Here is a 63,440-nt window from a genome sequence, read left to right on the forward strand (position 1 = left end):
AACATTACAATGGATATTATTCGATGCCTACGCTATATAAAAAAAAAAAAAAAAAAAAAAAAAATTGTAATTACTTTATACAGTGTACGGGTCTGGTATGACCCTCTTGATGTAAAACTTCAGCTTGTTGTTCCAAGTCCCATAAACGCCATGAGGAATCATAGCAACAAGTTCCCAAAAATCTGCCAGAGGGATGAAATGCTAGCCTCGACACTCTATTAGGCTCGTGTCCTTCGACATCTGCTAAAGGTTTTTCACCTTTTCCACCACCCCAAAGCTTAACCGAACCTACATAATTAAACGACGAGAGAACATTTTTTAATTTAAACTATATTATAATTATTAAATAATAGTTCAAAATATTTGTACGATAATTACAATATTAGTGACATAATAAAATGCCCTAGTTGAGTTAATACATTTAACTATTTTAAATTTATCTTATACAGCATGTCGAAGGCAATTATTCAATACATAATTCTCATTTAGCTTTTGCTTATGTGGCATGCCAAGTTAAAAGATTCCTTTCATTATAAAATTCGTGGTTCAAGATAAAGTCACTGTATTTTTCAAAAATAGAGCGCAGTCTAATATATATATATATATATATATAAATATTTTTTAATATAAGAGTGCATGCTGTGTCAGTGACGTGACTTTGAACCGACTTCATACTTAAAACATATTTTACAATTTAAGCTCATAAAATGAAGCATAAAAACAGAAAATTATCTTTCAGTTTTGTTTAGAAAACTTTACGATGCTTTGACCCTGCAAAAGTCCAAATGACTACTGATCGATGACTCAAATTTACAAAGACAATTATCTAAACGTATTTAAATTGTCATTTAGATTGGATTTGTCTGTGATTATTATTATATTACCGTCGCTCGCACAACTAGCTAATATGCAAGTTCGTCCCACATGTTCCTCGAATATATCTTCGGTTATAGTCGCTTTAGGATGAAACACAATGCATCCTACATTGCAGCCGTGACCTTTCAATGTACGTACTAAATTACAATCAGGCATAGACCACAGTTTACATAGGCCAGACCACGATGCTGTAGCGAGTAGTTTCGAATTAGGACTGAATTGACAATACGATATAGGCCTTGTATCTCCTATTTGGGAACAATATATCGTTAATGCCTGCAGCTTTTTTAACAACTCTTGTCGTCTGGCAGTTCTCGTAGCTGCTGGTAATTCTAATTCCTTCCTAGCATTTTCTAACCTTTGCTTTGCTCGAGGAATAGAATAAGCTAAAACATTAAATTAGGTATTTTAAAAATTAGGTAGCTATAAATGTATGTACATATATATATGAAAAAAAGTAGCGTCTTCCATACATGCCGTCCATAAACGAGCTATTCTTAATGATTCAGGACCTTCGTGATACCAAGTAGTTTCTGGATCTTTATCGAGCTGCGTGGATTTATCATCATCCTCTTTTTTCTTTATTGCATCCTCACCCAAACTAGCTAAAAGTTCTCTCAATCTATTTCTGCGATCCGCAGGCCCTTCCCCAAACAAACAAACCGGTTCACCCAACTGTCTTAAATTTCTCTTTACCTCAAAATCATCGGTCGACACGTTAATTTGTCTCGCTTTTTTTCTACGTTCAAATTCTTCCAAGAGTGCTTGACGATCTTTCGACATATCATCTTCCAGTTCCATATATTCATTCGATGTATGTATATTTCCAATGAGAACCGGTCCACTGGACATACTATGACTTTCTTTATTAGTATCATCGTTAGGCTCCGAGTTTACAGCTGCAATTCGAATTCGCTCCGATTCTTCCAGAGAACCATAATGTACGGTCTTTTGTTTCTTAACATAGTGAATATCTTCGTCGTCAGACATTTTTGCACTTACTAAAATAATAATTAACTTAATTGAATTATTTTAATTTTATTAAATATTCAACTACAATTATGCAGTTTTAAGTGATGTTTTAAGAGAGGTTAGGAACTTTTCATTCAAATTGAAATGATTAATTTTGTTCAAAATAAATTCAACAATGCTTCATTTATCAAATCTTAAATACAATTAAAAATGTCGTTTTACTGATTTGTAATTCCATTAATAAATTAAGCTTTAAATGTTGGTGAATAAAAGGTATGACGGATTAAATTTAATTATGTTCGTAGTTATCAATTCATTCGAAAAATGATCAATCGAGTGAAAGAAGATAATAACGAAATTATAGCAGTTATTATAGTTGCTATAAATATTTAACTAATTACTTAAAAACTTACTTGCAATATATAAATTATTTAATGTTGACAAGCAATAAATACCGGAAAATCAAACACCTACAAACCCAAATACTCCGCGCCTACTAGTACATTGTCGCTAGCGCCCTCTATTGAATAATAATTTCATTATTTTATTAATTTACCTGGCCAACATCGGATTATACAGGCTTTCCACTTACCTGCGCATGAAATTTGCATTTGCAGTGACGTTGATTCAATATATATATTGTACGCGCGCGCCCACGCAAACACACACACTCGCGCGCATGCATATAACATTATATGCATAATGGGATTGGATCAGAATAGGCTACGAAGGCACAGAATTTCGATCATAATGTTATTTAATATTGGAAACATAAAGTAGGCATAGTAATTGTACCTATATAAGTACAAGTAATAACGAATTAGAAAAAACAGAAAGTGGGGCATCAATCGTGAGAAATTATAAATAAAAAAAAAAAAAATGTTATGGTACATGGTATGGTGAGATCGAAGCGAAATTTTCTAGATACAAAAACACAATTACAGGCCTAGTCGAAATAGTTTTTTATAATAATAAATGTTACGGATGCTTTGTAAAAGTACTGCTCATTTTATTTAAAAAGGATTAATGTAATTACACGTAGTGTTTGTAAATAAGCTGCAAATGAGATTAAAAATACAAAACCAAGTACAAGTTTATCACGGTGTTCGATTACGTTGTCATTACGTTATATATTTTATCGCAAATGAAAGTTAAAAAATTTATTAGATAATTATTAAATGCATTAGAAATAAAATCAACGAATAAGTATGAATGCTGTTTAACGAAAAAGGGAATATGAAGATTAAAGATTAAAATTAAGTTATGAAAATAATTGTCCAATACCAAGCTTTAACGACATTGTGTATTAGAGCGATTTTTATTTGAAATTTTTGTGAAACAATGAAGTAATAAGGATTAATGAGCATTACAAAAGTATTTTGTGTTGATAATATTATTAAAGAAACAATTTCAATATGATTTCCGTTAGAGTTTAGCAAATAATGAAAATATCGATAAACCATTGGGTATTATATAATAAGCCAGGATTCAATATAAGAAATTTTCAGAATCACTTGTCGCTAATTAAAAGAGATGGAACTTAAAAGGTGAGACGAATTAAAAAAATATAAGAAAATCGCAAGACTTTTGATAATAATGGATTTATTACGAAGTAGAGAAGATCATTCCTGTCCTTATCGAAAGTAGTAAACGAGCATTATTACCCGGAAGCTGTAAAAATCTTGTAAAAATCTTGCTGGCTTGTGAGTAATCGATGAATGACTGCTATTTGAATGGCTGATGGGGAAGAAGAGTATTTTGCATCATTGCGCCAAACATAAAAGTAAAGGTAAAGATATGTTAGCCCTTAAGTGTCCGTTAAATGGAAAATTGCGATGTTACCGATAGTACGTAAGTCGACGGTCGGGAAAAGTCTTTTCGCGCGCAAAGACCGTTTATTTTCTTGGCTGCTAATTTCACGCTTTTTCGGTAACTGCTATACGCTATATAGCATTAATTTTTCAGCCCCAATGTTTACGATCATTAGTAATAATAATAATAATAATAATAATAATAATTCATCATCATCATCATCATCATCATCATCATCATCATCATCATCATCATCATCATCATCATCATCATCATCATCATCATCATCATCATCATCATCATCATCATCATCATCATCATCATCATCATCATCATCATCATCATCATCATCATCATCATCATCATCATCATCATCATCATCATCATCATCATCATCATCATCATCATCATCATCATCATCATCATCATCATCATCATCATCATCATCATCATCATCATCATCATCATCATCATCATCATCATCATCATCATCATCATCATCATCATCATCATCATCATCATCATCATCATCATCATCATCATCATCATCATCATCATCATCATCATCATCATCATCATCATCATCATCATCATCATCATCATCATCATCATCATCATCATCATCATCATCATCATCATCATCATCATCATCATCATCATCATCATCATCATCATCATCATCATCATCATCATCATCATCATCATCATCATCATCATCATCATCATCATCATCATCATCATCATCATCATCATCATCATCATCATCATCATCATCATCATCATCATCATCATCATCAATATCATATTTATCGATTGACTGATCGAGCAACGAAGAACAAAGATGAAGAAAAGTGGAAAATGAGGAGACGATTTTTCTTTTTTATTATTCAGACGTCAAATGTCAGGAATGAGGAAATGTCCTTTCTTATTATTTTATTTCGTTGGAATAATTTTGTCCCGGAGGGCGTGCAGAATGCAACGCATATCCGGCACAGTGCCAACGGAGACGTCGTCGACGCGAATATGTCTGTTAAAAAAAAAACTGGCATCTATCTTTTGAATTCGTAGAAAGTAGCCGACGATGGCTTTCATTGTTATGTAAATGTGTGGTAGACGTTGTGTTATGGAATTTTTTTAACAAGTTGAAAAATGTTCTATTATTTTTATAAGTTTCGGAAAGACTCTGCGCATCCTTCGAGATTTACCATTGTGGTTTTCTATTCGGTTTATCAAAGTTTCACATTCATACATTATTCATTCCGCTTATGTATAGAATTCGGTATGAGTAAAAAGATGCATTAAAACGAGATGGCCATTCGTTATAAATACAACGAGTGCATGAGAGTTTTGACGACCAGATAATTGTGCCACGGTACTGAGTGCGACCGAGTGCTAAAGAGAGAAGAATATAAAAGTACACATATATGCATTTTTTATTTTTTTTTTTTTTTTTTTTTTTTTTTTTAAGTTTTTAAATTAATCAAGTACTTATAAAATTGATATAAACTTATAAAACAAGGTGTAACAAACGTACTTACTTCATCTCATTTGAAATAATTTCATAATGGGCTTGTCAATATTTCGCTATATTAACGTTCAATTGAAGAATTCGATGATTTATAACATTTTGCAATAGTTCCATTTAATAAGTTTTTTTTTTGTTTTTCTTTTTTTGTTTTTTTTTTTTTATTTTTTTTTGTTTTTTTGTTTTGGTAAAAATCCTTAATGCATAATATCATCCTTCCTTTCTTTTAATTGAAAATTTTTAATGCTTATCAGTATAACGAGTTTGAGTAAAACTTTAATACGTTGGAACGTTACATCAACATAAGACCGAGGAGTATCCTTAATACCAGTACTTAACAAAAAGTAAACTAAAATACGAGGAAACGAGCAATTACAAATAGCTTTCTTCCCTTTCCCTTATTTAATAGCAGTTCCCCCATTATAATGCATAAACTTTAAATTACTTTTATTTTTTAGCATTCGAGTAAAAGATTCTTAAAGACTAGAAAAAATCAAATGTAATAAAAGGGATGTTGGCACATTATATATATATATATATATATATATATACACAGACACTTGCGCAGGCACTCGCGCACAACATTCACAATGATGGTGTTTTTGAGGTAAAGATTGGTAATAAATGGAGTGTTTAAGCGATAATAAATTTATTAACCGACAATAAATCTCATTGACAGTCGACAAATTTGATGTATCGTACAAATAATCGAATAAACAAATGCTTCGCCTCTCTTGTCCACCTTTCGTCGTAAGTACGGCTAACATTCACACAATTTTTTTTTCTTTTTTCTTTTCACTAGATCAATTTTATTAAATATTAATAATATTTAAAAACGCTTCGGTATACTATACATCTATTAAATGTTTCAACAATATTGGCGCCTTGGGCAGAACCCGCTGCTAACTGTAACCTTCGTCCGTTCTCTTTGTTAAACCATAATTATTAAAGGCCATCGCGATCGTACATCTTCACAGTTGACAATTAATAATTACTTTTTTTTTTTGCTATTTCACTAAGGTGAACGTGATCGAGCATCAAATCTCCCTACAGGTATTTTTGTCAATATTGTACAAAAATTATAATAATTGTTCGTGTCGACTATTTACAAAATAAGCACATTCTTCTTAATCTCTTAATCTTAAGGATTATTTCAATAACATTGGGTACGTAATGAAGTACAGATAATTATTTATACAGTAACAACTGATACATTTGCTAATATATATTACGGTACAGCTTTAAATAAGGATTTCCATATCGTCTTCGAGGCTTACGGCTCCTAATCATTCGTACGTTTGCCCATTGCATTATGAATATCATAATTTTCAATATCTCCTACCGTTCAGCTTTGTCTCATGCTCACGTTACTTCAATATACCCGCGGTAACGGTAATAAATTCAAAACCGATGATAAAGTTCCTTTTTTCTTTTTTCTCCGTTTTATTTTCGAAATGTTTACACATAGCAATAGCTACGACAGACGACTAGATTACGTAAAAAGCCTTAGAAAATTACTAGATTCGAAACGTTCGATTAGAAAGAAAATCGTTAATAATAATGCCAGTGAGCCTAATGAGATTGGAAAGCTTCAAATTGGAAAATAAAAATAACTTCTTTTATCCTTTAATAAGAAAAACATCAGATCGTAGGTTACACATTTTCAAATTGAATACTGAGCGGTGTGTTTTTAATAGTTATCGAAGCGATCGTTCATTTTATTTCTTATAGCGACAATGAAAGCGAAATAATTCGTAGTAATTATTAGTAGGGACTTTAGAGCCGCTTAAAAATCCTTTAAAAATTGTGATAGAAATGTGAGGAGACAATTTAAGATTCACTATTATGTACAAAAGTATAAATATACTATTCGATAGTTGTTTATTTTATTTGATTTCCCGGCTAAATTGACCGTCGAATAATTACGAAAATAATATCGAGATAATTGATTCAGTCAATAGTAGACAATTGAGGTGATTAATCAAAGCGTCCAATTCATTCTTTGCTCCTAGAGTTGAGATTTTTTCTTTTCTTTTCATTTTCTTTGTTATATATATATATATATATATATATATATATATATATATAAATTTAACTAAAGCCGAGGCTCATAATACTCCTAATGCTCTTCTAGAAAAGTTGAAAATATTTCTTCTCAGAATTGCGATTGTTGCTAGTAGTTTCGTAATTATTCACATTAAATACATTGGCCCGAATGGTGATGATAAATATCAAAAGTACTTGTCTCTTACAGTGGTGATCGCAAATACAGTATACGCGATGTCAAGGTTGTGGATATTTGATTTTTGGAAAGTGAAAAGTACACCAATAATCATTACTGAGAGCCTCGCTGAATTTTAAGATTTGACAGCAGGATAATTCGTAAAGTTATTTTAAAATTAATTTCAATGCTCGCAGTCAACAAATCACATCACTTTCACAATGATACCTTTTCAATAGGATCGCGTCCTTTCGTACCTCTCGTACGCCGCACTCGAATTAACGAAATTACTCGACGACTTGCCAGTTTCGTCATGATTTTACGCAAATTATCTAATAAACTACGATTAATTGCCAATAGACGATAGAGATTTTACGACAGATATTTTCTATTAAAAACAGTTCTTGAGTCGGGAAGCTGCTCTCCTTTTAATCTCCATCGTTTTCTATCAACGAAGGATCAAATCCATTAACGAGGCTCCAAATACCTATTGTGATACTTCGTAAAGTAAGGGTCTTTCGAATCAATTGCCACCGAATCTCATTAGCGCTTGAAAAAGTTTGCTTCCTTTAATTATATTTTCCGTTCACATCGAGTACGCGAGACTGTGATTTGTTCGCGATTTCGGTCGTTTTGTATGCATCGCTAACGAACGAGACTCAAGCAGCAAATCAGATAATAATGTCGATAAGTTTTAGAATGGATTCGTTGATTAACATTACAAGATAAGAATCGAACGCATTTCTGTCTCTGTCAAAGGTCGATATCGCCTACACAAGTTAGTTTGTACATTTTGTGTATCCTGCCGAACGTAATGTCGTAAGCATTTTATAATTTCCTTATTTTATGACAATGAAATTACTCGTGGTGCGGATGGACGATTAGCTCTCACAATATCAAAGGATTTAGCTTACGTGTAATTTGAAAAGCAATTTGCTCATCTAAATGTCACAGCGATCAACGAGAATTTGTATCATTAAACTCCCCACCACCTTCTCCACCATCACCCCGCCCGCCACAAACTACTTACAACCATATTAATATTTAATGGTCGAGTATAATATGCTCATGTACTATGTCGTTGATATAATTGTAATTTGAAAGTTTATTGGAGAAGGCGATGCTCGCTGTTTCAACAATTTGCTTCGTCTCACATTGTCCATTGAACTTAATACAGCAGTGTAGAATAATTGACATATTAAAAATTTTCGAGTAAAGTCTTTCCGTCTTTATAATCCACGAGCGTGGTGTTTGGCGCAGGCCCAGATTGAGTTCACATAGCGTGCATTGATTTTTTTTTTTTTAATAAATAATATCCCGGTCCTCGTAATCGCGATATTAAGTTCTGTTTGTACGGCAAATGTCATCCATTATAATACAAAATAATTATAAAAGCGTTAACCGTTTAATCAATTTAATCAATTCTATTTTTCACCGATCGACCTCGCCTATTTCTATTTCGTGACCAAATTATCATCGCCATCATCATCATCATCATCATCATCATCATCATCATCATCATCATCATCATCATCATCATCATCATCATCATCATCATCATCATCATCATCATCATCATCATCATCATCATCATCATCATCATCATCATCATCATCATCATCATCATCATCATCATCATCATCATCATCATCATCATCATCATCATCATCATCATCATCATCATCATCATCATCATCATCATCATCATCATCATCAATATTTATTATTACTATTTATTATTTACGTTTTAATTGTTTATCATTTATTATTATTAATTATTATTAATTGTTAATTATTATAAATTATTATTAATTATTATTAATTATTATTATCCATTGCTAATTATTAATTATTATTATTTATTAATTGTTGCTTATTAATTGTTCTCGTTATTATTATACAAAATTCTTATTCTATTAGCGTCGCAGAGAGATATCGTTTCCTGCGTTTCTTACGCAATGCCTATTGTTATAGAAAAAACAGAAGGAATAGTGATTTCCAGTCGATCAAACGTTATCTCTAGCAATATCCGTATAAATGCGATTGTAGGAGAGCGTCGGAGGAGTAAAAGGGGTCCGGAGCAAAAGCTGATTAGAGTCGAGTACGCGAGAAGAAGGGGGATGATGATGATGATGATGATGATGATGATGATGATGATGATGATGATGATGATGATGATGATGATGATGATGATGATGATGATGATGATGATGATGATGATGATGATGATGATGATGATGATGATGATGATGATGATGATGATGATGATGATGATGATGATGATGATGATGATGATGATGATGATGATGATGATGATGATGATGATGATGATGATGATGATGATGATGATGATGATGATGATGATGATGATGATGATGATGATGATGATGATGATGATGATGATGATGATGATGATGATGATGATGATGATGATGATGATGATGATGATGATGATGATGATGATGATGATGATGATGGGAGCGCGAACGAAGGGGGCGCTGACTTCGACGGCCACGGGAATTTCCTCCCCCGCTATGGCGCTGCTGTCCGGGAAGACGCGCGGCTTCTCTAAGGCGAGTTGGTCCGCCTTTGGTAAGGAGCCGCGGGAGTTGGAGGATCGTCGGCCAGGAACGTTAAAGATACTCGACGATGTCGCACTTGATGGATATGTTGGGGCAGCTGGCGACGCTGGCTCCGTAGCGGCGGCTGCTCGAGCTCTTGTGCCGCTCGGTGATGAGCTTCTGAAAGATGGGCAGGATCGCGACGTCGAGGAGCTCGCCGTCCGAGACCGCGCTATACATCTTGGGGGCGCCGTTGCTGACTAGCCGCGGATTACCGCTTCGGAACTTGCCGTTGTGGATGGTCGCGACGTCCGGGGTGCTCTGGGCGTAGTCGAGGCGACTCGATTGCTGGCGCAACTTCGACTCTACGTGACGGTGGCACTCGCGGCCTCGGCGCGCCTTGTGCGGGCACTCGGACAGCTGGTGACGGGTCGAACCCGCGCCCGGGCTCTTCCCGCTCTCGGGGCACTTGTCGCGCGAGCGCTCCGACACCGATCGCTGGATCGCCCCCCCCGGCATCGCCTCCTCCGTGTACTTCTCTGTGAACAAAGACTCTTTCTCATGTCGCACCCTTGGCGAGACTACCAATTCGCGTTTTAGCCTTCACCCCAACCACACCCACCCGGCCCAACCTCCATCAGCCTCGCTGCCTGGATTCTGATGGAGGTCCTTCGGCGCGTAGAGGCTTGTGCAACATCTTGGTCCCTCATCGATACATATACGACCGATGGTAGTTAAAGTCGTAACATAACCGATCGCTCAATCCTCCACTTCTACATCCTCAATCCAACCAATTCCAACTCACCCCAGTCGTATATTTGAATTCCTTAACTTTTCATAATACTGTCGCGACACTATCCTCTTCGGGCGAATTTCCCACGCGAATACCGATTCTACGCCCACTTACATCATTAAAAGACGGCCCAATCGTTGTGCAATAGTGAATTTTATGGATGAAAAAGAGAGGGCGCGCTTCACTATATATATATATATATATATATATATATATATATATATATATATATATATATATATATATATCTTCCTGACTATATATACCCCGTCCATCGATACCCCAAATACTTGGAGCGATCCAATAACAATGACGTCGTTGGCCTAAGAGTACACGAGCCTCGGCTATTTTATTTTCGTAAGGATTTACCTATCGAATATTTGTACGATTATTTATGTAGGGAATATTGCAATTTGACGAAAAAAATTCCGATATTAGCCTGTCAAACGAATAAGGCGGCATTATCTCGATAATAATTTCGATAATCTTTGAAAAATGTCGAACCACGAGCCAATGTACGCGTTGTATACATGTCCCAAGCGAGGAAATCCGCATTTAAAAATTCCAGGCAAAGCGTCTAAGCAGCAGAGTCTGCGAACTCGAGCTCGAAGCTCATCGTCATGGAAGATGATGGTCGCCTACCCGTGTCGGAGTAGCTCGCGTTGACGACGGCCACCGGCACACTGGGCGAGCTGGCGTTGCGCGATTCGCAGTGCGTCGTCCTGTGCCTCCTGGTGAGCTGTTGCATCTCCGAGGAGCCGTTAAGGATCGGGTGCCCATAGCCGCGGCCTCCGTGTTTCTCGCATCGATAGCCGGTGCCGGGGATCGCACGCTTGTGTCCGCACTCGCCGATGATGTAGGCTTTGTCGAAGGGCCCGAGCGATTCCTCGGCCCGAGCCACGTTCTCCGTCGATATGTAACTGATGGAGTTGGCCGGGACGCTGGTGCGTCGCCTCTCGAACAGCTCCTGCTGCGAGTGGAGTGCCTCGCTGTACTTCACCGATGATCTCCTTTTGAGGGAGGACTGGTGTGGCGTTGCCGTCGCTGCCGCCGCCGCCGTCGACGTCGTCGTCGTCATCGTCATCGTCGTCATCATCGTAGTCGTCGCCACAGCCGTTGCGCTCCCGCTACCTACGGCAATGCGTCGTTCCCCTTAATTTCGTTCATTTCCGCTCTCGTTCCTCCTCTTCCTCTCTCGCGAATCGATGGCCCATTTGCTTAACGGACGCTCGCTTAACTGATAGCTTACCTATGCCTGCGAACGTTCAAACGAGGGGAGAGAGAGAGAGAGAGAGAGAGAGAGAGAGAGAGCCTCAGGGAATGTCGGAAGAGTCAGGCTCGCAAAAATTACCGGCATATCTGTGCTTGGGCACGAATTGCATGGGCGGTGGGAGGATCGACTCCTCTAGATAGCTCTGCTCGTGGAGTTCGCTGAAGGAGACGTTTTTGGGGGGCGGCGGAGTCGGAAGACGCGAACGACGTGAATCTTTCGCCGGGGCCTCGACCTCGGGATCCTCCTCGTTCGAGTGCGACTCCTCGATGTACTCGGCGCTGGTCGCCCGGCAATTGGTCTCGGAGCTAGTGATTCGCGTCCTCCGCCGCAAGTTCCCAGCCCCGGTGTCGCTCGGCTGCTTGAGAGCCGAGGGCAGTAGCCCGTGCGACGTCACCGGGGCTCGCTCGCCTTCCCCGCTCACCGTCGTGTTCGAGAACGACGTCTTCTTCCTGTTCGGACCAAAACGCATGCGTGATTATATTACTGGGAGCAACTTTCTCGGGCACTCGAGGTATGGATCAGTCGGAAAAATTAATAAGTAAAAATGGAGATACAAGGGAATTTTATAATTTACTCCCTTATCAATCATTTCACTTCACAATGCTACGTGCTTCGATATAGATTAGTTGTGGCGTCGATAATAGTTTTATGCGCTCGACTGTTTTTATATGTCTTTACTCCCCCCCCCCCCCCCAGCAACCCACACCATCCTTATTTTTTCACCGATAAAATCTGCTTTTTACCTAGTTATATTGCTTTTTCAAACTACTTTGGGCTACTTGCAAGTGTTTATTCGTTCTTTGAGCAATAAATACCGTATCGGTTGGAAATTTAGGAAAGCAATAATAGCGTTTTACGACGAAATACGATGTTTACGAAACTTAGTGCCCATAATAAAGTGTAGCACAAAGAAAAGAGATAATGAGAGCGTAAAATGAGATAACGTTAAGGTATAATATACGATATCATAAGCGTCATTTGCAAAAAGGTTAATAGTTACGAATGGCTTCTGGACGCATAAATCTTTAGCCGTAACTGTGCTACTCCAAAGCATGTAATGAGAATCATTCGTAGGAACAAAGTTTTTCCCAATTTAATAATGTTAAATTAAGAAGTAAAAAATTACGTTGGCATGTGAATTAAGCGGAATGGTTCTTTATGTAACAGGTGATAGTAAATAAAGGACACAATAAGGGACTTTTTACGTTTTAGGCGCCGACATTTTTTGACAATGAATTTACAAATTTCATATCAACATTAATCAGTGATTACTCATTTTCTGATAAATATGATAGAGCAAGCACGAGGGACAGGAGAATGTGAAAATACGTTCCAATTAGCCGGCATATAATATCTCTTTTTATAAATATAAAATATTTGACACAGAACAACAATGTTTATGCTCTTTTCAGTTGACGAAGGCACAAACGGATATTCGGTTGCCGAGCAGCTTGTAACTAATTGATGAAATGTTGAAATATTGTATTACTACGCGAGAGTAGAAGTACGCAATGAATTTATTTAAATTCTAATCATTTGGAATATTTACGAAAGGAAATTTGAATCATAATAACGATAATTAACACACATATATATATATATACTTTTTTTTTTTTTTTAATATGTTTGCCAGATGCTTTCTGGCAATTATCATTAATATCGTTTTCCTGGCGTAGCAGGAGTCTCGAATTTCAGATACTTTCTCAATTAAATGTAGAAACGACAACGTGGAATTTGATCTTTAAATCGTTCTTCTAACGCAATAATATTGCGAAATCAGACGCCCATCAATTATCAGAGTTTTTGCACCTCTACCTTGCACATTACAAATAACGTTACTATGACGTCGTAAACATCTAAAAGTTAAAACTAAATTCTACTACTACTACAACAACTACTACTACAACAACTACTACTACTACTACTACTACTACTACAACTACTACTACAACAACTACTACTACAACAACTACTACTACAACAACTACTACTACAACAACTACTACTACAACAACTACTACTACAACAACTACTACTACAACAACTACTACTACAACAACTACTACTACTACTACTACTACTACTACTACTACTACTACTACTACTACTACTACTACTACTACTACTACTACTACTACTACTACTACTACTACTACTACTACTACTACTACTACTACTACTAATAATAATAATAATAATGATAATAATAATAACAATAATAATAATAATGATAATGATAATGATAATAATAATAAAAATAATAACGATAATAATAAGAAGAAAAAGATGAAGAAGAATAAGAATAGTTGTAATAATAATAATAATAATAATAATAATAATAATAATAATAATAATAATAATAATAATAATAATAATGAGAATAATGAGTAAACCGTAGGCTATTGTAATTACAACAAATGTTATTATCCTTAAATACTTTCAATGAGATTGTGTATGTGCAGGAAACTTTTTTAGTCTAAAGTGCGTAAGTTATTACGTGAAAATTGTTGCAGTTCCAATTACTTTATTTCAAATCTCACTCGTCACGCAAGAGTTTACAAATCGATTACAAAGTTATAAGGACGAAGAAGCAGTTGAGCTCGACAATGCTATAACGAATCAAGACTTACTACAACTTTCTAAATTAATCATCCTTCAGGGATTTGGAAGAAAAGGGATGATGATTAAAAATAAGAATATATATCATATAAATAATATAAGTAACTGGATTTACGCACTTGGTAACCTGTTGCTCTAACGAGCTTACGTTGACATAATCTCCCTCTAGTTGAGAGATGTTTGTCGTTGAATTTAAACTGCACATGGACATGGAGACATCGGTCGTTTCCGTGGTGACCGATGGACCTGTAACATAATTATATCTTACGGCTGGCTTTAAGACTTGAGAGAGAGAGAGAGAGAGAGAGAAAGAGAGAGAGAGAGAGAGAGAGAGAGAGAGAGATAGTGAGAGAGAAATAGTAGTTTATTTATAAAAAAAAGTTAATGAAAAAAAAAAAAATAAACAAAAAATGAAAATGCGATTTGACTAAAATTATTTTTTAATACACCAATTAATAGTAGACATTAAATTTCTTCCTTTTTCTTTTCTTTATCTTTTGTTCACACACACGCGCATGCAAACACGCGCTCACGCACACACCTATATAGATACATATATAGATGAGATTATCGAGCAAAGTTTCGCTAAAATATCGTGCAATTGCTATTTGTTATGCGATCAAATACATTTGATATTTGAATGTTTCATTTCGCATTATCTACCATCTAAATTCCAACAAAAAATGAAATATTGAGTGTATGTAATATACGTAAACGTACGGGATGAATTTCCACATTAGATGAGCAAATAAAATTATGAATAATCATCTATATAATTGAATCATCTATATAATTTGTATCGTGCATAAAATAAATTAATTTTTATATTTTATACGCATAATCATAAGTACCAATGAACTTCTGCATGTAATGGCTTTTGTGTGTAATAAAGAAAATATGCAGTGTCAATGTTTATCTATCCATCTACCAATAAACTATATTAACGAATGCTATTATATCCAAAGTTTAAAACTGCCTGAATTTGCATGCATTTCGAATATCATTCCATTTTATTACGAGTAATGGCCATTCCGAATATAAGGAACATTACTTGCCGTACGTGTGAACTGACCTTTTAAATTTTGAGTACAATTCCGCTGGATGCTGGGCTCTAGCATACAGATTGTGAATAAGGTGATGCACTTAACTATTTTTCGTCTAATATTATTTACACACAATCACGCTCACGGCACATAAATTATCTGCACGCACACACGCGCATCCATATGAACATGCACGCTCGCACTCGACTCGCATGCTCGGGCGCGCGCGCACAATATAATTTAGAATTAAAAGAGGCTTAAGAGAGCCTGTCGTTAATAATGCGAGAATGGTGAATTATTCGCGAAATAATCGAGAATGCAATTAAAGTAGAAAATAATACCTTCTCGCTTAATGGTCACATCGTGCCTCGGCACACTTAACTTGTCCATTGCCGTCTGCGTGTCCACAATGCTATCGTCGCCAAGTCTTCTTAAGTACATCTGTAAGGGAAAATAATGTAGAGTCTGCGCCCGAGGTAGCGCGTGAATTATGAGAATGTCGTCACGAACCTGGAGCTCGGAATCGCGCTCGTGAAGCTGCTTTCGAAATTTTTGATTGGCCGTCGTCACGTCCTTTAGGCGCTCCTCCAGTTCGCTCACCGTCGAGTCCCTTCGCGCCTTCGACATCGGCCTCAAAGTTGGCCTAAATCTCTTGTCTATCTGGCCCTGAGGATTTCTTCGCAACTCTATCAGCTATAATCATCATCAGAGTGATCTTTCTTATTCGTTATTATTTTCTTTAATGCGACTATTAGCTCAAAGCCACTTAAACAATACAATTAAAAATTCATTTCTTTTAATTTTCTATATCCTAGCAATCTCATCTAAATTCAAGTCGAATAAACCAGAATTTTATCATGAATTGTCAATGTTCTTTATATAATGTAAACTAAGCAGAAAATCCGAAGGATTTGTTAACTCTCGTCAATTTCCACGTACAAATCGTTGCAAATGCTCGTAAAAAATTCGTCGCGTTTAATCGCGAAAGCAGGCTCCTTTAACATAAATATCATCTCGGTCGATTATAGTTGGGAATTATCATTTATTGGGACCCTTGATGCAACTCGAGTGAGAGCCCCGTTGTATCACAATTTCATTTTAAACCTCGGGATTGCCCTCGCTCGTGATAGTTACCTTCGGCACAAAAACGAGGCAGAGCGTGGCGGTGCTGCAAAATATTATGAAAACCGCCAGCATAATGAACATGGCGTCCTGCTTATCGGCCAACACAAAGCTGATCGCCGCCCCCGTGACGCACATTATAACGACGTTGTAAACGCTCATGCCGACGTACTTGCTGTCGTTTAGTGCCGGTATGCTGACGTGTCGCGTCTCCCATGCCAGGAAAGCGCCAAATATCTGCAACAACAACAAAGTTTACGGCTTTGTTCCCCGTTCGTACCTTGGAACCTCGGCCATCACCAGCTAGCTACTCCCTTTCCTACTCGACGTTTGCGCGAAACTTTCAGGTCACGAGTATTATACTCGCGTCAAAAATAACTTTGACAGCTGGCATTTGTTGCCGGATCATCATTAGCTAATCTCCATGTGTCGACACGGACATTTATATATAGATTATATATATATATATATATATATATATATATATATAGTAATAGCATATGCTTATTATTATAATTGTAAAGTACAGATTAATTTTTTGTAATGTAGGAATTGGAAAAGGTGCGCTTTAAGTAAAATAATATTCGATGTTTAAATTACTGTCTTGTGGCACTCTCACCAAATAGCTTAATACTTTCGAATTATACGAGATGTAATTTGAAAATTTTACCAACTAGTCTTATTTGGATTTCTAACTATAGCAATTAAGATCCCATTTCAATTTCAAACTGAATTAATGAAATAAAGTTACAGCAGCTTTTCAAAATTTTAACTTCCATTTTCTTGCAAATGATGCATTATAGTTTGTAAAAGTTACATTTGCTATTATAAAATTTTTCGTTTACTCTGTGCATGAACATTACTACGCTCATATTTAGCATACAATTAATCCGTAATATAAATTTATGAATAGATAATTTGAGGAATGAGGCATTGAATTGGAATTTTGAAATAAGAGGAACGAGCAAGAGTGATCATATTCTATATTCTCGTATTGAGTATCCAAGACATATGTGCACAACCGGTATTGTTGAAAATTTCTCCCATTATTCGAGTATACACTTATCATATATTTTATACATATATTAATATACATATATATATATATATATATATATATATATATATATATATATATGGGAGATATTGGTTAAGGTTTGTCTGGTAAAATAGATGCCACGTCTATTTTACAACGTGGAAGTTTCCGTGACAAGAGAGCTCAAGTCGCGCGATACAATTGAAATGTTGAAGCATCATTGTACCAAGCTTTACCAAATGTTTACTATCTTTTTCAATCTCTATCTATTGTATTACCGCTTAAGCGTCTCTTATCTTAATTTTTTCTTTAATTTTGGCTTACCATTAAAAGACCTTTATAAGCGTATATACTTCCTAAATACACAGTCATTCGATTGCTCTGGCAATACTCGTTCTCCGGCATGATTATAATATCTTCGCTAGAAGGATGCGGCTAAAAAAATAATTAACGTGTATTTTTATTTATCATCCTTACTATTATACTCCATTGTTAAGTAAATATTGATATTTTGTTGTTGTTGTTGTTGTTGTTGTTGTTGTTGTTTCATTTCAATACTCACGTAGGGCTCCATTTGCTTTGTTTCTCTGTAAAACGGATCGGCCACTTGCCAAGTTGTCATTATCGCTAGATCAATAAAGAGTAACACACCGACAACCATAAAAAGCTGATAGTCCTTAATAACCTACGGAGTAAAAAACAAATCGATTATATTTTTAATAAGCACACGACTTTATAGACATAAGACAATTTACACGCATGCAAACAATAGTTGAAAAAGCGAAAATTCAAATTCGTTATTATAAAGATCTATGAAGCGTCAGTTTGGATGACGAGATCAGTTTAAATGTTAATATGCCTAAACGCGTAAACATAGATGAACGATTGATAAGGAATCGGAGGGTTTGCTCACCTTCTTGTTCAGCTTAACGTCCGTAAAGATGGAGTGTACCCTCCAGGTTTTGGAGAACATGGAGCCAAAGGCCAGAGAAAAACCGGCCATGAGGAGCCACGCCCTCGCCGTGCAAATGTATGGGAAAGCCGTGACGCTCGACAACTGCGAGTCCAAGCCGAGGAAGATGACGCTGCTATAAGTCAGCATGCAACCGACGATAATGAGGTTGTTGAGGTGGGGCGAGGACATTTTTATGTACCTAAAGGAGCATTACAGCAGCTGAAAATTATTCCCCGGAAGGCCGGAATATTTCACGAGGGATGCATTGGCTACGTGTGATCATATTACCGGTGCTCGATAAAACTAGTGTAAAGCCGATACGCGATCGCGAGAAACTGGAAGCGGCACTTTGTTAACTCGATGAATAAATCATAAAAGTCGCTTGGCAATCGTAAGAGCTCGTAAGGCTTGGCTCGTTCCTGTCATTATATCGCGCCTTCGTCGATCTCATTGGTTTTTTTTTCCCCTCCCATTCAAACTGCCGCCTACATTTCCCGCACATACACACACACACACACACACACACACATATATATATATATATATATTATAAAATCGATCGACACCATAGCATACCTCTGATTCCTGTACTTGATGTTTATGGCGAGGAAAACAGCAGCCATAACAATGCCAAGGCTTGCAGCCGAAGCAAGCACCGCATAAATCGTAATGTTCACTGTAGAATGTTCGATTATGTGTAGCGTCCTGTCTTTTGGTGGTGACTTGCCGCGCCAGACCAGAGGCTGTCCTCGTGTAAAATCTAATGTGCCGGTAATTGCGTCGTATTCGCCCACTTTCACTTCATTGCCACCTTTAAAAGCGCCCACGTATTAGTTGATCATTAAGATTATTAGGTGACAGACGAGACCGTGCGTTTTCCTATAATAATAATAATAATAATACATTCGCAGCTATCGCCAATGCTTTATTGCCTCTGATTTCGTAAAATCTTCTCCACTTTGCTTATAAAACTGTCATCGTTAGCTGCAAAAAGTGCCTCGCGTTAAAAGCACGACAGTTACTTACTAGAATAAAAGATTAAAGCAATGGCCGCTTATTATTATCATTATCATTATTATTATTATTATTATTATTATTCATATTATCATCATCATTATTATTATTATCATTATTATTCATATTATCATCATCATTATTATTATTATTATTATTATTATTCGATATTCGCTTATATAATTATTAAGGCAGCAAATAATACAACAAAATCACAATTCAATAAATCTGCGACAAACGGTACGAGACCAAAGTGAGGCAAAAATTTGCCCCTCCGACCCTATCCCCATACCATCCGCCCATCGCCGCTCCGTAGCGGCAAATAAATCTGAAATAAAAATTTTACCAACAGCGAGATAATCTCGCCTGACAAAATGTAAGTACGGCCATCCGGATGTGACACACGTGCAGCTACTGTACACGCGAGCGGATAATAACATTGCGCCGTTGAAACGTTACCGCGTGTTTGATGAGAATAAAATTGCATTTTTCACTTCCGTACAGAGTAACGCGTCCTATGCCGAGGGCAAAAAGCCCCTCTACCGCGCCTCAGCTTTGCCAGGATCTTTATATTTTGCGATAATGAAGGATCCGATCGAATCGCGACTCGATATTTCCCGTAACCTTAGCATAGATCCCGTACCGGAGCCATCTAAGGTTCCGTCACGCGCTTAAGCAAAGTTTTATTGCTACGGCAGCGTCGACGTGAATGCGAATAAAGGAAGTCGAGTTCGTATCGCTTTATATAGGGAAAACTTCGTTATACTGGCTTTTTATGCCACGCATTGGAATCAGAACTTCTTCGTTGCTCTCTCACTCCCCTCTTCGCGATCTATCTCGATCCGACGATAGGCAAACGAAAATTACATTATCCATCCATCTCCCGAGAATTCTTAACCAAATTCCGTTAGCCAATTTTGGCCAATTTTTATCTTCGCCCGAAACCCTTACGTCGACTTACTTATTTAAATATAGTAGCATCGTCCCGACACAATGCAATTTTTATCCTCAGTCGACATCAAGCGATATTAAGGTGCAAGTTATGTTCGTCGGGAATATACTGGAAGAGCCAAGTTAATACCGACTCGATCGGTACGAGTGTTCATATATTTGATGAAAATTAGCTCGCTATAACGACATTATGAACTCTATACGCTTTGAAACGGGACGACATAACATTTACTCGTTGCATTCCACGGGATTTTTACGATTTTACTCGACCTACTCGAGCGATCGATGCGAACGAAAAAGTGCCCACTTTCCAAGCAAATTTTTTTTAACATCCCGCCCTTGAATGCAATTGACATTTTTATTTCTGTTATCTCGCTTATAAATCTCGAGGGCAATCGATTGAGATTGCTCCCTATAAGTTTTACTTTAACGGCCAATTAAAATTTCTTTTCTCTTTCTTTCCTTTTTTTTTTTTTTTTTTTTTTTTTTTTATCACACCTCTTGCGGACCGGTCACTTTTTTCTTCGATCTATCGATTTTTGTATGCAACTTGTCGAATTTTCCAAAATGTTATCGCTCTCGACTCCATGTATTTTAAATCGGGATCGTTCCTGGGAGAATTGATTTACCGATTAATTGACCCGTTATCCAGCAGGATCGTTAAAGGAAACGCCAATTTGTAAAGTGCATTTTTGGTGAAAGAGTGAGGTGAAAAAATTTCGTACTTACTTTGAAATTGCTTTAGTAGGATGTACGCTTTTCTTTCGTTATCGTAAAAACGTACGGGACCCTGGAAAGAAATTTTAATTATCAATTTAAGTGCCTTTATTCGTTGTCCGGAGTTCCATAATCGTTGCAGCAACCGTGCAACAACGTCACTCTATCTTGCTCTCTCTCTCTCTCTCTCTCTCTCTCTCTCTCTCTAATGAAATAACGGAAATACTATAAAATGAAAAGTAAATCTAAATAAACGTTGGATTGAAGTTTAATAATAATGTAAATGAAATAATTGAGCGGGAGCTGGGAATCCATTATTCGGTAATTGGATATCAAAGTTTCGTCTTAGGCAGTAAAATTTCGAAGCGGGAAAAAAATCAAAAAACGAAGCGCGCAAACTGTAATACGAATGGCCGAGCATTAAATCTTTGATAAAAGTGTCGAGACATTTACGCGCGTAGTGATTGCGAGCGAAGCGTCAGTCCTCCTCCATCAACTTCATTTCTTCCCTTCCCCCCGCCCGCCGATCCTACCTCATCCGCGAATTCACCCGATCTCTCCGTGGACAAGAGCACCTCGTCGTCTCGCGCGATTAAGGCATGAACATCTTGCGGGCACGTAGGCGAGGAAAATTACGAGATAACCCCTAATGCTCAGTCCCGACTTCGGGGGAGACGTTCGGCTGAGTCGAGAAGCGCGTCACCGCCATATCCGCCACCGCCACCGCTATTGCCACCGCCACCTCCCCCACCGGCCACCACCACCGCCACCAGTGCCAAATCAAGTTAAAGCAACCGCGCTTCATAATAACGGCTTATCTCGTATCTATCCTGTATCGCGCCGGGGGTAAGCGACTCCACGACTCCATTCATTATTAATTGTAGGCAAGATTCCCGTAGCTTCGCGCGCCCTCTAGCGCGATAATTCTATTTTCCGAAATGACACTGAATGTTTAATGAAGCCGTTTGGCCGCCTAAAATCAGGAGTCTTATTAGAGCCGCAAGTTGTGTGTGCTCAAGCACACTTTTGCATCGGCAAGAGATTGGCAAGAGCGTCAGGGCATCCATCTTGGCGATAATTTCATTATTAATCGTTGCTTATGGTCAAATGAGCGGACAAAAGGTCGAGTCGTGTCCCGACGCGCGCTCACCTTCATTAAACGACCATAGAAGTTAACGATTTTTAAGGATACAGAAGAAGTCTGACCGTCGCTCCGCTCCTCAATCTCTATCATATCAATCGTGCGGATTCTTAATGTGCAAGATTGATAATGTCATCGCGTTAATACGTGCTTAATGGCAAACGACCGGAACGACGGAAAGCTTGACTACTCATCACCGCATCATAAAGGGAGGAGAATTTTGCCGAGCCTCGTGCCGATAATACGAAACTCGTAACTGTAAACCGGCAATTATTCGAGGGGTAGTTAATAATTTCAAGCTCTCGGAAGCATTTTAGCGAGGCTTCATAGTGGCGGCAATTTGAGCGAGTGAGTAACGACTCGTTGTTAAGTTCAATGGTCCAAAAAGGGGATGGAACTCTCCCACTCGTGGCCCGGCAATAGTTTTGCCGCGTTAACGGGATTAGATGCAAGCGGATATCCCGGGTGGCGGGAGCGGTGGGCTGGATCCATTAGGTGCCACAGCGAATAAGCCAGGAAGGATAATGGAATTAGAAAACTTACGGTGACGCCCTCGAAGCTCGTGTTCTTGAGGGCCTCGAGGAAGAGCCGCTCCCAGAGCTCGTCCCGGTATCGGAAGTCGGCGACTGTCTGGTTGCGTCGGAAGTGCCGTATCCTGCGGGCCACGTGCTGAATAGCCAGCGCCACCGCCCAGATCCCGTCGTACGTGTAGCCGTGGAAGCGAGAGTAATCCGTCCCTCGGCGTGCGTCGTACTCCGTCAGGTACTCGTCCGGCGTCTGGCGGGCATATTCATTATCGTGTACTTCACCTCGTCCTCGGCCTTGCGTTATCAAGCGCGCAATCACGCAACGCAAATCTCATTTCACTTATCGCTCGAGAGTTTGATAGACGCGAAATGAGCTGTCGACACGAGCTTATCCTTTAGGACTTTATTAAGAATCCATAAAGCTCGCGTTCATTCGTCGCCGCTACTTGTTACTTTATAAAGATATTTTTGTGTATTTTTTTATTTTGTTTTTGTTCTCATTTTGCCGTTTGTATTCATTTCTTTCCCTTGTCTCTCTTTTCTCTCGAATAAACGACTGTTTCGATGCATCAATCGTTCGCTCGTCATTCGACATTCAGTAGTGTAGAGGTATCGAACGATGGCTATGGGCAATCCCGGATTTACGATAAGGGGTGCACGTGAAAATGCATATCCGGTGTAATGTATGCGTTTGCGCTCGTGTGTGTATGTATACACACAGAAGTCAATATCCTAATAACTTGGTTACTTTTTTACACATACATGGTTTTTAAGATATTGAGAACACAACGATAATGTTCTCGACAATCCTTATTCTCTCGTCTTTTTTCTCATTTATTCCCGTTATCCGAACGTCAACATTACTTTAGTTAATAATAATAATATGGATAATATTGACATTGACAACAACGTCGGCAACAACAATAATAACAACAGCAGCGGCATTGATAATGATGATAATGGTGCTGACGATGGCAACGATGATGATTGATCGAACGATTAAAACAATATTGAAAATGAGGACGATGATGATTATGATGACGATGACGACGATGACGACGATGACGACGACAACGACGATGACAATGATTATGATAATTATGATAGTGATAATAATAGGTTGCTTCATCGGTGCATCAAAGTGCGCGATAAATTTGATTACATCAATAATCATTCTTAGGCATCAAAGAAATTTATTATAGACAAAAGTGAGAACTCATTATTCTCTGTATATTTTTTCCTCGGGAAAAATATAAATTATGTTACATAACGAATAGTATAGAATGAACAATATAAAGGACTCTTTATTCTCGGAATCATCTAGTTCATTCGTGCTTAACATGCCACGTGATCTTCCTCGTGCGACATTTCATCCCAAAAACATGTCCTCGCGAACAAACTTCGCTTTATGCTCTCATTTAAGCGTAGCAATTCATTTTCTATTCAAGTGACTCGCTACTTTGATGGAGGCTCGAGACTTTGGTGCGAAAAGAAGATGGAAACAATATTGAAACTGCAATGTCTAATTCGGTGGAAGGACGCCTGTCTCTGGGCACTGGAGGGTGCGGACGCGCACCAACAAGAACTCTATTTTTGAAAATTTGCTCACACTTATTCTCACACTCGATCACCGAGATATCACGATCCAATCTCGGGTTGGTTGAAACATTCTGGCCGTATATCGGCCTCGACGATTCCGTCTCCGGGAAAGTAGGCCTCGCTTTTTCGTCGCTTTTTCTCAATCCTTCCATTGCATCCTCCTTCTCGCGATCCCAATTTTTCCGAAATGTGATCGGGTAAACCCCCCCCCCCCCGAGTTTACCAACCCGCTTAGGCTGTAGCGGCGAAACTGCAGGATTTATCGACAAAGATGATATTTCCTTTATTTGCTCGCGCACGCCAACGCAGTCCAAGTGGTCGTAGGCGCCACTTAGTTAACCGACCCCCGGATGAAAGACTTTCACTCGAGGTGCCACGCTGCGGCTCAAGGGTGATGAGGCAAACCACCTGATAAAACGAGGGAGTGGAATTGAGAGTGAAGTCGGTGAGTTGAATGACACCATTGGGCTGACGTTTCCAGCAATGGTTTTCAAAATTTTTCCTTCCTTGTTAGGAGAAAGGAGATCATACGCGCTATACCGAGCGCAAAAACTAAGCTGCTTTGCATCCCGAAAGTGTATGCTGTATTATAAGGTATAGACAAGCGAATCGGGGCCAGGATATATGGCGAAAAGTACCTTGAACAAGTGGCCAACTCGAGGAACTCAATGTCCCGCCTTTCGTTTCTTCTCTCACATCGCTAAATATAACGATTGACTTTCCAAGATCCTACATTATCATGCATCACCGAAGCACACGAATATTATCTTAATAATAATGCACTTTGGAATGGAATAATTATTTAATAATAGGCGACAATGCTCGACATTTTCCACAAACGATTGCCAGCAATTAATATTTATAATTGATAAGTTTTCGTGACTTGGGAATTGTTATTTACTTCGGCAAAACTTGGCTTGATTATGAGCAAACTTTAGAGAATCCGTCTGGAGAATAATTATAATTTAAAATAATATTTAATACTCGTTTAATTATGATAAATAGTGTAAATTTTAATTAATTCAAGAATTTAGTGAAGCACGAAATAACGACGAAATAAACACTCATAATACGCCATTGTATTTCCATTTATTATAAAACTTAAACATTTTTAATTTGTTGCGTTACTAGGGATCGACGTAGTTAAATTTTACAAAATTACAGTAAAGACCGCATATATTACACGTACGTAGCAATTGCATGTACCGGTGGATAGACGACGGGTGCACGGGTATTATAAAAATGTTGACACAATTTATTATCATACGTTTTTTGTGCATAAGGGAAATGGAAATTCGGCAGACGAATAGGATATAGGAATGAGATCGAGTTGGGGTCAACAATTAATTACGCGTCAATTACTGTATGAAAAGAAAAATTTAGACTATTCGATGCATCGACAGATCAATAATGTTAGATCGGTAGTTGCTGAGAACTTGTGATTAAGAGGGACGTGAAGATTGGCCAAAAAATATAAGAATATGACGAGAGGTAAAGTTTGCATCTGTTATGATTCATCATATACATTAGAAATGATAGAGATCGTAAGTTCAGTTAATATAAAATACTGACAGATCAAATATGACGTCGTCGTTGTCGTTTCTCTCTCTCTCTCTCTCTCTCCCTCTCTCATTTTACTCAATATTCAATCCACTTATCATTGACAGGCAGTGATTTCTTCGTATAATTCAAATTTGAAAGCTTCTCGGAGTGACGTGCGTCAATATTTAAGGCAAATACATATGTATATATATATATATATATATATATATATATCGATTTAGTCGGCTTTATAAGCTTCATCGAGCTCCGCTCGCTTCCCGACATGAGAGATCGAGGGTAAAAGAAATACATCTAGGAAGGCCTCGAAATTAATTGTTATTCTTAGGTGGTATAGAACCCTTATAAATTGAGCTCAATTCTTGTAATAAACGAGGGGTTGAGTAAGCGAGGGCATTTGGAAATGAGTTGAAACGAGTCCTCTTACTATTATTTTTCACTTCCTTCTTAAGCATTCCCTTAATGAGAATATAGTGTCAGACAAATGGCGCAGCGAATACACAAACGAAACAATAAAGTAATATTACAGGCATAGAAAAAAGAAAAAAAAAAGAAGAAAAAAAAAAAAAAGAATGGTATTAAGGGAGGGCGAGAAACCCGTCGGGATATTATGGCGCGACTCGTTCGTGATAGTGTATCAGAAAGATTTGCTCGCGGTAAAAGGGGTAGGTGTATGGGGTGGGGCTGGCGCGACTATTGGGAAATGAAAATTCTTCTGCACTTACGATCCCGGAGACTGTGATCTGTTGCTCCGTTGATAAAGGAAGTAGGTCGGTTAAAATAGTGCCGTGTAAGGCTTCCTGGAGCTCGAGGGAGGCGCAGACGATATCCGGTCGTAGCCACCATTCCTCCGTGTACATTCCCACGATCACCCATTGATACTTCCTTCCGTACATCTTTAACCTGTGTAAGGAGATAAACTATTCGTATATTGAGCATCGATGATTAATATGCGCGCGCGCGGGTGCATTCGCATGTTCGGTCGATGCGGTTTTTCTTCTTCTTCTTCTTCTTCTTCTTTGCCATCCGCATTCTGACGGGATACCGAAATTTCACTCCAGTAAATAGTAAATAGTAAATAGTAAATAGTAAATAGTAAAAAACTCGGCGCGAATAAATAAATTATATTTTATATCGGCCAAACTTTTTACTTCGCTTGCTCATGACGAATAGGAATAACTTTTGGAATAAGGAGCGACATTTTTTTTTTACATATTAATTTTTACGTTTTGTGAAACTTTGGCATTTTCATGAGTTTTTGGCAATAAAGTTTCTAAGCATTCTTTCGTCCTACTACGTAAGGAGATCATTTCATTAACAAGCTATTTACGGATTGGTATTATATGCCATAGGATAGTGAAAACCAAAAGTTTACAATAATAACGTATTTCTTCATTAAACGGCTTAATTTCTTCATTACATTTATTATATTTATATTTATATATTAGTTTAAGAGATATTCAAGACTATAAGTCTTGAATGATGCTGAAAATAATTACTTTAGTATGATTATATAGGATATAATCTCCGAAATACCTGCATAAATATTTATTTGTTGTGCACATCGACAGTTCCTCCGCTGCATTAAAGTGCAATAAAAATTTATGCCCAGCGTTTCTCTTTATTAAGAAGGATTTTATTCGTACGAATGGTGTTATTGTCTGGGCGTAAAATTGAAAAATTAATCGCATTAAATAAAGTAGCTTACCTGTGAGCTTCGCAGAAGATTTTTCTTGCCCACACTTCGTTAAAATTTCCCAGAATGATTCTAACATCCTTTCCCTTGAGCTTTTCCAAAGCCGTCGTGACTTCCGTGGCAAAACTTTGGCTCTCAACGACTTCGATGTCATTTTGATCTAAATCCGAAACCAGTCTATTGTGCGCCTGCAAGAATAAAAAATAATACGTCCATCATAATTAAGCAATAATTTATGTCCACATTAACTACGTGCTTTTTCACCAAGAGGAATTCCTTTTATCTTTTCTTTCTTTCTTCATTTCCTTTTTTTTTTTTTTTTTTTTTGTTTTTTTTTTGTTTCTATTTCTATCTCCATTGTGCTTTATTTGCGCAGTAAGAATTTCATACGGCGCCCATTAAATGAAATCGTTATTCGAGGGTACGAAGATACATACTAACGAATATAAATCCGCGGAATTGCAAAAAATATGATTGCAGATTTGACCCACATGAAGATGTGACAGGAGCATTTTAATTTCGTATTCCAGTGTCTGCTCGTGTAATCTTAAATCTAATTGTATGTTAATTTTTCAAGTTAGCCTCTACTATCTTATGCACATTTAATTAATAAATATGAAAACCCCGTGTATTTAATGTTTTAATTATTTTCTTATTCATCGATAAAAATGGCGCGGAAAGTTAAGGACAATTGATTATAGTATTTAACGGGAGAACTGATACTTTCCATTAATTTTCACTCTTTATAACAGTTTCAGAAATGTACCTACAAAGTGTAAATTGTGTTGAATTATTTAAGTTTAGCTCAATAACATATAAAACACCTTATGAACGCGTCGTTGACATATTTACAAAATCGCAAAGGTGATGGTTTTTTTTTTTTTTTTTTTTTTTTTTTTTTTTTTTTTTTTAATATAATATTTTAGTCTATTACGAATAAAATCGTTATGAATCGGTTAGCCGTAATCATCAATTTCGTAATAAATTATGATAGACGCAATTTGCAGAGATACTTGGCAATGAGCACGGCGCAGGCGCAGTCTAGTCCGAGTGTAAGAATTAAATTTTAACTCACTAAATTCGCATTGAATTAATCGAATCAACTAACGAACGTTAAACGTTGGCAAAGTAAACGTGTCGAGTTTCACCTCGAGCCCCTCCCTTTGAAATAAATAAAGGGCTCGTGCCGTTGCGGCCAGGCATATCTGCGTCCACTGCCGAATCCATTCAATTTGCGAGCCAGAGAATTTTAAATCGCTACCGCGCTCATAATTAAATATGCCGTTGGCTCAGAATGATTCGTCCGTGTTTGTCGATGGGACTTTTTGGGACCGGGCTGATTAGTACTCGGCCCTTTCTTCACTTTGTGCTGAGAAAAGCCCGGCGGATAAATGCAAATCCACTGCCGATAATGTCGTGATAAGACGAGCGACGCTGTTCTTATGAATAAAAGCCTTTGGATCGCCTCCATCCAGGTGGCGTGAATTAATTTTTCGAACGATAATCGGAGGCATTTATATCGACTAGGTGGCTTAAATATGAAAAAGTATTCGCAGGATCATTGATCATGCACGAGTATTTTTTCGTATTTCCCGGTTGGACGCTGGATATGGGAACTGGCGAAGCTAATGAGAGGCGGGAGGAGACGGAGAGAGAGAGAGAGAGAGAGAGAGAGAGAGAGAGAGAGAGAGAGAGGAGGAGGAGGATGTAATAAGTGCGGGAAGATTTTAATATTTGAAGATAAAAAGTTGTAATAAAAGATGAGCTTGATAGGGATAGAAAAATTACTACGAAATTTCAGGGGAATATTTTTTCCGAGTGCTTGTAATTAATATTCGGCTGAAAAACATGTGAGAAAATTTGCAAAATTTTAATCTAAAGTACGTTTGTTTGACCGGTAGCTCAAATACACTCTAAAACGAGAAAGATAAATGAAAATTATTAGGGGTAACATAACGTAGCACTTGCGTGGGAATCAGATATATTTTTTATCGTTAATAAGTCTTTGTGAGTTTGAGGCGGATTTGCCATCTTTTGTTTTCTTTACTAAGTTTATTTCCTATGCTTAAGCGATCAGTTTTAATCATCAGGAGGTTAAACGTGCCATTAAATGTAAATAAAGTCCTTCATAGACATTAAAACATTTTAAAATGTGGCCGTAGTTTATGGTGCGCTGTAAAGTTACGCGAGTTGGAGCTTATTTTTCCATTCTTTATGTTCTACGGGAAAGACTCACGTGAAAAGTTTAAAAGTACACATTTCTACTCTATATACTCCGGCAACGGATTAGACCGCTAATGACATTGGTGCATTTTTTTTTAATTTGCCATTGTTTTTTATCTTCTCTTTCTTTGCAATTTTTTTTTGCAATTTTTCTTTCTTTTCTTTGGTTTAATACCTTAGCTGATATGGTAATGTAACTTCGAATGGAATTGAAAATTTTATGTTTTTCTTGGCCTATTTCAAATTCTATTTCTTTGAACAGAAGAGAAAATTAATCGTGAAAATCACATATCTTCTGCATACGTGTACGTGTTAAGAGGCGAACGATATTCTGAAATATTCAAACGTTAGGGGATTATTATTATCGGGCATAATCTATTATAATTGAGCGTGAACTTTTTGGAACGTGAAGCGTACGTTGCGAAGACGTAATATCGAATATTTCTAATATTGTGGGATTACTAATGGCTTAAAGTACGAATATTTTCAAATCAAAGTTGAAGAATAATCGTTTAATTATTCAAATAGCTGAATTTTCAAGCGTTTGACATACGTAACATACGTAAAATTGTTCGTATTAGGAATGATATCATTGGAGTGCGACGATCGACATTGTCAGTTTCACTATCGGAGCAATTCGTTAGAAAATATTCTTAGATCATGCTGATCGATGTATCGAATGTGTAACCCGCGCCTTTATAATCCCTCGACAGAATCGCGCTCATAATTAAACTATACTTTAACGAGCCGGAAAATATGAATATATCGATTTGCCCCCCCCCCCCCCCCCCCCCCGCCCCACCATCATCCATAATCCATCATCCATCATCCATCATCCATCATCCATCCTCGCCCACAATTGTCAATTGTCAAAGGTGGCAAATCGGAAGATTCCCGAATAGTGTGCGGAAAAGTTTGCAGTCGAGCTCTTCCGTGTACACGCGGGAAGCAGCGAAGCTCAAAGGAACGTGCGCTACACATACACACACAAACGAAAACGACACCCCAACCCCCTCGACGTTTTGCAGCTTTAATTTATTACGCCCCTCTCTACCAGTCCTTCTAATTTCCAAGGCATAGTCAAGCCAACGTAATATCCTTCTCCTTTTTGTTGCATTTTCATTAATGCCTTTGTTCGAATGGGCATAGCAACAAAAGCAATCCGGGATTCTCATTGAAAAATAGAGCGCGGGAGCGCGGCTCTAGGGAGGATCGGGCGGGCTTGTGTGTGTCGCGGTCGCGCGCACGCGCGCGTGTGTGCGCGAAAGGCGAAAGGGAATAGAACGGCTGTTCATCGTCATTCATTTATTCCAGAAAGATATTTTCACGCAAGGAGAGCTATCCAATGGCAAGATTGACGTTACTGCAATTATTCCGCATTCTATCGAAGCGCAAAGTCATAAGTCGAGGGGGGAAAGTAGCCCGGGGCTAAAGCAGTGCCATCGCGGGAAATGTAAGTTCCACTTGGGTGCACCTCCCACTTGCCGAACACACTTCCTTAAGTTGCGCGTCATAGAATAATGCTTGAAGAAGAGATCTTTTATCGCACGAGCCTCCTCTCCATCCACCGACGCCAGCGCCACCGAAAACCCATCGTTTTGCCTCCTTCCGAACTTACGCAACTCAAAGAAACTCCCCGGAGCTCATGAACTGGCGTCTTGCGATACGTGTTTAACTCTCGATGCTCCCTTAAGTTTTTTTTTTGCCTCGTATTTGCCGAGTGTGGTATATGGAAATACGAGCTGTTAATAGAAAATAACGATGACATTCGCAAATGGCGTTCGCATCTTTTACAAAATTCTTAGATTTTCTTTTTTGTATCTCTGTTTTTTTGTTTGTTTGCTTCCCTATTAGCTTGCTTTCTCGTTCTTCTTCTTTCATTCTTTCGATCCTATTTTTTCTTCTTCTTCTTCTTCTGTCACTGCGTGCATCACTAAGATTTTATGGGCAATTTGCGCAGAGGGGGTGCAGAGTAAATATGTGAGTGTCAATATTTACAGTTGTTATGCGTATTTTTCAAATTCACATTTATTTGTTTTGAAAAGTTTACGAATATTTTGCATGCATTTTGACAGTGGCATGAAAAGCTGATGCCAAAGTTAACTTTCTCAATTGTTAAGGTTATTTTTCCCTATTTCAATTTTGACTTTCGACAATATTTTGAAATACAGGGTACAACTTATATATGAATAATAATAAAAAATGCTTTGGTATTGAGTCTTTTTGATTCATACTTGAGTCTTGCATATTGAGATGTTGAATTTCAATTCTTTTCATTGTTACACGTACAGTTAATGAAAATGATTAAACTTAATTAATTAGACGTGTGAGTGCATGCCTCTTAAATCTTAAGAGATGATGAAAATGTAATTTGATTCATATAGTGCAAGAAGATTTTTTAAAATCGGTCGATGAAATAAAAAGGAATCGAGTACATTTCCATAATAGCGAATGAATAATAATCTATTGACACTTTAAGTATGAAATTCTTGATAATAATCATTGGTCGTATAAAATTTGTTTAACTGGAAGTTTAAGTAAGATTCTTTCATTACACATAATACAGCTTCGATCGTGTGCTCGTTCACCTAATCGTCGCGAAAAATCAACATTATCTCGTACGAAATTCCCATTATCTAATCTAAGCCTTTGATTCATCATAGTTTTTAACCAAGAATTCATAACTTAACAGACACTCGTGAATTTTATACTTTTTTTTTTTTTTTTTTTTTTTTTTTTTTTTATAATACGTAACGGCGAATTCGCTGGGTGTAGGGGCTGCGGACGACCGAATTATCTTATCTTTATAATAATTAAGTAAATGAAATTATTATTATTAATTATTATTATTACATATTCGACAGGGAACATGGGATAATAAACAATTTACTCATTTTTCATACGTTTAATGACAGGTAGTTGCTGTTAATCGATCTAACGAGCCAATTAACGTACGGGCGATAATAAATTTTCAGCATCATTAACGATTTGGTAATTCATATCGCACTGTTAAGCTAAGCCACAACATATTGGAATAAATAATTCATCGAAGCAAAGGATTTTCAATATAATAATAATAATAATAATAATAATAATAATAATAATAATAATAATAATAATAATAATAATAATAATAATAATAAGAGGCGAACTGTAATGAGAAAAATATTCCGAGTTTTAAGATTCTTTGAGTTTAACGAGTACGAGATTGGATGAAAGGTTTATTCGAATAAAACCGAATTATAGATCGCTCGGCGCCACATGTATTATCTGACAATATTAATCCATACATGTCGATGCACGAGCGATAAATAATATGGAATTTGTTCTCTTATGATATAACAGTTTTAATTAAAATCTTTTCCTATATCGCCTATTAGTTATTTTTGAGGATTTTATGATAATCGTGCCGATAGAGCTTTTGCACGCACATCACGCGTAGCCAGGCGTGCTTAAATTAAAACAAATAACCACTTAGAAAATACATTGAGCACCCCTGTTAGAATACGCCAAGGCGATGCTCGGATAGTTGTTTAAATGAGCACATTGTACGTGTAATCTTCTCCCGCATTCAGTGCGTCCCCGGGTTCATGAAGTAAATGACGTTCATTATACTTTATTTAGGCGAATATTAAGGGAAAATATAGTGAAGTCGTGATCTCGTTTTAGACAAACAATTAGTTGTTAGGGCGCACGTGGATAACAGGGACGTGTGGTTAGTTATGCGATTATGATGAAAAGAAAATCAAGTAAATTGAAATTCTAAGCGTATTTGCCGTATTCGTTAATCGTTTTCATTAAGCTTTAAATTCCAAATAAACGAGACTCGTGAGACTGCGAGATAATGTAATGCATGCATGCGTACAACAAGCGTCAATTCCTTATATACAATTCTATTTAATATGGGTGTAAGTCGTTTATGAATGGTACGGATAGACAAAAACTAATAATCTTCCTTCGATCATTGTTGAATATTATCTACTCGTTGTACATCGATACATCGCTACCGAAAGTCACATTAAAATCGATCATTGCTCATTTCAACGTACGTTCATTTAAATAATATTTATTTATCCGACTGCCTTTCGAAAATTAGGTTTGGCTTTTCTCTCTCCCCATCCCCCCTCCCCCCTCCCCCCTCTCTCTCTCGAGACAATATCGATCGGTATAAAAATATTTGCATTAACAATGTTTCGTGCTTAACCGCCAATGACAATGTTGAAAAAGACTCGCTTGTAATTTCTTTATGTAATGCTATGAAAGAGATGAGACATATAAAATGACGAATCTAAGAATTTAAATTGAAAGTTTGTTCAAATTCAAAGCATTGCCTGTGAAATATGCGTTGAGATAAAAGTGACGGATTAAGTAAAGTAGAGTAATTTGTGGAAGGGAGTGTGAAGTGTGAGTGGTGAAGTGGAAGATATAATATATGTAAGTGAGAGGTAAATAGATCTCTTAGAAGTGAAAAATTTATTTGAGTAATCAGCGATGGCACTTGATCAACCGTAATCGCAATATTTGTTAAAGTCATGGAAAAGTTTTCTTTCTCACGTAAGCCTTCACGGATGAGCTCATGAAGTGATTACGAAGTGCAGCAGCAGCAGGTGCTACGATGAAATCAATTATCAAAGAAAATACATTGTGATAGAGATTTTAATTATCTCGCTCTTTCATTTCTCTCCCGGCCATTGTTCTCATCTTGTATTTTGCTTTCTTTCTCCTCTTTAGCGCTCTATAACGAAAGGGACGATTATAAAAAGGACGGAGTAGGTCAGAAAGTTATAATTGCTTTTTGATAATATCTGTAGAAAGCTCGGGGAGAGCGATTGTTCGGAAAAGTTTCGTTCTGACCCTCGTGACGGCACTCGCTCCAATTAAAGGCCATGCTTTCTTGGCGAGTGAAAGGACAGCCGCAGCTTTCCCTTATATTTCTGCCCCCCCCCCCCACCACCACCCCCCGCCATACCTGCCACTAGACCAAATGGGGAGGGGACGGGAGCATGGATGGGCTGCATTTGACTTTTCGAGATTACCTAGCCGTAAGGCACGCCTGCTACATGCTTGGGCGTACTTTAGTCGCGGTCGCTCCTCTACACGCGCACCGATGAAAGAGCGAGCGTTGGAGCGATCGGGCGATCGGGCGATCGGGCGAGAGAGTGAGACGGTCCAATCTTTATTTCTGGATAAATGCGATGAGCAAATGGCGCGGAAAATTCGGATTCCAAGGACTCGGATCAGTTTGCTGAAAAGAACATGGATGTGTGTGGCGGGGGTGGCGGAGAAAAGAGGGTGAGGGTGAGGGTGAGGGTGAGGGTGAGAGAGAGAGAGAGAGAGAGAGAGAGAGAGAGAGAGAGATGGATGGACGGAGAAGTCAGGCTCGACATATTCGTATTGAATTCCTTGCTTATTGGTTTTTTCTTTCTTTCTTCAGCCAAAGCACCTTAAATAAAACGATGTTTTCCAGCCTCGGCACGTACGCAACGCGCATTTCTCACGAATGCGCGCAGATTAACGAGCGAGGCGCGAGGGTTTGTTGCAGAGATTGCGAAATTGCCAATCATCGGGACAATTGGCATAATTTATTCAGACGTGACAGGGAGGAGGAGGAGGAGGAGGAGGAGGAGAGCGGTGGCGGTGGCGGTGGCGGTGGTGGTCGTGGTGGTGGTGGTGGTGGCGACGGCGGGACCTTGGAGAGACGAGTACGCCCAGGAATTGGACGCGTTGAAAACGTCGACGCAAGCGGTGCAGATAAGTCGAGTGCGGTTCGCTGGGCTCGTGCTCGCCAAGATACGAGGGTGGGCTCGGGGCCGGAGAGTCTGCTACTAGCGAGAAGGGAGGGAGGTATATTGAGTTTCTCGCGGTAACGCGAAATAATACATATATAAGCCGTCGAAGATGTAATCAGGTTTAATTTAAGCTTCGTGACCTAGAAACGCTTATATTAATTCGGGAAGTCGCTTCGGGAGTGCGCGCACGCCACTACGTGTACCAGACTTCCTGGCGTTTAAGAGCGGCTAGATTTGTTGATAACAAGTTTGCGCTTTAAATTTGTGGCCCTTGGAAATTCAAGTGGCTGTATTCAGCAAACGCGCACCGAGCATTGCTTTACAATTAGACGCGTTTTGCGGAAGTTTTGCGCAGAGTTTATTATTTTTTTTTCTCCATCGGTATTACGTCATAATTTAGAGTTGGACGATTTGTTTTTGCTCTTTATTCGATATGTGGCTTGTAGTTTCTGCTTTGTCGAAAAAATTAAAATCTATAAACTTTTTTTATTCTACGAAGAGGACGGACGCGTATGTAGTTTGCATAATTATGGAAAATTCCTGAACGAAAACAAGATAATAAGGTGATCTTTGCTTCAATATATGCAAACACTAATATATAATTGAATATGAGAGATTGATGTGTAAGTTGATGTGTGTAAGTTAATAATATTAAGATTGTCGGAGCTTGAATGAATGTCTTGATCAATTGCTAATAAGTGAATATAAAAGTTCGGACTTGTATGAAATAAAAATGCAGCTGAAATATAAACGACGTCGTCTGTGTAATTTTCACGAAGCGTTAAAAATTTGACGGGGTCCCGTGGAAGTGGAAGGGGAAGTGAAAATATTATTGGAATAAACGAGTATTAAAAATTATTCTGAAAATAAATTAAACAAAAATTTTTTTAACATTTTTTGACAGACAGTTTTTAATACTGTTTTGATTTATTTTCCCATGACGAATAATATTATATTTAATTTCAAGTTATGAAAGTGAAAAAAAAAAAACTCATTTTAGATGAGATGTGCATATTTCAAATAGAAAGATAAGAGCATTTTTTCACCCGGTAAATTCTATAATCAGATTGGTGCACAGTGAATAAAAACTCATTTATATTTCATAATTCATCTTGCGAAACTCTTAATTATTTTTAAAATAAGTACTAGTGCAAATTAATATTCGAATAATTGCAAAACGTCGCTATATACTATTTTATGTTGTAAATCATATTATATTAAAAGATAATTAATAATAAAGTGCTTTAATAATTATTTAGAAGTATTTCGCATATTAAATTGGAATTTTTAAGTATTAATATACGTCATGCAGGAAGCATTTGTCAATTTAGAAAAGGATGACTATCTGACTTTGTGTAACGGTTAGGAACGAATGATAAATAATTGTCAAGTTATTCATTTTAAGTTTCATTAGTGTTGTGGCTAGAAATTCTTAATGACTACCCCACACAAATTATTTATCTATTAACTGACACTTGTTAGTATTGAATTTCAGTATCCTGACGTAGCTCAAGCGTAGATAAGATATCAAAGGGGAAAAAACAATCGTGCAAATGCCATGTCTATTATTGTTTTAAGATCGTGGTATTTTACAAATAATACATCTTTGACAAAAAATCTCTAAAAATCGTGATTTACGTATTTATTAGATTGTGCATAAAGTTAAGTAAGAGTAACGGAGCTCATTTAAATGAATAAAAATAAATATCTTTATTATTGAAATTTAAGGGCTATAAAAGTGCATCGTAAAGAGGTAGAGAGAGGGGGGGGGGAGAGAGGGAGAGAGAGGGAGAGAGTGTGAGAGAAATGATAATCCCAAAGTTTCAAACATTTACTAAAGTAATTCACATCTGCGTCACTTCCGCGCAAACTCATATTTCATATCAATTTAGTTTTAAAAATTTCGTAGAGTGCTTGGCGTATGAGGTGGGTGGGGCGAGCTGATGGTCGCATAGTTAAGTCGATTCCGCGAGTGTTACACTCGCAATTGCGTTTGCGCGCCAAGATGAGAAGCCCGGAAGACTGGAGTGCGTGTAGCTTTGGTCCCGTGGAGGACAATAAAAGTTGGCGCACATACGGAGTACCGCCGATGCAAGTCAGCTTCCGTACAATTCTTGGCGGAAATAAAAGCGATATAACTTTGAATGTCATAAAGCGCCTGCTGCAGGCTCAAAGTATCCCCTCCTCCGCTCGCCCCCCTGCTGTATTCATCATAACTACGTACGCCACTAGACCCTGGAAATTTTTACAGTAACAACAACAACCGCAACTACGACAACGACGACAACGACGACAACGACGACAACGACGACAACGACGACAACAACAACAACTATTATAACAATAATCATACGGATTGTATTTAAAGTCGACACTTTTTTTGTATGATTATTACTAAGCGCGACAACGGCGACAACGACGACAACAACAACAACTATTATAACAATAATCATACGGATTGTATTTAAAGTCGACACTTTTTTTGTATGATTATTACTAAGCTATAAACAGAAATAAACAGATATACTTTCATATGTATATGTATATATTCTTTTTGTAATGTAAAAAGAACCACAGTTTGGCCTCAATTTTTCTGTTTCATTCTCTACAAGATATGCTTCTTCCTCTTTATTAACCTTTATAGAGACATTGTCTGAAACTATTTTCTGTTTCATTTTTATATCGGGTACATAAAATAAACATTTTATCGCATGGACATTATTCGATGCAAGCGTATGTCATTCGGCGTAACTTTGCTCGCTTCATTATATCTGGAGGAGAATGAAAGATATCGAGAGAGAGAGAGAGAGAGAGAGAGAGAGAGAGAGAGAGAGATATATGTTGTTTTTCATGCTCATAGAAATGTCCAAGATAACAGTTTCGGGGCGATTGTTAGATTTGCAAAGCTCTGAACCGATTGTTCGACGAGATTGCAAAAATCAATAATAGACTACGTCTGTAAATAATATTTTAAGATGTCAATTAGTATAATTATGATTTCATTTCGATTTTTCAATGTTTTTTGCACAAAGTGACGCGGCTTCAAGACCACCGGTCGACAAAAACGTGTGCCGAGTGCTAATTCCTGGCGATCGATTTGACATTGACGAAGACATTTCCCATTGATGAAGACAACAATGTTGTCGATGTGAGCATTAAGGATAGTAATTGCGCGGTACCCGTGAAACGGAGATTTTTAAGAATGGAAAGGCTTCATCGCGTAAACCTTATCCATGCGGAGAGAACGACCGAATCGTGTCGGGCGGGCATGATAACTCAACAATACTAGACTCAACATCCCGAGATTTTTGTTTTGTTCCCGTGGGAGATTAATAATTATTGCGCTGGTAGTTCGCGTATGGCCTGTTTATCTTTGTCTCCAGGATTTCACCACTCTACATGTCAAGGCTCGTCTAGCTATAGTAGCACCATCTACCTCCGCCCCTTTAGAAATTAAGAAGTTGAGCAGCTCCCTGGAAGAGAACGGCTCCTCATCCGAGGCGAATTTCACCACGTAATGAATGATAAATTATCAAGATTGCCATGTAAAATGTAATTGCGCGCTATATTTCATTAAATGAAAGTAATTTCCGTATGCGTTAACAAATATAACAAATTATTACATTGTTTGGTTAGCGTAATTTTGCGTACGTTTTTCTCATTTTAGTTACTTTAATCAGCCTTCGAGGAGGCTCCTCTCATTTATTCGAGCAGTTAATTAAAATTAACATTAATTAAAAATTGATTTATTATTTTTAAAATACTATTTATCAATTTATAATTGTTTTTAACGCTCTTCATTAATTCAGTAGCAAATGAATTTACTCGATAAATAAAATGCGCTGATGAAGTATTAATTGCCTGATATGTAATAAATATAATCCATTCATATCCTTTTGATTAATATTTCCATCACACTTTTATAAATGTGATCCGCAATTTTAATACGTGAATAATTTACGTTTTAAGCATATAAATTTTTTCGAATAAACGCCGATTTTATTATTTATCAATTACGTGCGTCGAGCGGTCATTTAATATAAACAAGGAAGAAAAAGGAAGAAAAAATTTAAAAGAAAAAAAAAAAATAAAAAAACTATGAAAGATAAAGGATTAAAATAAAATGTATTAAATTTAATGTTTAAATGTCCGTTGTCGTCAAAATTTATTGACTCGGATTTTCCCAATTAATCCGATTTCTATTTATTCCTAAATATTATTCTAATCATTATGGCCGAATAAGAATAAATTACTTTCAAAGCATTATTAATTATAATTAATTTTTTTTATAATAACAAATCCACCATTAGCTTATTTATTTCCCGTATATTTTAATGGTACTTTGTTCACGTCACGTTAAAACCAACTGCCAATACAATCTACGACTATTCATTATCGCATTAAACAACACACGGCTTCGTTAATGTCATAAATTCAGCTTATTATTAAATAAACTTGGTCGATCCAAGTGATCGACAGATCATTCCTGATCAATTATTGAACTTTAAGTGCATTTGTCAGATGATCCCGAAAGCACACGTTTGGTTAAATTCGTTGATGGAAAAAAAAAACTTTCTATAACTTGGAATTATGCATCTACCGAAGTTCGAGCCTCACCAGACGAACTTGTCGATTCTATGTCCTGTCGCTCCTCCCAATGCTCAACGTCTCAATGTAAATATAAGAAACTATCGAGGTCGATTCGATGTTCAACTTGCGTCAACTCCAAGCAGTGCGCTAACACGAATGCCAACGTGTCAGTGTAACACAACGCGTCAAATGCCCGTACATTCTTATCAATAGTACTCGCACCGATGTAAGATCGGCCACTCTCATCCAAAACTCACCAATGCGTATCTCGGCTCATTTTGGTATATGGTGCCGACCCTTGTCCAGTTGAACTGCGCCAGGAGGGCGAAGCGCGGGGCATTGAAGGCGTTCTCCGACGGCACTATTCTGAAGAAATTCGGGAAGCTGTCGCTCGTGAACATCGGATGCGTGTCTGCGTAGCTGAGCTGCAACAGAAGAGGAGAGGAACATCGTCATCTACGAGTTTCATTTATCGCCTCATTATAAATTCGACGATATTCGATTGCAATGTCTTTGTATGTATTTTGGGGATTGCTCGAGCGAATGCCAAATCTACGGAAGATGATTGGGGGGTGGGGGGGGGGGGGAGGCTCGCACCCGCCCTACATTTTCTCCCGTACGAAATGGCTGAAAAGCTTTCGTTCGTTGGCCTCCATCGCTTTCAACGAATGTACACGCAAAGCCATTGGGTGCGTGCATCCTTGTCGGGCACTGGTATTCTTTCAGACGTAAGTAATATTCCAATTGTTTTGTAAAGACGGCAACGGGAGCGCCGAGACTAGCTTTCCCGAATGATATTCCGGCCGTTCATTACGAATCTACGCGAACTTCCAACAAGAAATAAGCAATGCTGCATAGAAAAATAATTTACGTACACTCGAGGATGAGCTATGATTATTCTGTTGGATTTTCATTAAAGCAGCAATGCTCAACGAATTATTAAGCTTTCTTTTGCCATTTTTATAAGACAGTATTCCTTTATGCATCTGAGTGCTCCTCCGAGCCTGCTGTCGTCCTTTCACATTTCAACATCGCCAAACATTGGCATTTCTCTGGAACTTAATAAAATATGAATTCCATTATTTTCGTAAGTTCGGAGCTCCGTGACTCGCCTATCAAATCGGGTATCGACACGAGAATCTAATATCATTTTTCTATTGATATTGCTATTTAAATTTATTGCACTTGTCCCATCATTTTCATCATTCAGTTTGACAATTTTCTCACCGATGACTGATAATCCTTACTCGCACTTCGCCATTTTTATTCGACTTATTCACTTTTACGATCCATATCACGAGCAACATGATACGATGAGTAGCTGGTGAGAGTAGCGTGCAACTTTTTTTTTTTAAGGATCTCTTTATTAATCGAGTTATTCATCCCGGCGATAAACAGACGAGACATGAATTATCAATCCATACGTCCGTCCAAAGTATTTTATAGAAATGGCTTGTGTTTGAGCAATCGAGCCATGTAATTGTGGCAACTAGAGAGTTTGTCGACGAGACCGGTACAGAGGACAGTGTCCTTTGCAATTATAAGCGCGATATCCTCCAAGTGTACGTATATTACATCTTGCATCGTCCTATCTTATGTATCAAAGATAAATAACACTGATCTTATCTGACTTATCCAAGTCTTCGTTATAGAGCTAATCGTACATTATATTTAAATAAAATTCTTCAAATGAATGTCAAGTACGCTTTTATTTAAGAAAGGATTGGCATTCGGCCAATGAGTTTTAAAGCTCCAACCCATAATTTGCGCGCAATAATTGCAATTAATTGGGTCGGAAGTATGTTGCAAAAAAAAAAAAAAAAAATTATTGAAAATCATCAGATTAACAAACAAAATTAATTAACGTCCAACTATTCAATCCAAGCTGCATAAAATAATTTTCTAGACAATGCTGTAATACGTTTACGATCAATGATAATTCGATATTTATAATAAGTTTATTTACCTGGTGCCATTCTTAATAACTCTATTTCATTATCTCGCTTTGTTCTTTGATTGGACTTTTATTTAAGAGGTCTAAGTTTTTTAATTAATTATACAAAACGTCTTTGCTTGTTTATAAATTTTATTGACAAATCCTTTGCTTTTGTATTTAATTGAATACTCGACAATTGAAGTAGAAGAAAATTTATAAGGCTCGAAGCTACATGACATTTCTTTTATTGAATATATTCTCTATGTTAAATATTGGATAATAATAACATTAATTATGACCGCAATCAGAATGTTTCGTGGAAATGGAATTTTTCATTCACGAATCGACTGATATTTGTGTATGGCTGTACGCGAGTACGAGCGTTTAAATTGCATATGTGTAATTGTGCATATATGTAATATAATTAAAATTGTGAGATAGCGTTGTGCATAAATAAAGGAGATCAATACATTTTTAAAATACATTCACAAATACAATATGTTATTTATTATTGATGTAAACTATATCAATAAACGGTGGAGAACAATTTGAAGCAATTATAAAATTATAAAATACTTTTCACGTTTCACGTGATTTGTAGTAACAAATTATTAATTTTTTGTAAACTTCAAAGATATAATTTCCCCCTCCCTCCCCCCGTTAGCGTTCAAATAAATAATCTTGACTTAAACAATAGAATGATAGCTGATATTATTCTTATAAATTCATAATCTCTAACTTACATACGTACATATGTGTTACCCGAGCAATTATATACTATCGAAGAGTAATTATTAATTTTCGTCAATTTTAGTAAACAATTTTAATAACAATAATAAAGAATATTCTATTTTTTTTTTTTTTTTTTTTTTTTTTTTTAATATGTTGGGTAATTAATTGTTTATGTTAAATTAAAGACTTGGCTCTCTACAAGACTAGAATGTGTGCTTTGGACTAAAATAATCAATACCGAAATTGTGAAAATAAACTTATATACTTTGCGATTCTCGTACTTGAAAAGCTTCGAAGATTCGGTCAATAGAGCCATACATAACGTTTACACATGTATTGTGGTAAACTGAAAATCTTTTAAATCAACATCATGAAATGAAAACAATTAGCAAAATTTTATATACACATGTATTTAATAAATTGAATTAATTATCGAATAACGTGTAAACAAAACAAAAACAAAAACAAAACATAAACAAAAAAATAGTTGCATTCTCAATATAACTAAATGACAATGTAACTATCAAGTGATACTTTAATTATTTCACAAAAAATCTGTCAATAGTTTAGATCATTAGTAAAAACTATTTTCGCAAATGTATACAATGCTTCTGTTGTTCAATTGCTGGCGAACAGAATGTGTAAATTACTATATAATTCATTTAATTGAATTATTAATTTAATTGCATTGCTCTACCGACAATAAAATGATTTGTCTTTATTATCCAACAATACATATGTCAGCACGAAATACGTAATTTACATGCACAATATATCGAATAAATGCATAAATCTGCAATTTTTATACACAAAAAATGCATATGAATTAACTCGAACTACTTTAAAATTTTACAAAACTAATTTCAAGCTAACAGTTTTAACATAGAAGGTCATGCGGGGCTGCTCACGTAAGCAACAAGTAAGCACTAGGAGGTCCTCGATAGACGGTTACTCAACCTGAAAATCGAGAACTCACGGCAAGACGGACAAAAGGCGAGAATGATGCGTTCAAGGAGCTGGAACTTTAGAAGTGCTTCGCTATCACTTGGCACGTACTCATGCTTTATTTTCTCTTTATGTCTCTCCTTGTGCGTAGCATCCCTTATCACTCGCATGCTCATGAACGTGTGAGCGCGATCTTACCAACCGGATTTAATGACATTCGCTTGCCGTTTTAAAGTCCCTTCACAATCGGCTAACGCCACGTTATCCTCATGTTAATACATTGGCAATTGTCATTGGCATATTGTCGTTCGTCTTTAAATTATGCAATATTTTCCAATGCAGAGCGAAAGCGCCTTAGTAGGAATAGTCGAAATTCCGTTTTATAAAATATCAGTTTGTTTGGAAATGAACGATTATTATTTTGATTAGAAACGGATGGATGGATATCATTTGACGTTATCATTAGTCGAGGCTAATTGTATTCGAGTACTCGGTTTATAGGATAAATTGAGCACTCGCCAATTCAAGCAAGTGTACTCCGCGTGCTAGATCACTAAATTCTACCTGGCGCGTATTATTATGCATTGCGATCACGAATCGTTAGATAGAGAATAAATGTAATCGAAATTATTAATAGCATAAATAATAATCCAAAATGTGGTCCGATTACTTTTAATTCAATTTGATTTAAAATATTTGCGAGTTTATGTTTACTCGTATGTGCATGTTTTTCACCTTCGATTTACTTACTCACGGCTCAAAAACATACGATAATGATAAATTATCTGTCAGTCGTAGCTACTGTAACTTTATGACATTATGTACTTTTCAATGTCTTGCAAGATTCTCGACTTTTGTAAGAAATTAAAGCCCGCAATTTCCAATGTAAATTAATTAGATTATTATGGATTAGAAAAAAAAAAAAAAATAAAATAAAAAAAAAATAAATAAATAAAAAAAGTAAATTACCTAACGAATCTTGCTTCTTTGCATTAGTGTATTTATGATAATTCGTAAAATCTTGTACTAATAAAGAATAATAGTAGAATAATATTACATAATAGTATGTTCACAGTACTATTTCAGTATGGATAAGTTAATTAATGATAAAACCGAGAGCTGAATTAATTAGAAATTGATAAATACTTTTTCTCGACTCTACTTGTACCACTCTACTAGTGCCACGTAAGAAAATTCTTTGAAATACAAAGTGTTTTTAATACGCTTAATATGTATAATGTAAGCTTGTTTTATAATATACACGAGGATCGGATAAAATATGTATAAAAACAATTATATAACATAATCTTTAATTTCAATTTGGTAAACGCTCTATTTGCTCGTCCAAATCGTACATTCTTTTACTTGAATATTGCCAATCAATGTTAACATTGTTCTAACGATTAATAAAATTGCAATTTATTTTACTTTTCAACGAGTTTATACGCTACGTATCATTAAAGCTTAATTAATTACATAAATGTTTATTCACAGAATGTGATATGGATAATCACAAGGACATGGTGGTACTAATTTGCAGTATATTCAAATTACTTTATCGTTACCAAATTTTGTAGGATTACAATTCATTTCTACGTCGCGAGTTATATTATGTCGCATGAATCATCCACAGGATCCACAGGACAAAAATAGAAAAACGAAACAAACAAATAATTCACGTTGAAAATCCTTTGACATACGATGGAAGACAGCAGCGCGGCAAAAGATTATAGAAAATTTATTCGTACAATTGGTTGCCAACGTATTCAACACTCGAACTTTATTTAGTAAATGGAAAGAATTAAGAGTTATACAAGATTGTTCACCGTCGACACAAGAGGGACGAGTGCTTCCGTTTCACCGAGCTTTATCATTTTCAGGGAAGTTACGCTCGTGTATTTGGAAAACGGTAAACTACAGAGGCATAATATACCGATTATCACGATAAATTATACGCGCCGTTGATTTCCTTTTAATCGACATCGACTCCTTTGCCAAATGCTTGCCAATGCCACTTTCACTGACCTGGATTAGGCTTTAATTTATCGTTAATCCTTCTTCTCACAACCATATTTAGTATTGTCAATGGCACCTATGCATATATAGAGCGTATACGTGTGGCTATATAATATGCCATTGTCGCTGACACTGCCGGAGGTCATATTTTTCTCATACTTTCTTTGTTTATCCGCGCATCTATTTGTTTGCTTTTGCCAGGCTCGTCCCCCCCCCCCCGCTTGCCTTTTTCTATCTTTTTCCGTTTACCTTTCCCTCCGCCACTCCGACTTCCTAGCATAGCTGTAATCCATCCTGCGGTCTCTTAATTCTGCCTGTTCAGACCTGTCTTTACTTAATTTTATCGCTATTTATATGGCGGTTTGCTTCTACTTTGCAACCGTCTTACATTTATTGTACGTAAGCATGTATTCCGAACTTTATTTTCTTCTGAAAGTTCTTCGCGCGATATTACTCACTCTTCAGAGCCTTCGACTTCATAAATTATATCCGATCGATTTGATTTCCTTTGGTTGAATTATATTTATTCGTGAATATTTTAATCGTCAGCTTACGAAATTTTCCTTATTTGACGATACAAATTTTGTAAAGTTCAATTTTTTAATATTTTTAATAATACGTTGTTCCGTGTGATTTTTATTAACGAGTAAGGAAATAACGAGTAGAGGGAACGAAAAATTGTAATTTTGTATCTACTTAAACGCTCCTCAAAAAATCCAATAAGTCCTGGATGCATAAGTCGTCCAAGTTAAATATTCTATTTTATTAAATGAATTTATAATTTAATGGTATTTATGATAAATAATTATTTTTATACAATATGCTTTATAAGTTTGACGTTTATAAATAAATTTTCAAATTTTTTCATTGATACAAAGAATATCAATAACGTTTGCCCATTTCGACATTTATATTAATAAAATATAAGTGCATATTGTTTTATAACAATATGAAAAATCTTGAACAATATAAGTTCGTTAAAGTCTGATAGAATACCGCAGAGGTATTATTGATTTTACTCCTAATGTAATTACTAATTAATTGCCTTTGCATTAATGATTACTCGTTGCACTTGTTCTTATTATTTCGGCGAATCCATTAGCATTTTAAGTAACTTTCTTTTTAAAGTCTTCAGTACAAAAGTCACTACTCTTTCCATTATCTTTCGTGCTTTGATAACTTTTTTCACTGCCTGCAGAATATATTCTATTTATCTAAAAGATAACTTGAAATAGAATTTTGATATTCTAACAGGGAAGGATACTCATGTTTACAAACTTATTTGTTTGAATAATTTAAAAGTAAAATCCTTTTGGTTTGATACGCCAACTTTTCTCATTATTACTTTTTTTTCAGTTGAATAAACGTATTTGTTCATCTTCTTTTTTTATTTTATTTTTTTTTTTTTTTTTTTTTTTTTTTTTTTTTTTTAACATTACAGAACTCGGATACACTCGGTTTACGCGACTCACGTACGAGTAGGATAAAACGTAGCGATAAATTAAAAGAAAAACAAAGACAAAAACAAAAGAAAATGGAAAAATTGAAAAGACAATATATATTTGGCAAAAATTGAACTTTATACATTCGTAGCCTCAAAGGTATAGCGAGAGAGTGAGAAGGACGAAAAGTTGTAATTCCTATGGACGGATAAAACAAAGGGATGTAATTGGCGTATTTTGAGATACAGGAAAATCACAGCCTTATGAAACAGTAGAAGAGCAGTACGTGGACCGTTGAAAAGGTTCGAATAACATTGTCCGCGAATCCTTGGATATACTTCGTGAGAATGAAGCTCAGCGAACTTGTGGACAATACAGTCTACACAGTGAACGAAGTGAGTCCGTGAACGTGCTGGTTTCGTTTATGCGATAAGTTTGTAAGCACAAATAGTCAAGGGCAATCGATTTCACGTCAGTCGATTTATATTTTACGACAATCTGATTGGAATGCTTGAAGTAGCTAATCTTGCTTACGCTGCGCGAATCAGCAGTATTTGTCGTACAATTTGATGTGCCTTGCCTCCGAGGTTATGCTGTACAAACCAGAACACGTTAACAGCGAATAATCGTATGATTCGAAGAGAGATAGATAGATAGATAGATAGATAGATAGATAGAGAGAGAGAGAGAGAGAGAGAGAGAGAGAGAGAGTTTGTGTGTGTGTGCTTGCGACAGAGTGAGCGAAGATTTCGAAAAAAATGGCATTCACGAGACCTTTTTTTCATAATTAATTAATGTAGGATTAATTAACGGGATTTTTGCGTAAATGCAAACGGACTAATTTTTCTTCTTTTTTCTGTTCCACTTGTCCTACATTGGTTTCTTGATTTCACATTTCCTGTTTTTCCCTCTCCAATCCTATTAGTTTCTCAATACAGCTTTAGCTATGCGTCTTACTCTCTTTCTCTCGTACACGCGCTCTCATTCTCTGTATTTCTCTTTCTGCTTTTCTGAATATCAAGAGACAAATGTCTTCGATAATTTCATTCAAAAGTTTTGAAGTTTCGTGTTCTATCCACTATCTGTAATTCAACATTATTTTTATGAAAAGTTTTGCAAATACGTGTAATGATTTTCTCGCAAAGCGTATTTTTTATTTTTTTTTTTTTTTTTACAAAAGGTATAGAATGAAAAACACACTGTCGGTTACAGTTTCATTATAGTCAATTTCCTCTGAATTTACCAATGAGTTTGTCCGTAACTTACCATCATTTATACAAAAAACAAACAAACAAAAAAGGAAAGTAATGAAGGAAAGGCGTAACATACGGTTTAAGAATTTTACAAATTATAGATGAAAGGCATATTTGGAAATAGATGAAATTGGTTGGGAATATAACTGATTATATGCAAAGAACGCGATAGGATATAACTAGGAGTATTGTATGAGAGGGAAATTTTTTCAGGACATAGGGGAACAGCCTTCGATTTAACAAAAGGCCTTAGTAGGTCTCCGGCTTGCGTTACGCATACGCAATATTGACAAGCATTGATATTACGAGGGAGTCGAGTCTGCCTGTGTTTCTGCGTCCATGCGTACGTGCGCGTGTGTTAATAATTGTATGTATGTGTATGCGCGTGCGTGCGCGCGCGTGTGTGTCTGACTACGTGTGTAAGCGCGTCCGCATGGTACGAGTGAGAGTGAGAGTGAGAGAGTGAGAGAGAGAGAGAGAGTACAAGAGAGAAGAGAGCGCGTGGTTGGCTGTCCATGGTCTCGAATTAATGGCAATAATGGGGCGCGGCGCTAGCCACATTTTCAAACTGGCGTCACTTTACTCCGTGCGCGAGCTAAACTAAATCTGCAGTATACCGCGGCAAAGCAAATTCATTTGCAAAGCCCATGATTAAATTAAGATTGACTTAATGACATCATGTGGTTCGAGTTCCGTGTTTATTCATACATACTCGCTGATGGACTAGACAAGCATTCTCGAGCTTCGCTACCTGCGTTTGACGCATTTCCAAGTTCCGGATTCAGCTCTACGTTACAACACATCGTTATCTCGAAATGTTTGCTATCGGGACGATCATGAGTGAGATAGAGAGTCAGCGTGGGAAGGGGGGTGGTGGTGGCGGTGGTGGTGGTGGTGGCGGTGGTAAAGGAGGGAGGAGATGAGAAGGAAATTTAATATAAGAGTTAATCAACGATACAAGCAAAATTGTTGTGGATTTTGTATCAAGGGCCAGTTGGTTAACTCACCAACACTACCGCCAACTTTAATCTAATAAATTATTCCTTTTCTAACCACAAACATTTTGTACATAATTTACAAAACCATCCAATAAATCTAAAGACTAGTATTTGGGGGAAGAAAAAGAGAAATGAAAATGTACGGTGTAGTGTGCGTATATCTCCGAATTTATCATAATTTCTGATTTTACAGGCATACCAAAGACAGTAAACCCATTCACTTATTCTTCTTCACCGTAAATATTTTCATTGCAAATAAATATTTAGTTAAATCAATGAAATAACTCTAGACATTTATAAGAATGGTTATTTTTTTTTTTTTTTTTTTTTTTTTTTTTTTTTTTTTACGAAATTATAATTTGTCGTTGATTTTAATAGAAAAAATTATAATTTCCATCACTCAAACGTCAATATTTTCACTCGTACATAATAAAAGCTTAATCGTTTAATTCACGTGTATTTTAATACTTCATTATAAATATACGTCGTCTTTCAAAATTAAGCGTCTTAATTTTGTATAAAAGTTGAATTCTTCGATAGTGTGAAAGTATTAAATTTGAATATTGCTTCTTGTAACAAGTTTTAATATAAAATTAAAGATAAGGCTTTTAAGTGACGTAAATTACGTAAAGACGAAAAGAACAAAAAGAACTTTGACAAAACTACAGATTTATAATAATTACAGGTATACATAAATTTTTCTTAACATCGCAAAGTGTATACCAGCTTTTTCACGAGACAATTTACTTATTAGTCTCTCTGAACATTGCTAATGGAGATTTAGTATATACAAGTAAATTCACGACGTAGAAAATACATTGAAAATCTCTACTCGAGGGTCTCGCGCGTGATTATTCGATGATTGTCCCGCAAGCTTCTTAACTTGGTTGCTTTTTCTCCTCGGGCGATTTCCTTTTCATCCTCTTTCTCTCGCCTCCCTCCCTCCCACCCCCCCCCCCTTCTCCCATCCCCATCCCCATCACCCATCACCCATCACACCCATCACACCCCCCCTCCCCCTCCCCCTTACGCCATCCCCTTACACCATCATCCTTCTCACATCGCCCACTCTCTCTCCCTCTCTTCTGTCTTTTTTATACCCGAGACACCTTCTGCATTACGACCCGGCCCATAACAGTAACTAGCACGCGTTCGCGCCATTGCCCATTTATCATTGTATGTAGTGCGCGATAGCCCATATGGTCGAACGCGTATGCGGTTGGGGCTGTAATGCAGAGGACTGGGCGCGGAGTAAATCGTAAAAGACGTCGAATTGTTACGGAGCGAATACGAATAAAAGTCGTAGCAGGATGGAAAGTGGCTGGGGGGGGGGGGGGGGTTGAGGCGTCAAGCTACAATACTCGACAGCGTTGAACTCTCATGTCTTTCAATTTAGATGTAAGTAAAATAAATTGTCGGTCCCAAGTGGCCTAAGGAGTGGTAAAGTGTTTTTCGAGTTTTCCACAATTAACTTTTCACAATTATACGTGTTATAAGAGTTTAATTAATTAAGGTATCGTACGATGATAATCCACCCAAGTGAACAAATTTTTTTCTCCTTCGCCACAAACTCATTGTAATCTAAAATAGTCTCAGAAATTAATGAAGTTCTTGATCAATGGTTCTTGATTATTGATATGAGAAGTGGGTTAGGACTTTTCAGTACAAAAAATTACTTCACTAGCATTCACAATTGCCCGCTTAACTTTATAATTTTAATAAAAAATCGCTCGCACGAAATTAATTTACTTATTAAATAATCACAGGTCTTTCAAGTTCGTTTCGTGCTTCTTTTATACCGATAACCTACTTTTTATCTGGAAAATATATCATTTGTCTTTATTAATATTACATCAAGATTTGTAATTATTATATGGTAATAATAAATATTGCTTTAAAAATTCGTTATTAATACCGCTTCTCATAATATTCGTGTTTGATTCTTCTTACTGATATATGTTAAAATTAATTTTTCTACTACTTATATACAAATTGTAAAGCGACAAAGGTAATACTTATTTTTCTTATCTTGCATACAGTTTCGATAAAGTATCTGCAAAATTGCATATCAAGCACAGTATTTAGCTGAAATAAGATTTTATATTGGATTCAAGTATATCGCATTTAAAAACATTCAACATATTGAAAATTTTTCTTTCTTTTTTTTTCTTTTTTTGTTTTTTTGAAAAGCATACGACGTACAGGAATCGATCGTATTCAATTTAAATCGGCGCACGGAACTTTGAGTGACCGTAGCAAGCTGATACCATGTCTCTCCTTTTCTCTCTCTGTCTGTCTGTCTGTATGCCTGTCTGTCCATCTCTCTCTCTCTCTCTCTCTCTCTCTCTCTCTCTCCCTCTCTCTCTCTGTCTGTCTGTCTGTCCGTCTCTATCTATCTATATATCTATCTATCTATCTATCTATCTATCTATTTATCCTCCGCTAACTCTCGCTCTATTGTCCTCATTCTCCCTCCTTTCCGTATAAACTCTCATTCTTTTTTCAATCTCCGTTTTTATCCAGCTGTTTTTGCTCTTCTATTGACATCAACTTATTTAATTGTATTTAACTGTAAAGAATCGTACAACTTGAAAGAATCGAACTATTCGTAATAATTGTTGATACTTAGACACATCCATATATTACTGAAATTTTTGAAACTTTTAAAACTTCTATTTTTAAAAGTAGAAACTTTTAAACGCAAATTCAATCATTAATTTTTTCCGGTTTTTGTTTTTTTCCCAATAATTTCAGCTAAATAAGAAAATAACAGAAAATCTATCACGATCAATTCTAATAATAATTTTATCCAATAATTTACTTTGGAATAGTAATTTACAAAGCTTTACCTTTTCGTTTGGTGAAACGAACGTTAAAAGAAATATTTCAAGTATGAAATTCATCGATATTACTAACATGCATAGGCAATATAGTTTGAAAAGGCAATACTAAGTCACGTAGATCATATCTTTAAAACTATAATGTCAAACATAATGATATATCCGATGAAATCCTTAAAATATTGTAATAATTCACGATGAGAAGTGTAGTAACTATTGTATTAACATTTACGATTAATTATATCTATAAAACTTTTGTATACTATACGGAAGAAATAATATTTCTCTCTCACTATTAATTAATAGTATTAATTTAAAAAAATTTCTTCCATTACCTTTAACGTATTTTAATCATTCAACAGTTTAGTGAAATTCTTTAGCATGAAATCCAATTTAAAAGACATTGGCCATTCAATCAATCGTGTGCAATTAATTATATATAATTATAAAAAATCGACCTCATTGTATCAATTTAGTCTGTATTTACAAATATGTGAAATGAAATTCATTGAATGATATATAATATCGTGTTCAATTTTTCAGAAAGTAAAGAAATAAATATTGGCAGGAGCAGAAATAGTGTATGTCATTGGTTTAGATATTCAAAGTATGCAGACGCGCTTTTCATTTTGGATGGAACTCATAATTTTTCACGGCAATAAATTTTTATATATAATACAATTAAACAACTGTAATATATCAATGGTATTGCTCTGTGCTGTTTTGTTTTGTTTTTTTTTTTTTTGTTTCGATTTTTTGCGACTCTTTGATGAATACTTAATTTATGTGTTGAATATACATGGACAAATACGCTGGTGGCACGTAGGGCAAATCACGCTATAGTACATAATTTTAAATTCATATTTTATTTTTAATGGTATAGGAATCTTGAAAACCTTCTATCGGTGCACGATTTTCCAGGCATTTTTACAATACTTGCAAATACAGTGTAAAAAGTATAAAAATATCCAAATAATGATTGATATTGAATAATTACTAGCTTTACTTGCATTAATTTCCGATTGCAACATTATATTTACGTAGGTATAATACAATTTTTGTTTACAAAAATTTTATAACTTTAACACATTGATATTGTCAAATATGAATAAATTATGCGTGAAACTCTTTCATCCGTTTTTTTGTCGGGAAAAAAGGAATTTTTAACAACCTCATATGAGAACTCGATATTATTATGATGAAAATTATTTGCATATTAGTAGGAAAATGTATTAAAATATTTTTATACGATCTTCATTCCAATGTTGTTTCAACATAATTCATTATTTATAATTGCTGTCAAAACCAGTATAGGATAAATAATATCCTCCAAATAATATTCAAGATACGTATTTTATTTTCATAAAAGCAGGTCTGGTAGCTTAATTTTGACGACGCGCTTCCTCTATAATATAAATCATATTTTATGAGTCTAAGATAATTTGTAGGACTTTTTTTGTAAATGTAATTTAGTAGAATTTTTAAATAAAAAGAAAATTAATAACCGAGCATACGTGCCTGATGTACAAGAAGAACACACGTATTTAAAACGTAAATATCTTTTATATTTTGGACTTTCGCAAAACGGTTTTGTACAAAAAAATTTGAGCACAGTGCCTTCGTGTATATGGCAATTGATTATTTTTAACTTGACAGAAGTACTCGAGCAAGTACACGTAAACAAGTGAGCGTAGAACTCGGCTCAGATATCCGCAGTCCTTTGCATTTAACTCGAGGGCCACTTAAGTGAAAGTTCCTCTTGTCACACAGATATAACAAATGGCATGAGAAAAAGGTATTCATCCTAAACCTCCCCCCCCCCGACAACGTCCCATCAATTATCGCCAACTGGAGATCAATCTTAAGTGTCGGTGAGACGCGCATTTGCATTGTCGGGCAGAGGGTAAAAGGTAATTGCAACGACGATGTGCTTTTTTTTTGCCTTTTTGTTTGTTTGTTTGTTTGTTTTTTTGTTGTTTTTTTTTTATATGAGCTTGAAGGAAAGTAAAGCAGAGCTTTCGAGGATATAAATGTAGGTCATTTCCCCGGTGGCGAAAAGTCGAGCGGGCGGACTCCATTACAATCCTGAGTGGCTTGCTGAGGATCAAGGATCGACCTTAGTTTGCCTTAGTTTGCAGGCTTACCTTACACTTTGTCTTTTACCGGTTTTCTTTTCCAATGCCTCTATATTGCTGTATATAATGCTCAAAGTGAGCCTCCGATCTACTGGCATCCCCTACTGTTTATTGGGAAAATCTACCGAGCATTTCTTATATCGCGCAGGGGATAATCCGCGCGCCAATTTTCCTTTCGCAAACGACTGGAATTGATTTTCCGAATTGTCGCGACAGTTAAAAATTAACTAAAATTTTATTCTATTTTTTTCTTTTTTTTCCTTTTTTTTCTCTTTTTTTCTTTTCTTTTTTTTGTTAAACACTTGAGTGCGTTCATTTCGTGCATGTTTCTATTTCATTGGTAAGAAGATAAGGCTTAAATAATATAAAAAGACGAATGTTTCATTTGAAAATATGGCTTTTCATACTGAGTTGTTGAATGTGGGTGGTAAACATATATTTACAAACATAAATATTTCTAAACAAATGCTAGCCTGATTTTAGTATGAGCATCTACATTCTCTTTGGCACACTTATATTCTTAACATTATACGCATGAACTTGAATATTTCTGTTTCTACGAATCTCTTTTCCATTACTGTAACCTTTCTGTACTATGGTTTATTCAGTTCAATTTTGAATTTCAGTTGCATTTCCCTCTACATTTCAGTTTTTATCGGTAAATGCTTGGAATATGCCTTATGCATTTCTAGATTACAGTTATATAAGGAATATACATTTTGTGAAACATCACACAAATATAGAATTATTTATAAATTCATTCACATTATTAATAATATTGCAGTTAAATGTAGATAATTATATTAATTAAGTAATATTATAATAGTTTAAAAATAAAGCTCGATTCTTATCTATTTATTTGTATGTCCTTCACTTTTTTTTTTTTTTTTTTCTTATCAACATTAATTATTACCATTTATATATGTATATTTATATATCATATTGATCAATAATTAGCAAAATAAAAATAAAACAGACCAACCATTATCAAACTCAAACATTGAATGAAAAATTTGCAAATTATGATATACTTACAAATTATATTATAATAAGATTGATTGAATTAATCTTTGAAAACACAATTATTAGCCATGTTAATTAAATGTGATGGACAATACAGATACGAATACATTTATAAAAAAAATATTTGATATTGATAAAATGCTTTTAGCAATTGAGTTTGTCTATCTATATAATTCAGAATCATTGATGAATAAATATTATATTAAAATTATACAAATTAATGCTGTTTAAATTTGATTGATTAATACAATATAGTTTTTAATAATTCGCAATTTATACTATATTATAGATAATAGTTAATTTTCGTAATATGTCACGAAGATAAAATTAATGACCAATTTATATATATATGTATATATAAACAATAAGAAAATATTTCAAGTGTGGCATAATTCAAAGCTTATAATTTTGTTTACCATGTAATATTTAAAAATTTTAATTTAATTTTAAAATAATTTCTTAAATAAATGGAATTTTTATTGCAAATTGTATAATATAATGATATTAAATGCTATTAAATTACAAATTTAATTCACACATTATGTCTCTAATATTTCATTCGTATAATTTTCAAACGACTCGCTATGAGAATCTAAATAGAAGTTTTTTTAATGTCATTTAAAAATTAGCAAAATTACCTCAATAATTTTTTATAAAAATAAGTTATTATATTTGGAGCTTTTACTTTGATTTGCTAAATGCTTCGTTTGAATTTTAATTTTTCAAGTTTTGCATTCATTGGAAAGTATGCGACATTAGCAAAGCTTTTCATTCACTATTAGAGTACAGCGTCACTAGCGGATGAAGAAGGATTATGTATCGAGTAGATATGTTCACATTTGATGAATACCACTACTTCTAAGTGGATAGGAACATACACACACACACACACACACACACACACACATATATATATATATATATATATATATATATATTATTTAAATAATTTCCATATAATTCTTTTGAACAGTACCAGAAATAGTTTAAGCAGCGCTTAGCTTAAAGCGACTTTTTCCTTTTCAGGACACGTTTTACATACAATGGCGTTATGACGTTTGCTAGAACAAAGACAATAAAGGACTAACAATGAAAAAGTAATTTTTCTATGTATATATATATATATATATATATATAGAAGAAGACAGAAAAATTATTAAATAGTAATTTGTTGGATAGAAAGTAACGATTGCATAAGCTGTATTCTGTTAAATGTATGCAAATTTGTCTAAAGAAGCACGTATTTGTCTCTAAATTGGCCGAGATACTTTCCCTATCTTCATCTATTGTACAATCATCTTTATTCTGAGCAGGCAATTGCGAGGATAATTCAAGGACTGAAGGTAGCCTAGGAGCTGGATGGACCTATGTAGCTGGATCAAAGTGATCGTTAAAAGAGCCGGCGATAGTGGCTCAGCCTCGTCCTCTTAAAGCATCGGAGATAAAACGGAGGCCCAGCCGAAATTAATATCGGGCCTGATAAAAGTAGCCGAGAAAGTGCCTCGAGTGCCAATATCCAAGAGAAGGTTATATAGCTCGGGCGCCCGCCCGTACGCTTCCTCTCGCCACTACTTCCTGCTAAAGTTCCTCGTAAATTAGTGACTGGCACTTTGACCCCGTCGGCAGCATACACAGGACAGAATCGATGCTGGATTCTAACGCTGGGCGGTGCGCCTCGACGGGCACATTGGCCAGCCTTAAGGAGGAGAGGATAGTCGGGGACTTGTCGGACGGTCGCTTTTCAATTTGCGCGAGTGCAGGTGCTGAGGTCGTGTCGATGGCGCCGGATCTATAGGAACTACCAAGGGATACACTGCGAGCGAGCGAGCGAGCGAGCCTAAGAAGACAACTTGAGACAAGCGATCGATGATTTTATTTTGCCATCGTTTCAACTATTATTCGTACTTAAGTATACTTAAATTACACGCCGCTGCTCCTGGAATATCGTGATTTCCACGGGAGTCGGTTTTAATAGCGCGTGATATTACTTTTTCTTCCTTACTTTGTTCTGCAAGACGGATACTTATCGCTCTTACGTATGGAGATCTTGATTATTAGATTATTAGAGAAGCGTCCTAAATTTGATTAAAATTCATTATCATTTTCATATTTCAAAATAATAATAGGCTTAAGGAAGTTATGAGTTTTATGTCGAATAGAAGTCTATTAAAATTTTATTCGCTCGCTTGATAATGAAATCTTGATGGTATAATTAGCTTCTTAATTAATTTTGCCATTATATTCAAGACTTTTATGAGCTTGACTTTGGAAAGTCATCTGGTTAAAAACGTAGTGTATTAAACAAATTTCACGTGTAATTTTTAGTAATTAATAGACAATTATGTCGTAATTTCGTTTCGTTTGCATGATTTATTTATTGTGAATTTAATAGGTTCCAATATTAACAGAACGTCAGATATCATATTCAAAGTGTATGGATTTTGACGAAAAGGCTAAAAGCACAAATAGGCAAATAATCCAGCTAAGAAATTACGAAGTAGGCAATTGAAAAAATGTTTAATTTTCTTCTTTTTTTTTTCTTTTTTTTTCTTTTTTTTTCTTTTTTTTTTTTTTCATTCGATAGTACTGTGGTGATAATATAAGCCCCATATCGATGAAATATCGCATACAATTTATATTCATTTTTGCACAGATCCTCTGGACAATGTTGAGCCTACCGATGATAAACAAATCGATTCCATCTCACAATTATTTACAGCCTCATTGTTAAACAAAAAGAAAGAAGGACTATCGCATTTATCCTTCCATCAATATGTAAATGTAAAGCGAGGCGTACTTTCTAAGCGGCTCGGCCGTGCACATTAATTTTTTCTCAACTATTTAATTGGAATTGGGCAAGTGAGCGTGACAGCCATCGGCTTTTTTTCTCCTCTTAACACTTTTTGCTTCACATTTTTGCGCATACGTGGCGCGTATCCGGCAAATGGGACTTTGCAATTTCTAAAATCCACCGAGGAATAATCGTAATTGAAAAGAGCCTTAAATAGGTACATCGACAAATACCTCGACATTTATATGAATTTCCAGGTAACAATCTCCCGAGTAATTCGAGAAGCTTACGAACCTCGAGAGATTTATACACTCTGCTCGTATTTTATGCAGAAAATTATTAATAACTTGCTTATGAAAATTAAGTAACTACCGTACGTTGCACTGACTCTACTCTTCTATTATTATGTATTGAAAAGATTTAATATTCCTGCTACGAGTACAAATTCGTGCAAATTCGTGCAAATTCAACAATTGTATCAATTATTATCGTTACAGTATATACAGTATATACCCAAAACATACGAGCACAAAAAAAAACAAAGAAAGAGAGAGAGAGAGAGAGAGAGAGAGAGAGAGAGAGAGAGAGAGAGAGAGAGAGAACGATTATCAAACACTTTTTCTCACAATATTTTTATCTATTATTAATCAAGTTCTTTATTAGTTGTGAAATTTGTTTGGGAAATTTATATTCAGGGCTATTCAGGGAAACGATATGCTCGTGACGTTCGAGCCAGTGCCATTAGCAATAACATTCCCCGTATCTTATCTAACCACTGTGAATTTAACTCGAGCTATTCATCGCCAATCAATATCTCCCTTTTTCTCTTTCTTTTTTCGGTTATATCGTCGTTCGAATTGTTCGTCATCCGGACTTAATCTTTCGCATTGATCTTACAAACGTTATTCATCTTTACCTTGAATTTGTATAAGTTTGCTCTTACTTGGAGTATCGATTGTGTAGAAGGACCGTTTAAATATTCGCGAAGGGAGCCGAGGAATTCAAAAAGTCGACGCTACAAAGTGTCTGTTATTAAGACAGAGTTATGTAAAGACAACGAAGCGATTGTTTGTTGTCGCGATTACTTCTGAGGTCTTATCTATTTATCCGACTGCTCCATCAACTCTCACCAATGCATTTTTACAATGCCCAACGCGTCATCAAAATGAAAACTATCGAAGCAGAGGGATAAAAATAATGGGTAGGGAGAGGCAGCTCGCGACGACTTGGAATAGAAATTGCACGTTATCGGCATCGATCAGCATCGATGACTACGCGATTAAGAAAGAGATTGAGAGGAAAAACAGAGGGGAAAAAAAAATTGACAAATTGCCGGTCGAATGTGGAAAAAGTGGATAAAAGGAAATCAATAGCCAATACGGGCTTTAAGGGAAGGGCCTGGAGCAAAGGTATCGGGCGCATTATTAGTCGACCGGCGTCACTTGGGAAATGAGGTCGACGTGCTTTTGGGGAAGAGTGTGTTGGGCGGTGGGGATAGTAGGCAGACAGAGCGCGGCTTTGTTGGTGTAAATGAAGCAGCCGGGGCACGATCCTCGCAATTAGCAGGCTTATTTTATTACGTACCTGCGTGAGTCGCCAGTGCTTGGATGCCTTGGCGATGGGATCCGTGACTTGCGTGCATGCGGCGCCGAAGAGCATCACTTTGTGCGGACCACTGTGCATCATGTCAAAGAAGGCTTTTACGCCAACCGCCGCGTTGCACTGTAACAGGGAGCAAAAATTGCATTGTCATAATGAGGTTGTTGTGGTGCGTGATCAGGCGATCGGTAACAATAAGCTCAAAGCTTACCTTTGCCTTCTAGACGGCAGTGGCTTTCGATTCTCGCGTTGCTCATTAATTCAATTGCGACCGATTATTCATTGTGCCTGCTCTATTAAGCCAAGGTAAATTGAATTTCATCTCGTTTTCCTTTAAAATTGGTTGGCAATTTTGCAATTTTTAGCTAGTTGGCGACGTAAGGCAATGCAAAACATTTAATAACATAGACATTCGCGATTGTTAAATGAATGCTGCGTCCGTGTCACCAACATATAATATGCCATCTTAAATCTTTATTTGTCAGATGACGTAATCGGCGCATTCGTTTGTTCCTGTCGTTTTTTTTTTTTTTTTTTTTTTTTTTTTTTTTTTTTTTTTTTTTTTTTTTTAAATAACAATATCTTGAAATTGATTAATTGTTAATTGTTACAATAGACTATACGACTGTCAAAAGAAGACGCATCCTTATTATTATTAGTATATTAATGAAATATGAAATGAAGAGTGAATTTTGTTTGGATTGCGAATGTCGGAATGACATTGCAAGTGACAACTGAATGGTATGCTACGATCGATAGGTTTTGAATTTGAATCGGGAAATATTTGAAGAAAATTTGCGACTTCTTACGAAACCGAGTACAATTGCATTAATCGCATAGTCTTTCATTGGTTCATATGGCTTTGTAATTGCTGCACAGCAATTGGAACTCTTGGACTTTAACTAGAGCTTGTAACGATATGTCGGGATCACTGATTTATGGGAGAGCGTATAATTTCATTGCTAGATCGTCTGCGCTACCAAATTTGCCAAGCAAGTCCAAGGAATGAATTTTTAATTAATAGAATAAATCCGTAAGCTCTACGCGTAAAGTCTAATTTTCCGTGGTGTTTCACTCGAGTTCAATATTATCTCGTAATGGAGCTGGCAAAATACCACGCAAATAACTAAGAATATATTAACTTTAAGATATAGTCGAGATAGATCCTCCTAAGGGAAATCCCTTACATCGGGAGAGCGCGAAATAGAGTGAAATAGAGCTTGGCATCACAATCGTAGCCAATGCGTGTCTTTGTACTTATATACATATATTTATAATAGCCCTTGTTAGTTGGTCGTGGAGTCGTAAAGTAATTGCGCGCGAGCCATAATACAGGGACGGATAGAGGGATAGAGGGATAGAGGGGTAATGGGGTAGATGGGAAGAGGGAGAGGAGGAAGATGTTGGAAAGGATCGCTAGACTTTCGCTAGACTTTCGCCAGCCTGCGCACTCGTTTCGCGTAAGCTGATTATTTTTCTTAGCTTAGCCGTACGCGAGAAGCAGTTGCAGATGCAGCAGCAGCAGCAGCAGCAGCAGCAGCAGCAGCAGCAGATTTCCCACGCTCGCGAGAGACGAGGCAATTTGTTATGGTAGGGGATGGGGTGGGGGACTCCTTAGATGAAAAATAGAGCAGGAGGGAGGGTGGGTTAAGCCACTCGGACCTAGAAAGCGCTCGTTTAGGTGGTCGGATAAAGCTGGGAATTCCCAGACGAGCCTAGATGCATGCCGAGTCTCCTGCTTCCTGTCTCAATTAAACGCTGAGCTTCCGATGCTCTCTCTCTTACGCTATATTTGCGAGCATTGTTAATGTAAATATAAATAATTCAGGCCCTCGGATGTGAGAATGAGGTATTGAGAGCGAGCTTGGGATGATGAAAATGGAGAGAATAGAGATAGCTCCCAATGACATTATCTACTTTATCTATTTATTATCATCGATTGTTTAAATAATAATAAATTTAATAACGTTAATTTTTTAATATAATGAATACATAGAGATGGAATAGTTTTAATGTTATACGCGTGACTTTATAAAGATGTAATAGATCAGATGTATTTTATTGAATGGCGATAAAGCGTATGATTGGACACTTTGTACGTCGCTCTGCTTTTTTTTTTTTTGTTGATAATTTCATCTCATTAGCCGAACGAATTTCGGCAATATTATTTAGAATGTTACATGGAGCATTAGATTCCCGCAGCTCACTCAATAAACAAAAATCGTTGTTTAACGTGGTCTGACAACTTCGTCGAATGATTTTTCGAATATTTGCTTTGCTGAGAATGCAATAGGTGTCGTTGGTCACATTGGCATTCAATCATATTCAACACGTAACATTAATCGTATTTCAAATAGATTAGAAAGATTATTTGTCATGTCTTACAAATTTATGAATCATTAATCGTAGCTTTCTATCCGGCAATTTTACAATTCCATACATCTCAAGTATTTTTATGCTCGATTTCTCGATTTATCGTTGTTGTATAATTTTATTTTTAATGTTCTACGTTCGAAGAAGAGCCAAATGTCGATTTTCGGTTGAGATAGACAAAATTCTTTGACAAGCTAAACGTCTTCGAATAGCAGAATGTATTACAAGATCGATAAATAAACTTAAGTTTTAACTTTACTGGCAGACAATGATTGCCAGACGCATTATAGAGTTTCGTTTCCGTTTTAGCGATTTCAAGAATGCAAGTTTCAATAAATAATGACAGAAATAGCCCCAGGTAATATTACTTTTTTTTTTTTCTTTTTTTTTTTTTCTTTTTTTTTTTCGTTTCCTTCTATTTGCACGAAAAAATTGAAGATTTATCTGTCCCCTCGTGTCGTTTACTCATTTACAAAATCGACGTACGAAAGCGCAGTTCTGTTACAAGTGCTTTTTTATATCTTGTCATTTACATATTTTGTTCGAGTTAGCAATGTATCCATATCGGCTAGGGACATAATCATTCATTTGACCTCGTTAAGTGCTTTTGAAATTAATTTATTGATTATAACGAGAAATATTTATGTTCGCTAGAATTTTAGTTGAATATTGACTTTTATATTTGTTAAAATACGTTAAAAGTTAACATTTTTTTGAAAAGTTCCAAAAGATTTCATACACC

The 63,440-nt window shown here is 36.2% G+C and overlaps 2 protein-coding genes across 2 annotated transcripts in view; both read right to left on the minus strand.

The window, feature by feature from the left end:
* U4-U6-60K (U4-U6 small nuclear riboprotein factor 60K) overlaps positions 1–2,332 on the minus strand; it is a 2,883-nt gene extending 551 nt beyond the window's left edge. The window contains exons 1-4 of the mRNA XM_011495700.1: positions 2,262–2,332; positions 1,350–1,877; positions 885–1,262; positions 75–288 (exon numbers count right to left, since the gene is read on the minus strand). Of these exons, the coding sequence (XP_011494002.1) occupies positions 75–288; positions 885–1,262; positions 1,350–1,866 (1,109 nt within the window). The 5' untranslated portion in view covers positions 1,867–1,877; positions 2,262–2,332. The remainder of the gene's footprint in view (positions 1–74; positions 289–884; positions 1,263–1,349; positions 1,878–2,261) is intronic.
* Positions 2,333–12,073: 9,741 nt separating this feature from the next.
* Positions 12,074–60,642, minus strand: GABA-B-R2 (gamma-aminobutyric acid type B receptor subunit 2). Its single transcript, XM_011502817.1, has 16 exons — positions 60,537–60,642; positions 60,311–60,448; positions 40,873–41,040; positions 28,026–28,201; positions 27,043–27,220; positions 23,175–23,408; positions 21,503–21,563; positions 19,385–19,619; positions 18,767–19,007; positions 18,416–18,538; positions 18,178–18,288; positions 16,830–17,054; positions 16,206–16,388; positions 16,037–16,136; positions 14,772–14,898; positions 12,074–12,482 (listed from the first exon to the last, which is right to left on the minus strand). The coding sequence occupies exons 2-16, from the start codon at positions 60,410–60,412 to the stop codon at positions 12,074–12,076; spliced, it is 2,673 nt and encodes an 890-aa protein (XP_011501119.1). The 5' UTR covers positions 60,413–60,448; positions 60,537–60,642.
* Between the last annotated feature and the right edge of the window lie 2,798 nt (positions 60,643–63,440).

This window comes from Ceratosolen solmsi, unplaced genomic scaffold (genome assembly GCF_000503995.2).
Source record: "Ceratosolen solmsi marchali unplaced genomic scaffold, CerSol_1.0 scaffold10, whole genome shotgun sequence".
NCBI classification, from domain to species: domain Eukaryota; kingdom Metazoa; phylum Arthropoda; class Insecta; order Hymenoptera; family Agaonidae; genus Ceratosolen; species Ceratosolen solmsi.

Bases quoted from the DNA above. Each gene is read 5' to 3' on its own strand.
- GABA-B-R2 (XM_011502817.1), bottom strand. From the start codon at position 60,412: ATGATGCACAGTGGTCCGCACAAAGTGATGCTCTTCGGCGCCGCATGC. The intron at 41,041-60,310 runs GTACGTAATAAA...CTTCTGTTGCAG, and splicing joins AGCACTGGCGACTCACGCAG to CTCAGCTACGCAGACACGCA. The intron at 17,055-18,177 runs GTAAGCCAAAAT...TTGTTGTTGCAG, and splicing joins CTTATAAAGGTCTTTTAATG to ATATTTGGCGCTTTCCTGGC.